This window comes from Taudactylus pleione, unplaced genomic scaffold (assembly GCF_031769625.1).
Source record: "Taudactylus pleione unplaced genomic scaffold, aTauple2 ptg000556l, whole genome shotgun sequence".
Lineage (NCBI taxonomy): Eukaryota > Metazoa > Chordata > Amphibia > Anura > Myobatrachidae > Taudactylus > Taudactylus pleione.
Genome location: NW_028284958.1, coordinates 22,968,604 through 23,029,551, shown reverse-complemented (window position 1 = coordinate 23,029,551; position 60,948 = coordinate 22,968,604). Strand labels below are relative to the sequence as shown.

The 60,948-nt window shown below is 47.1% G+C and overlaps 2 protein-coding genes and 1 non-coding gene across 5 annotated transcripts in view; 2 read left to right on the top strand and 1 right to left on the bottom strand.

Moving 5' to 3' along the window:
* Positions 1–3,187: 3,187 nt before the first annotated feature.
* TIPIN (TIMELESS interacting protein) lies at positions 3,188–37,780 on the top strand. Of its 3 annotated transcripts, none has more exons than XM_088452760.1 (8): positions 3,188–3,305; positions 5,616–5,757; positions 12,613–12,712; positions 15,537–15,612; positions 16,580–16,702; positions 23,060–23,123; positions 34,577–34,774; positions 37,150–37,780. In XM_088452760.1, the coding sequence occupies exons 2-8, from the start codon at positions 5,628–5,630 to the stop codon at positions 37,350–37,352; spliced, it is 894 nt and encodes a 297-aa protein (XP_088308886.1). In that variant the 5' UTR covers positions 3,188–3,305; positions 5,616–5,627; the 3' UTR covers positions 37,353–37,780. The 3 variants fall into 3 exon arrangements, with proteins under 3 accessions (XP_088308886.1, XP_088308885.1, XP_088308884.1); XM_088452759.1 differs by lacking the exons at positions 3,188–3,305; positions 37,150–37,780 and adding exons at positions 3,338–3,512; positions 36,290–37,143; XM_088452758.1 differs by lacking the exon at positions 3,188–3,305 and adding an exon at positions 3,340–3,512.
* Positions 25,630–25,759, top strand: LOC148481966 (small Cajal body-specific RNA 14). Its single transcript, XR_015871833.1, has one exon.
* Positions 37,781–45,259: 7,479 nt separating the features above from the next.
* The window catches only part of DIS3L (DIS3 like exosome 3'-5' exoribonuclease), an 86,129-nt gene continuing 70,440 nt past the window's right edge, over positions 45,260–60,948 (bottom strand). The window contains exon 17 of the mRNA XM_088452757.1: positions 45,260–46,185. Within this exon, the coding sequence (XP_088308883.1) occupies positions 45,886–46,185 (300 nt within the window). The 3' untranslated portion in view covers positions 45,260–45,885. The remainder of the gene's footprint in view (positions 46,186–60,948) is intronic.

The following is a 60,948-nucleotide window of genomic DNA, read 5'->3' as shown; positions in this document are numbered from 1 at the left end:
ACCACTTCAACCTTCAGTGTTAAGTGGACGCGTAGATGTTCTAAAGTGGGTTATCTGGAATCTGGGATTGAGGGTTCTCCCTGTGGCCCAGGAGTAGACCCTCTGTTCTTCATAGTCAGTATTTACTTTGCCCAATTTCTTTTTTTTTTATATGTGATAAGGTCCCTCTTGTAATCCTCAATCTGAGTATTGAGTTTTTCTAACCAATTGTTGGAACTATCCTTGGAGAAACTGCTCTTGTGTGCCATTTTAAAGGCTTTCATTTGTCATGGATACTGTTAAGTTCCCTCCCCGACTCCTCTATTACCAACAAAATGAGGTTGAGGGAACATTTATTAAGAACAGCAACCCACTTTCTGCAGAAATCAACACTGTTTCTGCCAATGGTGGGGACATTCCTAATCCTGAAACCTCTGGGAATCTTTCTTTATTTGTTATAATCTGATAGGGTCACCCCGTGTAAATTGCAATAAATAAACAGTTGTAGATAATGTATCACCCTGTTACAAATGATACCATAAAATGATAAAAAATAGTCCAGAGAAACAATTGTGAACTATAAAAGAGAAAGTCGCCTGGATCTGAGCAGCTGTAGAAAAAATGTGCATTAAAGTCAATGGATAGTCAACACACATGAGCAATGAAAATATAAAACAAAAAAAGACAAAAGATGTTCTGATGGGTCAAGAGAAGCATAATCCAAAGTACGGGGTGCCTTGCAATCCACAGGGATGGATAACCATGCCAGATAGGAGAAAATACAATGCAGTAACACCGGCACTCCACAATAAAAATCCTACTTGCCTGTGTGCCCTCTAATGGTTAAAGAACCAAATATGCAAATAGGAAAAAATAGCAGCACTCACAGGACTTGAAGAAAAAAGACTCACGACTCCAGTGGGTCTGTATTCAGCGTTTCAGTCAAAGCGACTTTTATCAAGAACAACAGAGCCGGGTTGCCATGGCAGATCAGTGTGGCAACGACGCCCTCGGCAGCCACTTCATGACATGTGCGCCGCTCCCGCACTTGTACCGTCATTCACTCTGCGGGTGGCGCTGGGAAGGTTGCACACTGACAATATGGGATGTCACTGGGTATATAGATATGTACTGTATCACTTTGTTGTTGTTCTTGATAAAAGTCGCTTTGACTGAAATGTTGAACGCAGACCCCCTGAAGTCGTGAGTCTTTTTTCTTCAAGTTCTGTGAGTGCCGCTGTTTTTTTATATATATATATATATATATATATATATACATATATAATATATATACATATATATGTATAGCTCATTCTTTCTTGCATGGAGTGCCGCCGTATGCTGGTGTATCTGTGTGTGTAGATTATATGTCTCTCTCTCTCTCTCTCTCTCTCTCTCTCTCTCTCTATAGTTTAACGGAATCTCCATCCCAGTGCTTGTCTCCACCCCCTTACGAATTCTGTGTTTGCCCTGTTTTAAGCAATTTAGATGTTCTCTTTTACACCAGTGGGGGTTTGCCTTTATGTCATTTTGCTTCACAGTCATGTTGATGAGTGTAGAGCAGTGGTGCATTAAGGAATTAGTAGCCAGTACACCGTACAAGCGCAAAGTTAGTCACTGTGATCCATCAGCTATACGGACCCCGATGTACGGGCTTGCCCTTCAGTGATCGAGGGCAGCCCAGCCGCTTCCAGGGTTCCCAGCATGCCTCAGAGTGCTCATACCCTCCAACGTGACCCCTTCCACCAGGTACATAGTTATCTGCTCCTGAACTTTACTCTTAATTTATGATTGCCGTCACCTGTTATAAAAGTCCCTCCTTATCAATTAATCAGTTCAACACAGGTGACTGATATAAATTATGTAGGAAGTGCAGGAGCAAAGCATATTGTACCTGGTGGAAGGGGTCATGTTGGAGGGTCTGTGCCACATGACCACGCCCCCTAGTGATGTGTGACCATGCCCATTTTATTTGCACACGCACAAAGTACCGTTAATAAATTTATTTGACTTACACCACTGGTGTAGAGGACTCGTGATGCATGCATTACAATCACAGTGGTATCTGCGTATTGTCTCCTACTTGGGGCGGTATTCAATTAGTTTCGCGTCTGCGACAAAGTTCCGCCTGCCATTATTTTTCACCTACATCGCGTCTTTTGCCCGCGGAAACTTATCGTGCGTGTCCCTGCTATTCGCCATATTCAATTCCAAAAGATGCGCAAACGGCGACACTCGAAGTCAAAGCAGGCGGAAAGTGGTGTCAGAATCGGGGAAATCAGTCCCCAAAAAGATGCAGAAACATTGGGGTCAATGTAGTAGTGCCCGATTAGTCCTAATTTAACTGTTTGGGGTACTTAAGTTGGTACAATTGTAGCAAAAAAAAAGTGGTGAAGAATAGCATTAAGCAGTATTTTTTGGTGAAAATAAGTAGTCCTGGCAAATTTGAGGTACTTGAAAATGGGTGCAAGCATATTTTAAAGTCGCTAAAGGGAAGTTTTAAAAAACGCACCTGTAGCAAGCACCTGCTATCAAAAAAACCTCGCCCATACTTGCAGACCCCAAAAAAGTCTATTTTGCTACTTTTGTTGCTTGTACCCCCACTTTGTACTTTTTCACCCTCAAAATGAAAGAACTTTTTTGGGGCGTTCACCATTTTTAGGGTGGATTTTTTGACGCAGTTATCCTTTGGGGGGCTGTTCCAAAGGTTCTGAGTGGTTTCCCCACCTTTGCACCCCAAAATAAAAAAAAAATGCACTTCTTTTCTCCTGCTATTCAGAGGCAAATCTTTTTCGATTATTACATTGCATTGACTTTCCGCAGACGCGAAAAGCATTTGGAATTGAATACGGAGATAAGTTTCCAATACTTTTTCGCAGATCTCGGCTTTTCGCTTCTAATTGAATATGGGCCTTGATTGGTATGTGAGTCTTTGGGGGAAATGTATCAAACCTTCTAAAGAGTGGAGAAGCTGCCCATAGCAACCAATCAGCTTCTAGCTAGCATATATCAAGTAAATGTTATAAAATAATACGAAGAAGCTGATTGGTTGATATGGGCAACTTCTCTACTCTTTCAAGGTTTGAAACATCTCCTTTATTTTTGCTTGACTTGAACATACCACCATGTAATGTCATTGGTGAACAAGAAAAACAAGAGTGCTAGAAGAACCCTGCGGTCTATAGAAGCGGTTACCTAGCAACAGTCAGAGTTGGAGGCTCCGCCTACGGCTCGTGACGTCACGAACCCGGAAGGCGCGCTTTGTCTGGACGTGGACGGACCGTGGAGGACCGGTCCGGGCAGCTGCAGTAGCACGTGTGGGGCAGGTATATACACATACACGGGTCACTGACACCGCCTGGCTGTACATATAGCGTTATATGGGGGTGGGACTGGTTGGATGAGGCGGCTTTAGCTGAAATAAGATGCCTGATGCTCACCAGGTCCTGTTGCAGTAATAGCTTCTACTGTGTTGCTGAAGTGGTATGCTGGGACTTAAAGTTCAACAGAGAGTGGATACCCACAGATTTCATGTTAGTATTTTTTGTACACTTAGCACTGACCGTGGTTTTCTCCAGTAAGTATGAATAAGATAAGCTTTAAAATCCATGCGCCTACAGGCTAACATCTCTCCATCATGGATTCACACTGCACCTAGTTTGTTCTGCATCAGTCTGTTATTAATTTTCCAATCATATGGTTTAGACTTGTCATGGCAATACATATTTTGTTTTAACAATATACTATATATATCTTCCTGTATAAATTGTAACACTACACTCTTGACTTCCCTCCCATGATGCATATTGCAGCTGAACATGCATGTGGTAAATAGTAATAAAAACACTATATTTTGTATGGTCTCTGCCTGTGATGTCTATCTTTACTAAACTCCTTGTCACAACAGTTGAAATTAGTGATGTCTTTAATGCCTTTCCCACTGGAAAATTATAATTTAAACTATAACTTTCATCCGCTCCCTTATCAATCAGAATAGTGGGAAACCCATATCAGATTTTCTCACACCTGCCTGTTTGAACCAATCACAAGTGTAGGAAAAGCACGGTGAAAATCTGTAAGCATTGTCTGTGACACAGCTCACAAAAAGTCCAGGAATAATGATGTTTGTCCATGCAAGATGACGTTTTGCCTCTTTTTGAGTCCCGTTTTTTTGGAGGGAAAAATCCGAACTCGCCGTGCAAACTCCAACCTATCCGAGCCTGCACATCCCTAATTAGAACACTTTAGGTAACTGAAATCCCAAAATACATTGGTGAGACAGCCTTGAATTTGCATAACCTATAGGCTCAATAACCCACGTATCGCGGCTTGCCTGTCGTGAGTGAAACACCAGGCCCCGTGATACTCTGCTAGCGGTGGGACACTTAAAGTGGCTGAACCCATCTAAACTATTGGATGCGCTGCCACAAATGCAGTTTGGGCACTTAAAATCCTGACACTTTTCTGCTCGCCACCTCAGGGAGCGAGCAGAAATAATGGGCGCCCATGGAACAACAATTCAGTAGCTCCGTTGGACACCCATTATATAAACCTGAAGCTGTCTTACCAGATATGAAACAACTATTTTCAGAGTTTGGGCGATGTGCTGCACATCAAACCTGATGACATCTCTAGCGACCTAAGGTAAGTTAATCAAGGACGGAACAGTGATCGTTCCGTCGTTTCATCAACTCATTGGAGTGTGGACGGGCAATCCCCTCCGTTCAAGGGCATTTGTTCTGATGTCAGCGAATGCCCGTCGTTTTAGTGTGTACCTTGCTTTAGTGGAACTCTACAGAGCCCTTTTCCCTTAGCTCAGACTACCAGCTATTGGCTATGTCATCAAACATTCAGGGAGAATTGTTACCTTCCCTTATTACAAAGGTGATTATAAGCATGGTGCTGGCTGTATTTTGTATATCCTGTATGTATTACCCACACAATCTCATTGATCTGCATATGTGCCCAGGAAGTAACACACAGGCTGGATGAATCGGTGTTACACTAGGTGAAAGAACAGTCTTGTAACAAGACAATTTGAGATGTGTTTATTCCTTTCTCTTTGGCTGCCATACCGTGACTGGCGGAACACGTGGCTGACAAAATCCTAGTGATGCAGGCTAGTATATTGCTAGTGGGACATGGGTTTCCACCCGCTCTGGCTGACCCACTTTCTCTTCCATGTGAATCTTCCTGCTGGGTCCACAATCTTTCCTAAGCGTGTTACATTGAAAGGTCACATTGTCTGGCTGAGCATAGGAGCTTTGTCAGGTAGTGACATGTGTTCTGACTGCACAATGTTACAAGACTGTACTTCTGACAAGTGAAAGTCTACCTTACCTAGCAGGTACCAGGTTACATTTCCACGTACAGAGCCAGGGCAGTGCATTGCTCAGTCCGTCATAGCTTTCCATTCTAGTGATGCAATTGTAAAGCGCTATGGAATATGCAGCTGCTATATGAATAAAATATAGTTATATCCCGGATTTCAGGCATCCCATCTATGTGTCCATCTACTGGTGGTGTTAGGTGAGAACAATGCCACTGTAGTAGTGACGTATTCATATAAGATTAAAAAAAAAATGATTATTTCCTGTAAATGGTTTGTTTTGACCCTTTTTGTTTCTTTATTTCAGTCTCTTGCAATAATGATGGATTCTTTGGAAAACAGTCTTTTTGGCCTCCCTGACTATGAGCACACAGAAGATGAAGATTTCCCGCCTTTACCAGCACCACGTTCTCCGGGTGCATTGGACGATGATAATGGCGATCTAGAAGGTAACCTGACAGAAATGGAATCAGTCTATATTGGTACTTTGCTGTACATTATGTAAATAAATAGTTGTGTGTGGGATCTGTTGCAAATGTGTCTCATACACCTTTACTCAAATCACGCCAAATAGCCCTATTTGTCATGCCACAGACCTTGCAATTTAGCTGTACGAAGCAGGTCCCGTCAGACTTTTTTTTTTTTAACCTATGCTCCGGACTTTGCATCATTAATGTGACAAAAGTACAATGCAAGAGTACACTGAGTACAGAGGCTGGCATTTCATGTACTTGTAAAAAGGCCAAAGACTGAGTTCCGGTACAAGCGATTTTCGGCACGTGTTATTATGCTTAATCTTCGGCTTTATACCGATTTCTTTGTGACAAAAGTGCGCCTGGTGCACTGTGAGCGTATTTGTATGTGGCTAAGATAAAAATAGCTCACATTTTAGGAAAAATGGCAATTCGCTACCTGTGATGGAGCATCTAAGTTGCATCTGGATTTGGAATCTTTAGAAAGAGTTCTCTGAATCTACATTACTTAAAATATACTAAATAATATATAAAATCACATATTGTTTCCATATAACTTAATGACACTGTTATTGGAAGGGAACATACCTTGGAAGTTTTCTGTGCATGCTCTGGGATCTAGCTTATGTAACCGCAGGCAATGCAGAGCTGGGTGCAAACTGAACGCATCTCTACTTGGGGCCTGAACCAATATTAATGAGGATGCAGTCTATTTATTCACTAGAAACTAGTACCATCACTGAGGCTTGAGGCACAACGTGGCTACCTTCACTGTGTGCATGTGACAGTACATGCTAACTCCAGCATTTCCCCTTTTATTACATTTTTTTTTCTGTGTGTATATATAGTTATATAATGATGTAATGTGATTGTGTCTGAATAGAAACTTAACTACTGTGAAACTGTTGATGTCCTTTCTCAGTCTTTGTTTTACAGCTGGGCTATTCAACATACAGCCTCCAGCTGCTGTGGAACTACAGATCCCAGCATGCCTTGCCACATTTTTCTCCTTCATCCACTAGGGGACACTGGAGTTGAAGACAGTGGGGTATAGACGGTGGTAGAGCAGAGCCTGGCACTTTAAATAATTCTGAAGTGTGACTGGCTCCTCCCCCTCTTTGCCCCATCAGCCCCAGTTTTTAGAATGTGCCCGAGAGAGCCGGTCACATAGGGCTGAGCTCCAGCCCACACTTAGTATTTTTTCTTTTATTTTCAACTTTATTTTAATTTCCAGCTTTCACAAAGCATCGAGGACAGGCTGACAGAGTACTGCGTCTGTCAGCCTGCTACATGGAGGCATCAGGTGACCCGTCACCACTAAAAAAGAGTGCGTGTCGGAGTCCCAGGCACCCTGGCAGTAGCTCAGGGAGGATACGCCACAGCTTAATATAGAGGCTGTGTCCGTGCTTCCGAATGCCTAGCCGCAGCCCTGATGCCAGCAGTGGTAAGTATAGCTCTGTTCCCCTTATGGGGAACGGAGTTTAATCTGCGGCCCCTCCGCCCCCTCCCACATGTGGTATATACTGTAGTATATCCCCTCCTGGAATCCTGTTATAACGCCGCTAGCGTTATTACAAGGGGCGGAGCTACCGCGCATAGAGCGCGGATACTGTACAGGGAGACTGTTCAGACAGTCTGTAACGTTGCTGCCTAGCAGCATGCCTGATCCCTGCACGATGAGCGCTGTCTGACTTAATAGAGCCTGACAGCGCTCTGTTTTCTGCTCTCACGAGAGCCGAATCCTCCCTCTGCTCTATCCCCACGGGGAGGGAGCCTGCTGCGCCCCGCTACTCCCATAAGGGAGTCTACATTTATATAGCCAATTGGCCGTATGGCAGGGCTTAGGGAGCTGCTCAGCGCGGCTATTCCCTGCCGCGCTGGTGCTTGTAGAAGCGCTGGCTTCTGCACACAGCCGCCGGAGAGCGAGGCTGTTATTCACAGCGCTCTCGGCTGCGGGTTGTGGCGCCGGTGCTTGTATGAAGATTGCACCGGCGCTGTCTATTACATTCCCGCTCCCCCACTCGCATTATGCCTACATAGCCATTGTTTGCGCCCCGCCCGCTTATTTATAGTAGGGGCAGAGTCTAGTCCATGCTGGCGTGCACAGATGCCGCCATTACCTCCAGCCAGTATTATTAGCATATACACCTGCCTTAAAAGGAGCCGGGGCTTATTGCCAGCATCTCCTGCATCCTCACTCTGGAGTTGTGTGGGGGGTGCAATCCTTAACAGGGTTGTGGGTTTTATTCCCAAATACGGCCCTAGCTGTTTGGAGTTTGTGTGTTCTCCCTGTGCTGACATATGCGCCTCTACCGCTTTTTTCTTTACTTAAACCTACAGCACTTATTAGGTTTAACGGCACAACTGTGGAGTTTGTACTTTAACCTGCAGTCCTTATATAGATTCTGGCTCTGCCTCATCTCTGTTATATTGCACGTCGGTAGTTCCCCTACGGAACTGGGCAGTGTACTGATTTAATATTATATATAAAAAAAAAAGTATAGAGTGAGTGTCCGAGTCCAGACACCCTGAAGCACAGGGAGGAACATGCCACAGCCTAATATAGAGGTTGTGTCCATGCCACTTTGCCCACCACATATCTATCAGCGCCTATGGCCACACACCCGATCTCGTCTGATCTTGGACGCTAAGCAGCGCCAGGCCTGGTTAGTACTTGGATGGGAGACCGCCTGGGTATACCAGGTGCGACAGGCTTAGTACATTGAACATCTGGGGCAAATATGCTTGATGTGTAACAGAATAATGCAGTGTGTTTCTTGCATCTATAGCTGCCAGAGATCATTCTGCCTAAATGTGTATAGTATGCATAGTCGGGGCCACTGTTCTGGCTGCTGCCAGAAATTACGGTTATTGCATATCTTTAACCCAGGGTTAGCACAAGGGTGCATCCCATCCCCAGGCTTATGCCTCACACTGGCTCGCCGTAAGAATGAGCCGTACTCTTCTCATGCACATATGTGGCTGCACATATGTTAAATCTCAACAGCCTTCGGTGCTTACCTTAGAAGGTATGCAGCTGTGCATCGATATGGATTTATATCTTATTTATTCCCTTCGGCAGCACACACAAGAAGTAACGTATGGCCGTTGTAGTGGTTGGCATTGCTGTCTCACATCACTGAGGTCATCTTTTGATTTCTATCATCTGGAGCCAGAATGGCACACCTGATAAGGCGAGTACACCGGTAACGGAAGAGTCCCAGGATCGCAATCAGTCTGGGATAGTACGTTGCTAACATTTCCTGCCCCAACGCCGTAGCAGAATGACGGCCACGCGCGGCACATGAGCAGTCTCCCTGTGGGGAGGTAAGCCACATGTATGTATATACTTGTATTTTATACTAAACCCTGCGTTAAGACCTGGGGCGCAGTTCCTTCCATGGCTCTAACTATTGCCCATGTTATATTTTTCAAATTATATCGTCACCTGCTAATCTTGTATGTAGGTACGCGTAGGCATGTAGGGATTTATGTTTGTGTGTATGTATATATATATATATATATGTGTGTATATGTATTGCTCCTTATCCTTACCATTAAAGCAGGGGTAGGATATGTTCTTCTGAGTTTTATGTCTGATTCCTAGCATATTTAAAGAGGATGCTGCGATGGGAGGCTGGACTCTCCTGATCTGGTAGTTTGTTCTATAACTCCGCTTTACACCATCTCTCCCTAGGGATTGGGTGGTGTGTGTATATGTATATAATTATGGATATGTGTAGGTATGCCTATACTTCCACATTCATTAAGATACATATTATTCCACGTCTGGAAAGCTGCCAGGGTTTACCAGACGCTGTCGGTTATATCCATACATATTATATGGTGGCTCTATAGATTAGAGACATGTTCTGCAGCTTACATAGGATAGTCATAGACTTCTACGGCATTGCTTTCAGTATGGACTCTATACATGTCCTGGGGCCTTCCTGTATGTCCACACATGTATATAAGGATATGTACTTACACCCGCCTCGGGTTATAGTCCTGTTTCCGTTAGTCTATATCTACGGCGTCCACTTTGGGGGACCTATTAATTACAACTACACTCTAGGGCGCACTTAGTAACAAACTTGTAAGACACTAGGAATGCAATAGATATAGCATGCTGATCTCCTGGTGCGGGATGTGTGTGTGTGTGTGTGTGTATATATATATATATATATATATATATATATATTATATATAATGTAGCGTGCTGATCTCCTGGTGCAGGAGTTTGACAAGTGACTTGCTATGTCGGTACTAACTCTTCCTTTCAAAGAGTTTGCCCTTTCATGCAGCTATGTTTATGTGTGTGTATATATATATATATACTGATATCTTCCCATTCCTTGTATGAATTTTCCTAATAATTGGAGAAATCTGTTTTTGGCCCTGACTGGCGTTATCACTACAGATATATCTCTTCTTTACTTGGGATAATTAACGCATTTTATGTCTATGTACAGGTACCTTTCTCAGTATCGATTCTGGTACCTTATGTTATTGTCTTGTCGCATATCTCAATAAAATGGGTATCTGAAGGTCCCTTGGGTACATTTCCTATCTGTACATAGAGAATCCAGGATCTATTCCATCCTCATAGCTTATTTAGTTAATTTACATGAGGCCTAGGGCCACCTGCCGATATAGGCAGGGTCTGGCCTGGGTTGTATCAGATTGTGGGCGTAATACACAATTCACCATTATAAGTGTTAATGTAAGTATGGGGTATGTGTAATCTCTATTACATATCTATACATATCCCTAATGGAACAGGCTCAGGTATAGCGTCCTGTTGAACGACCTTCTTGTCTCCATTAACAATTTGCTAGTTTCTACAGTATTTTCTTCTGCAGCATCTCCAAACTGAAGTCCGTGCTGTAGAGCATTGATCTTTGCCCACTGAGGCTACTCTCTGTACCTGACGTAGTGGTTTGCTGTGAGATGAATAAGGTCAGTGACATCCTACATAGCGTCCAGAGGGCTTCTGGTCGCTCACAGGTAAGCGAGCTTACCCCACTAATGCCTCGGAAGATGCTTTCTTTTTCATCCATCCTGACATAGCTGTTGTTCTCTCTTACGCACCCTAGCTGCTGTCCTAGCAGCCTTCAGTTCTTTTAAATCAGTTGGCTGTACACTTTAGAGCTTTCCTGGTGTGTGGGTGCATAGTTGCAACATTGAGATTTGTGACCCTATTCTAATGGAATCTGTTGGGGTTATGGACTGAAGCACATCTATAGGCTAATGCACATCTTTACTATAAAGTGTGACAGTCTCTATGTTCCATACAGGGGGCCTGCTTTGTTTCCTGTTCAGTATCTGTTGATAAATTCATCTCACTGACAGGTACCGCAATGGTACCTTCATAGTTGTCCTAGTGCTTTAGCCTTCCGGATGGGATACTTCCCTATATTGGTAGCTCTCCCTGGGTGGAGGTGACATCCGTGCTCTTTTTCTGCTAAGGGTATCCTGGGTGTTTTCATACTATGTTCAGGCCAGTAGTTGGTACTGATTACACTCTACCATCATGTAGGAAGTTGTCTGCTGTTTGACAGGAGGGGTGGTACTGCCGTCTGACCCACTGGAAGGAATTGTAGTCTCAATCCTCTCGTATCCGCCTCTGCCTCATGCCCAGTGGGATCTCCACTCGTTGACAACTTCTATGGTCTAAACCTTCCACTGGTTACCAACCCTTTAGTTGTTGGACCTCGAGAATGGTTCAGGGCGACTGTTAGGTCGTGACTCTTGCCTCCTTGTTTGCTTTGTTAGGAGTCTGTGGACAGGTTCAGCTCTGTCTCTGTATATTGGTATCATACTTTTCTCTCTATGATGTCCCGCAGTGCTGGGATTCTGCTGTCTGAGACTGTTGCAGCTTCCTGTAGTTGTCGCTGGTACGGTTTTCTCGAGTTTTGTTCTCCTGTTCCTGCCATTCTATAGATTCTAGTTGGGGTTTTCTGCTCCCAACGGTCTTGCTTGCTCTGTTTTTGGATGAGCTTACGGTGTTCTGATGCTTCTCATCTGCGGGTACTCTCTCTAGCCGTATTCCATTGAATTTACGCTGTAAGTAGTGGAATGTCTGTGACTGTTCAGCAAGGAGCTCTGATTGTCTCCTGGCTCTACGACATGCTTCCAGTCTTGGGCTGTCCCTGTTTCGGTTGGCCGAAAGGTCGGCAAGTTCTCCGCGCTTCCCACCCGGGAGGTTGGCTTTGGGACGTCCCCACTGTCTTGAACTCCAGTGTCCCCTAGTGGATGAAGGAGAAAACAGGATTTTGGTACTTACCGATAAATCCCTTTCTCCGATTCCACAGGGGACACTGGACGCCCGTCCAGCGCTGCGTTCTTGCCATTTTGTTGGGTCCTTATCTAGTTGTGTGACTGCATGTGTTCCCTGCAGTGGGTTCCTCTGTTCTCCTTCAGTCGTTATTGTTCCGTTCTGTGGTCTTCTCCTTCTCCTCCTCATTTTCCTGTTGTCTACCGTCTCCTCTCGGGCTCAGTTCTTAAACTGGGGCTGATGGGGCATAGAGGGGGAGGAGCCAGTCACACTTCAGAATTATTTAAAGTGCCAGGCTCTGCTCTACCACCGTCTATACCCCACTGTCTTGAACTCCAGTGTCCCCTGTGGAATCGGAGAAAGGGATTTATCGGTAAGTACCAAAATCCTGTTTTTGCCCTACGGACATGATAAAACTTTGGCTGGGCATGATGGGATCTGTAGTTTCACAGCAGCTTTAGGGCCACAGGTTGAATACCCCTGTTTTACAGTCTCTAATTTGGTGTAGCTTTTCTCTAGCAAATAGTTAATTATACCCTGTATATTCTTCTAAGATGACTGGACGAAAAACATGGGACAGAAAAATACAGAAGAAGAACCTAAGCCAACTAGAAGGGTGGTCAAGAGGCCACAGCCTAAACTGGATGCTCTGCGGTGTGTATCTTGTGCTCCAAACCCAGAGACTGCATGTACCTGGGCTTAGTTTACAGTGTATTTATAAACCTTACCAATTATGGTCAATAATTAGCGGCGAAAACGGACGTTTTTTCCCGGCATTGGCGAAAATGGTTGTTTTTTTCGCAAAAAAAAAAACTGCAAAATTTTTGTCAAGAAACAGACGAAAACAAAACGGGAGAAAAGTTTTCTCCATACCAGACCAAGAGAAAAAAAATGCAAAATCCCTATTTTTTAGCTATAAATGTGGGGATTTCTTTCAGAATCCTTCGGACACCCCTATCTAATCATAAATTACCCCCCAAAAAATTTGTAAGTTGCGTACTTTGGCGAAAAATGAAATTACTGTTCCACGTAAATTGGGGGTACGATAAAATGGGTGCAAGTATATTTTCGTGTCATAAAACGCAATTTAAAAAACCGCTGGCTGCGACCGCATGCGATGTTAAAAACCCTTGATGCATCCATCCCGTCCCCCTGAATTTTTATTTTTTTTCCCAATGTTTGCGCGGTCGTTTTTCGACAAAGTACGCAACTTACATAATTTTTTTTTCCGGTAATTATCATTACGGGGGTGTCCAAAGGGTTCTGAAAGAAATCCCCACATTTTTAGCCAAAAATAGGGATTTTGCATTTTTTTTTTTTTTTTCTCCTTGGTTAACAAAATCCCCTGATGTCTATCTACCCTAATGTGTTAATTGGCTGATGTTAAGATGGCTGCCATCCCTGTGTGTGACAGGCCCATGTTAGGGGCTCAATCTGCACAAGGTTAGGCCTTTTCCTAAAACACGTTTGTCATATGAAAAACAAAAAAAAACTTTTTATTGCATTTATTTTCCATTTGTGATCAGTGAACATGTTTGTTCTGTTTTACTGTCTGGCAGTTTTATGCTTATAACATGGACCTCTTCATGTATTTTGGCTATGACTGTGCATGGGCTGAACTCCTCTCAGGCAATGTATTGGAAATGGTAACATCAAAATTGTTCAAATATAAAATAAATGAAACAATTCAAATACAATAATAAGAAAATATATAATACTATACCAGCATAGTCTACTCTAAATATGAATAATTTATTCACTTGTTAATAAACTGAGGGGTCTGTGTACAAAGCATTAGAGAGAGAGAGAGAGAGAAAGTACCAACCAACCAGCTCCTGTCACTTTGCAGGCTGTGGGGTAGATGTATGAAGCAGCGTCATGGAGGTTTGGTGGCATCTGCACGTTATATGCGCTGATACCACTTCTCCCCCATGTAGTAATGTGGTGAAGTGTGTGCAATAACTGGGATACTATGTGCCCCCGTCATTATCTGCGCTACTATCTTCAAGGCAGGGCGCCGATGTGCAGCCAAAAATATGACCGCTCTGACAGCTGCAGCTATCGATTTCGATAGCAGCAGCTGTCGTTGCCTCACCACAGCAGGGACAGTGGTGCAGCGGCGGCTGGGCTCCGGGTTGTGCACTGGAGATCTCGCGCCTGCTCAGTGGAGCCGGCTGGGAGGTGAGACAGTACTAGGCTGATGCGCTGTGGGCTCTGTCAGGGATCACCGGTGGGGAGGTTTTCACTTCAGCAAACAAGATGTTCATACATCTCTTCGGTACTGCTTCCTGCTCCGCCACGGTAAAGAGGTGAAGCGGGAAGACTTATAGTGGCACGATCCATGCCGCTATAATACATCTCCACCAGTGTTTGAAAAATAACAGGAGCTGATAGATTGGTTCTTTGTCGACTTTCTCTCTCCAAGACTTAGTACATAGACCCCATAGTGCTAAAAAAAAAACTCTGTAAATGTGTACACAGATGAATAAAGGTTCGTATAATATGTGACTTGGATCTAAGGGGGTCATTCAGACCCACTCGCGAGCGGCAGTACGCTCGCAAGTGGGTCGATGTTCCCCACTGCGCATGCGCACGAAGGAGGGAGCTCCGTCGTGCGCATGCGCGAGACCCGGTGAGCGACGGGCTTTCCATCGCTTGGGGTCTCGCACCAAAGGGGGCGTGCTGTCGATGTTGATTGACAGCACGCCCCCTTTGGTGAGCGTGCCAGGGGAACGCCTACCGTCTGAAGCCGGCCCCACTGACATCACTAGTGATGTCAGTGAGAGTGATTTTGGCTCTGATAGAGCCAAAATCACTCCTGGCCTTGCGGCTGGGAAACCCGACCGCAGGGTTTCCCTCGCAAGTCCGATGGTCGCGATGGTCAAGACCATCGCGAACATCTTTTTGCACGCTCGTATATGCTGTGGGTGGTGACCCACAGCTATACGAGCATCCAGGAGGACGCTCCATTTTAATGGAGGAGGGCCCTGATTCAGAGCGAGCGCTCTGGTCAGAGCGTCCGGCTCTGAATCAGGGCCTAAGTTATTTTTGTTTGACTCAATAAAGGGCAGAATATTCCTGTAACAAGTGCATGTGGTGCTGTCATGAAGTTGTACACTTGGCGACTGTACTGTGCTCTCTGTTGTAGATGGTGTATTAACCTTTTATCCATGAATAATGCGAAGGGATTAAAGAAAACTAGTGAACCTGTGTTTTTAATAAAAATAAGAACAGTCATATCCAAGACATTTCGTTTATTAAAATATTTTGGTTTATATAAAAATCTGTCCACTAGGGGTCACTGCTTCATTTTTATCTTCTGCTCCTACTATGCAGGTAATTAGGCTGTCTGGTCAAGTGCACCTTTGTGTTTTCCTGAGCACTGATTGTATTTGTAACATATATTTGAAGTAGAAGCTATATTAGTAATGCTAGCCTACACCCAGTAATTTCACTCTCAGCTCTGTGTCCCATGTAGGCTCACTTCACAGCGTGGTCTACCTGCTTTACGGCATCTGTTTGATGATGCAAAATTCAAAGGCAAAGGACATGAGGTGAGCTATGGTTACTGTCACTTGCCTGATCCATATATGTCTTTATTAAAAGGAAAAGGGGAACTTTAAAAAAAAAAAATAAATTGACTATGCCCTACGAGCAAAACCGTTGTGTTTGCTGTGCAGTGCTGAAGATCCTCGCTCCATGTGACCATAGCTATTAGTAACAGACCAAGTGGTCTTAATTCACCTGTACCGTAAGCTGTCAATTGGTAGCTTGCTAGTTACATAATGCTTTTCCACTTTTGCTCATTAAAGGGCAACACAATTAATAAAATCACTTTACTGTTGAATTACTAGAACAACTCTTGAAATCACTTGCTGAAAACTAAGAAAGACACTGTTTCTACTATTGTATCCAATAATTTTGCTTACTTCAAGTGGGCATATCCACTTGCCGACAATGAAGGACTGAACAATATCGTTCAGTAGTTCATTATACTGTGCAGTGCCCACACTGAATGATATGTCATTCAGTGCAGGTACCCTCCCTCAACCCCGAACATGCTCAACCTGACGATCTCGTCAGGTTGACAGTCATGTGCAGCCGATGAGTGATGCCGACAACGACCAGTGGGGAGCGCACATCGCTGGCCTTTGCCGACACGATTAATGAACGATAACTGTCATTATCGTTCAATCGTCCATTTATATCGGCAAGTGGATAACGCGCCTTAACCATCACTCCATTTCTCGCTTTGTTTCCATGATTAGATTTTGCTAAGTAATGTCAGTAAATCGCAACCTGCCTGGCAAATGGCAGCAGTGTATTTCTCAGTTTTCAACAGACCATTTTAGGCAAAAATCCTTTTACTAGTATTTGGAGTAATTCCAGTAAGTTACAGTGTCCAAAATAATTATTTGAATAAAGCAAAAACATTTTGCATGACCCTCGTTAATTTAGAGAGGGCTTCCTTACTAGCATTTTAGAAGGTATCACCCTGAATTGAATGCCTTTGTCTGGTAGGCTGAAGACTTGAAGGTTCTCATCAGACAGATGGAGAATTGGGCAAACAGGCTTTTCCCTAAGCTGCAGTTTGAGGACTTTCTCAGTCGGCTAGAAACATTGGGAAATAAGAAGGAGGTGCAGGTAAGTGTCTATAACAAAGGAGTATGTACTGTGAGCTGAAAATACCATTATGTATGACTTTAGAATGTTAAACTTAATGCTTTTTCCAACAAACACTATTGTTTAGCAGTAAATAGTGTACAACCACTTCACACAGTAGGAGCTGGGACAAAATCATTTCCAATTTTAAAGAATTGCGTTGGAAATATGCCCATAAAGCTTTAATAAATGCATGGTTTTTGGGGCCAGTGATTAAGGCACAACACAGCGTATGTTTCTGGCACAGAAGTACGTTCTTACTAATTCACTATCCCAGTCAGCATTCCCGTATATACAATATTGTGTCTTCTATAAATGAGCGGTTCTCTGTCTGCACACACTTCAAGTAAGATTTTAAGTATTTTCCTCTTTGTGTATTCAGATTAGCTTTGTGCTAGAGTAAAATTAACCTGTGACATGGTGTTGAGAACACAGATGTAAGCATTGTACCTCCTGTAACTTTTTTTTTTCTACTTCAGGGTCCATAGGGGGTCCACAGGGTTGACCTTGGGGTATAGGTTGGGAACCAAATCCGGGCACCACGCAGTTAAAGCTTTTAGCTCCCAGGATGCACTTGGGTCCACTCTCCCTATAACCCCACCCCCAGCCAGAGGCACCTCAGTTTAAGTTGTGCCCGGCCGGAGTCGGGTCACCGTTTAGTGCAGTGGGGAGCTGATTAGCAGCCCCTAAGCTTTATTTTTTTCTAAAGGACAGAGTTTTTTATTTTTCCTTTGGATTCTTCAGAGCGGCAGCGTCAGACTGTCCATAGGACGTCTAAGCTGCCGCTCCGTCACCCCGCTGGCGCTGAGACGCCAGTACAGATCTGGGGATCTCAGCGGGACCCCAGAGTCTGTACTAGCCGGACTCTGCGGGCGCCCAGGACTGCTGCCGGATTCACGGGGAGCAGGTAAGGCGCGGGTCACCGCTTGCGGTGATCCGCGCATTTGAAATGCAGTCCTGTGCCTCCGGTCTCTGGGGACAGACCGGAGGCGCCGGCAGTGGCGGCGGGCCCCCCATACCCCGTGTGTCCACTAGACCACCAGGGACTTAGTGTTCGGTGCAGGGAGCCGGCGTCCCGGGGGTTAATAGCCGGCCAGGGGAGACAGCCTTCCCTGTTATAGCGGCTCCTCCCCTCAGCTCAGCGCGCCTTTCAGTATCCATAGTCTGGCGTCGCTGAGCTGCTTCCTCCGCGGGCCACGCTTCTTCTGAGGTCTCCAGCGGCCATTTTTTCTGTGGTGCAGCAGAAATCTCTGGAGATGGCAGTGAGTCCAGTCCCCCTGCGTACCTCACCATTAGGTCAGTGTACACAGCGCTGTAGCCTTCCCAGACACTGAATCTGGGTAAGTTGCATGCAGTGTAATAGTGCAGTATATTATATGACATGTTTATGTATATATGTGTATATCTGCATTGTATGTGACTTATGCTAGTGCTGACTGTACTTTATTCTCTCACCTGTCAGTGTATATCTATCCCTTTCCTTATCTGCCCTAATACAGCTGTACTTGGGGTGGTTCTGAGACCTCACATTTATATACTTGTTAATATTTGTGAGGTTTGTCACATACTGTTGCGTGCTGCACGTTGCCATATTTTGAGTGGAACTGTGTGTTGCATACGCTGAAAATGGGTCCCTGCAGCTAATTTTTAGTTTCAGTCAGGACCAGTATAGCGCTGCTTGATCACAAGGCTTGGTCAGATATGTCTGACCAGGAGATAGAGCGTTATACTGCACCCATTTTTACTATCCTGCAAGCCATGTGCTGCAGGTGTTAGTGCGGAGGATTTAACTCTTAAAGGGTTCTGTATGTGGCGTCATCGGGTGCCGGTCCCTTTCACGACCCCCTTGGGCTGTTTGTTTTCTCGGGATCCTCTTAATTGCGGATCGCCGGGCGGGCCCCATTGTTGTACCTCACTTGGGGTTACTTCACCATACTGCCCTTTTCATCTCAGGGTATCTCGCAGTTTCTTGCACTCTTCCCCTGTGACACAGACTACCGCTCCCTACAGGGGTTTTTTCGAGTATATGAATTCCCCCTGGTGCCACAATAGTCTGTCATGCCCCTTGCAGGGATTACCACAACAGCCACCCTGGGTGGAAGTCGTTTTTCTATGAAACGCAAATTGGCGTGGTTGACGCCCTGTGGTTACTTCCCACTTGGCTCTACCGTGAACTGGATACTGTTTTGGGCTCTTTCCCTCTTACACGGGGGGGAAGCCTATCTCAAGTATTATTATCCCTGCTTTCGGGCTGGTAGCAGGTCCATTCTGGTTAGAGTGAATGTTGACCTGCACCTGTATCATACACCCTCAGTATTACGTGCATTCTGGGTCCCTGTTGCTGACTAGCGGGTGGATCGCAGGGCGGGACTCTGGCTGTTGCCAGATATGAGGTATTACAACAGTGTTTGGTCTCCTGTCCCAAATTCCCTGAGGGTCATCATGAGCCCCTCCTGGGGTGGATGGGCGTGTTACTCGTCGGATTACAGACGTTACTACGCATCCCATTCCTGCGTGGTCGGATTCTTCTGATCCGTAGGTGGTAACTCTGCCTGAAATCAGTATACTCGCTTTCAGGGGTTGTTAACCAACCATGCTATAGCCATGGTAGGATGGGTAATACTATTGCATACTGAGCTGATGTATTTGTAATGTTTTTCCCCTCCAACACGTCTGGGGTTCAAGTGTATTTGGTCGCTCACGTAATATATGCAGTTGTCATAGGTGGACATGCCTATATTGGATACCAGCTCCAAACTTTCAGAGTTCCGGCTGCGACGGTATCCTCCGTAATACCCTATGGCTGCGCTCTGGGAATGCAGAGGTGCAGATACCATCTATAGGGTATATCTGACCTTGACAGTGGCAGTACAAATTTCCCGCCGTCAGCTATGCTCACTACGGGGCCTCAGACTACTAAGTCTTTTTGTCCTCTGGGTCAGCCTAAAGGTCTGTTTTTTCATAGACTGTCGGCCTTTACAAGGGCTGACATATCCAGTTCCGAGCAGGCCTGGACTGCCAGCCGATCCTGCTTCTGAACCAACGGATATATCGTCAGCCTGACGAGACAGGCCTACCACTGGGAGATGGCGATTTCTCAGTTTGCCCGGTACTAGTGTCTAGTTGCCGCGGCTACGTGGGTAGGAGGGTACGCCCTCTCTTTGCTCAGGCGGCCTATTTCCATGTGATGGTACGCAGGCCCTTATTCGGAACAGGGCCTTACAAATCCAGAAAGCTATACAGTTGTTGCGGTAAGCGGAGCTAATTGGGCCATCCCCACTTTCTCAGCGAGGGACTGGTTGTTCTGCTTTCTTTCTGGTGCGGTGGCTGAATGGTCCTCTTTGGCCTATTCTCTGTCTCAATTCCCCGAACCAGTTCCTAAAGCTACCTGGGTTCAGGAAGCAATCCCTATGCTCCATCATACTATGTTTGGAACCCGGGGACTTTATGGTATCACTGGATATACAGGACGCGTGCCTACGGGTACTTACAGAGACCTTACCTCAGCATGGACTGAGGTTTGCTGTATCACAGCACTTACGATTTTTCGGGCTCTGCCTGTTGGGACTGATCTCAGCCCCACAGGGGTTTACCAGCATTTGGGATTTTCTGACAGTTCTTCTGTTCAGTATATCCCAATGCTCCTGTACCTGGATGGCCTCCTGCTCTTAGCAGGATCACCGGGGTACTTTACAGCCGGGTCTGGTTGACTGTGGGTTCTTCAGGGTGCAGACGTTTAATCAAGGGGAAAAAAGTCCTCCCTGCATCCCTCTCTGGGTATTCTTCACCTAGGAGCCCTGCTGGATTCTCAAAATCTGAGAATTCTTCTGGCTTAAGACGGCATCTCCACTCTTCCATTAGGAGTACATGGATGTCTGCGCAGTCGCCATATGTCTTTACACTCTGGGATGCATGGTCCACTATTCAGTGTCTGCCTTTGGAAGGGTGGAATGGGCTCAGTTCCATTCCAGGCCTTTCCATAATTGGCTTATCTACAGATGGAACGAGTTTTTTCTGTCGGATCACTGTTCAAACGATGATGCTCTCCCCGGAGGCAAGTCGGTCCCTTTTCGAGTGACTATGGCCATCTCGTCCAGGGTATTCTTTGCTAAGGACAGTGTCTGGTTCGCATCCATTTCAGTGCAATTGGATGTCTGTCGATTCCACCCTGTCAATTAACTTGTTGGAACTTTAGCCTGTCTTGGGCTTCACTCTGGCATAGCCCTTGTTTCCAGGTGAACCTGAAAAAGTTCAGTCCGACAGGGTCAGAACAGTGGCTTCCTTTTTAGCAATACTGTTCGTTGGGTGGCAATGTCAGGTATGTCATACATTCGGGAATTGTCTGAGGGTCTCCTCCCGACCATCTCGACAGTGTTCATTTCGGGTGCTCTCCATTGGGAAGCGGGAGTCCTCAGCCGTTACGACGTGCATCCCGGGGACTAGTCTCTTCCCCAAGAGAGGTTTCATCTCCTGGTGAGCAGGGGGGGGGGGCCCTCCTGAGGTGACACTCATGGCCTTCTGACTCTATCACACTATGGTGTTACAGTCCAACTCTGGGGATTCTGAAGCAACCTTCAGTGACTCTTTGTCGGTGAAGGGGTTCTTCCAATTTGCGTACCTGTGTTCTCCAGTCTCCATTCTTCCTCGAGGGAAGTGTTTCAATAGAGACAGAGATGCTTTCCTGCTGGTGGCTCCTGATTGCCCCAGATGTCAGGGGTACTTGGTTTTTCGGAGTCTCTCCATCGATACTCCATTCCTGATGCTTCGCTACCCAGACCTGTTGTCTCAGGGTCCTGGGGTTTGCCTTGGACCTGGGTCGTTTGTCTTTGACTACGTCCCTATAGTGGTCTTACGGCTTCCATGGCGTTGTCATCGTTGGAATGATTGGAGCACATGGATCAGCTTTTGCTGGGACCTACCACAATCTGTGGCAGCCATAATTCTTATGGTATTATACCTATCAATACGATCCTCTGGTGTCCAGGATTTCCAGATTTTCTGGCATTCCTTCCGGCTGGCTTGGGTTTCTCCCTCGGCCTGGCCTTCCTGACAGTGCAGATCTCTACACTGTCAGTATGATTAGGTTATGGAATTGCTCCGCTCTGATATCCAGTTCATCCTTTGGAGTGTTCTCTGGATTATGCCTCCATTTGTCCTCCCTAGGGTCTCCTTGGGAGTTAGTAGTGGTTCTTCGTTAACTCCGGGGAAAGTTAATGGAACCGCTGGTTGTAATAGCCATTACATGGTCTATTGCTTTGGCTTTCTCTCTTTCTATCAGGGAGTTTATATCAACCAGGTGAGTGTCGGAATTGGGAGCGTTCTCATGTGGCTCCCTCTTCTGGAGGGCATCTTGTTAGGGTGTGAGTTGCTCTCACCCTGTGTTTCTTCTTAGTGATTTTCAGGTTCCATATTATTCTGGAACTTATGGTGCGGCCATTCAGTCCCCAGTCCTCTCGGCTGGTGTGGCCTCATTGACTGTGGTCCGGCCTCTGTGGATTTATGTGATCCATTCAAGTTCCTGACGGAAATCGGACTCCTTATTGGTGGTCTGAGATTTCTGGTTTTAACAGGAAAGGATGGCCGGCCTATGGCCATATGTTGGCTGGACGGCCTCGTATGTCTTCTTCAGGGGCCTACCCATGGGTAGGCCTTTCTGTTGTTGCTGCTTGTTTTTTTTTCTCGGGCCATGTAACCCTCGTGGGTGGCTCGCGGTGGCACCTTGGCTGGTTTGCCTTGCTAGGTGGCCACCTGGTCTTCTGTCTACACCTTTTTAAGGTTCTAGGCATTGTTTTCCTTTGCCTCTCAGGATGCTTCCTTTTTGGCGGCGGATTCTCCTCTCAGCACAGGAGCGTCCCCTCCCTTGGTTGAACTGCTTTGGGACATCCCCAAGGTCAACCCTGTGGACCCCCTATGGACCCTGAAGTAGAAAACAAGAGATATGGTAAGAACTTACCTTTGTTATCTCTGTTTCTACGAAGTCCATAGGGTCCACAGGGCGCCCGCCCTGACGCACCTGGCTTCAAATGGGCTGTGTGACTGGTCACCGGTTTTCCGTCTCCCATTTCTGTGAGTATGGTTATCGAGTGTTCCAGTTTTCTCTCTTTTTTTCTCCTCCTCCGGCCTTTGGCTACTTACAAACTGAGGTGCCTCTGGCTGGGGGTGGGGTTATAGGGAGAGTGGACCCAAGTGCATCCTGGGAGCTAAAAGCTTTAACTGCGTGGTGCCCGGATTTGGTTCCCAACCTATACCCCAAGGTCAACCCTGTGGACCCTATGGACTTCGTAGAAACAGAGATAACAAAGGTAAGTTCTTACCATATCTCTTGTTTTTCCCCTTCAGACTTGCTTAAAAAGAATACGCATGGATCTGCCCATTGTACATGAAGATTTTAACAGCGAAGAAGGTATTTTCTGCTGTTAAAGCGAATGAAAGGCACAAGCTGATTAATCTATATCCACTAGGACTGGGGCACTACCAATTCCTAATAACTACACTCACACAGCACCAGGGAAAAAAATCTTACTGAATGAATTTTAAATTAACACCGAGCACAGCAAGAAAAAAAATCTATATCGCATGTAAAACGCGTTTCAAATTTATTGGATGCTGACGTCGTACGATGCATAAAACCCAGCCAATTTAAATCAATAGTAAAGGTCAAGTCCCCCGGTAGTCAAATGGAAACTGTGGTGTACTATAAATCACAATACAATATGAATGGATATAAAGAGGTCTGAATATATACAATTTAAAAGTAGAACACTTCATATTAACCCCTAAATCCACCAGATCCTGAGCTTCAAAGTTATTGCTTATTGTTTGGCATGATTCAAAACCTAAAGATATGGAAACTATAACGCACTTCCTAATGCATGTGATAACATAGTGGCAATCAAGGGGAGAGAGATGCAGGTAAAACTGAGGTGTAAAATTTCCTACCAGTTTATGGGGTTTATTTACTAAGCAGTGTTAGGAGACAGGGTGAAAAGTGATACGGTACCAGCCAATCAGCTCCCGTCATCTCACAGGCTGTGTTTGAAAAATGACAGTTGGGAGCTGATTGGCTGGCACCTTATCACTGTTCACTCTCTCCTAACACTGCTTCGTAAATAGACCCCTATAAGTCCTGTGATATGGAAGCTGTCGCTGGTTTTAGGTTAATGCTGTTTTAAATTTCTTGGTCAAAACTGTAGAGAATTGTTGGCTTGCAAAAGCCGCTGCTTTGTAATTCTTAAAAAGGTTTTTGGGGTTCTAAATCTAGGTAGCAGGATATTCTGTGTCACAGATACCCCAAAAGAAACTACGTACCATTCCCGGAGGATCTGACTGATGGGAATGTAGACATATAGCTATTTTGGATATTCGTGTATTCCCCATTACCTGGCTTTGTATACAGAGACTGAATTTGGCTACAGACAAAGTTGGTAGGTGCAGAAGCAATATGTCAGGTTGTCTTCCCAGCCAATATTTACTGGAACCTTGGTGTGGTACATGTGTCCACATACACCTATCCCGAAATCATGCCAAATGGCTCACTTAGCGCACCAAATTAGTACTCTTAAGTACCTAGTACGGTAGACGTTTAATGGAGTTAAAAGTACACACTCTAGGGTAACAGGGCAAAAGTAAAGGTGCCCACACACATACCGATGTCCTCACGATACGATTTTATGGCCAATTTTCTCATGAACTTTCACGGGAGCTCCTTGGCAGTCGTGGTCATGATTTGGAGTTAAAAATGTCCAATCTGACTTGTGCATTGTGTCCCAGGTTGGCTAATCTGCCCTACAGCACGGCAGATCAGAAGATGCGATATATACGACGAGCGGGGACGCGCATCGGCATCGTGCTCGTGAGTATAAACTCACGATTTGTACTTTTTTTTTTTTTACCCGATTCGTCGTCACGATTCGTCGAAATCTGCCAAATCATGTAAAATGTCGCTATGTGTGTGGGTACCTTAAGTGTGACCTGCACCATGCATCGGCATGCTTTATCTGCGACTTTATAGTGATTCCTTAACCCCAAAAAATCTACCTAGTATACTATATGCAAACGAAGATGCAAAATTTAGGAAAGTGCACAGAACAGGAATCGCACCATGCGTGTCTCGTCATATGGCGCAAAAAGAATAGGTGTATAAGTACGCATCTGTAAACCTCTCGTCTGTACCTACTGACTCTTGAGCAATGTTTTTATTCATTTTTTTATCTATATTTTTCTCCGCCTGTTTGCTGTCATGGTATAATATGCAGTAGTGCAGAGGTTCCCAAAATCCACCATTACAGTCCACGTTTTAAGGATATCCATGCTTGACCACAGGTGACTTATTTAGTACCTCAGTCAATTTGATTTAACCATCTGGGCTCATGCTTGGATATCCTTAAAACCTGGACTGTAATAGCTGAGTTTGGAAATCTCTGCATTAGGGAGAGTAGTTATACTTTACATATACAGTATATGTATATGAAAGCATTGATACATTCTGCTATGGCATTGTGCGATACCTTTTAGTACCTAGGGATTAGTGATATATCCTTTTCATAACTATTGGGATTTAATGTCTACCATCCTTTTTCCATTTGGCTGCTGTAAGTTAACCCCTTTTTTTTAATATGATTTAAAGTAGTTGGGTTTTATACACTGACCCCTGAATTTTGATCTGTGCCTAAACAATATATACTATGTATGTGTTTATTATTTGTAGTGTATTATTTCTCGGAGCTGCATGGTGCCGGCTTTAAAACGCCAGGGTATTTTTCCAGGTGTTGTGTAAGAAAGTAGTTTCTTTGTTCACATGAAGCTGTTTAAAACAATACCATGATTGCCTGTCCTACTCGTGGCTCAGTTGGTTTGTTCTTGGTGGGCAATGCTGAAGGTCCTGAGTTCAATCCCTCATTAAGCCTTCTGTGGCAGATATTTCTTTGTTGCATTGATTAAGCAGTTTAATGTGACTTCAGACTGCCACACAAATAAATTGGTTCCTGCCGACAGGACCTGAAGAGATATCTGGCTTCCTGTGCGATGGCTCCATACATTTGATTTTAGCAGTGTTGTGATGGCCTCTTAAATTGCTGCTTGCTATTAGCAGCTGGGCTGCTTATTGCCCACCCCTGTATTAGCAGGTACCCTTCCATCACAAAGGTTCTGTGCTTATTTGTGCCTAGCACAGGGGAAATAATGTATGTAATAGACACAGCGCCAAATCCAATTAGCCGCAAAAAGCCACGTTTTAGCGATAAATGTTTGCAGGTGCGAACTTTTTGCACAAATATGTGTATCGCGAAAACTCCATAGACAATGTTTTCACCATTTTGGAGCAGGTGAAAATTTTTTCAAAGTCCCTAATTATGATTTAAAAATGTGGGGATTTGTTTCAGAACAAAACCCCCAAATACCCCCCCAAATAATGACATGCCATTTTTGGTGTGAAAAAAATTAAGTGTTAGAAAATGGGATTAAAGTAGTGCGTCAGGCAGTTTGGGGGACTCTATGGATGGGGTGTGTGTTGCAGGTTGCTGCACCAGGTGTATTTTTTTTAAAATAAACTTAAAAGTGCACTTTTAGGACATGAAAATCTACTTGCACCTATTTTCACATACCCCTAATATAACTGCAGTATTTATTTTGGACAAAAAACTTGCTTTTTATCATTTATCCAATGTTGTACGAATATGCATAAAACAGCTATTTAACACAATTTAAGAACCGCAAATACTTTATTAGGGCCACTAATACACTTCTAAAATGATTTCCTATGTCAGTTAGCCTTTTTAAGGGGTACAGACTGATTTCCCCAAAATGTGTTGCACTTGTTTCGCCATGTGCAGTTTTCGCACGAATGCGTTTTGGCGTATTTTGTAATACGATAGTGCGAAAAAACGGGAGCGCGCGTATAGAAGATGCAAAAATATCGCACCAAAACGCAAATTGTGCAAAAGCTTTACCGCTGTTTAGTTTTCTCTTTTTTGGGGGTAATTGGATATGGCCCATAGTTTTGTTAATCCATTGTGTACAGTAGGCTATGAGTAAACAGACAATTGTCTTTGCTACCTATTTGCCTTACCTCTGTCATATATTTGGGTGTTTATGGGCCTTCCATGACCTCATCGCCCACTTTCATTGATATCACATATCCCAATAGGCTAAACTCCCAATACATTGCACTGACAGAGAATTCACACCCGCATTACAGTGACAGGAGAGCTCTGAGGAAAATATAAAGTTATAATGGAGAAAATCAAATAAATGCAGAGCTCTGGCTCTATAGAAAGAAACTGAAGTCTAATACAAGAATATTTTTGTGCATACTGTCTTTAGTTTATATTAGACCTCCTTCTACTCCATCACTGCCAGTGCTTTATTCAGCCACACTCACTCATTCAGAATTCTAGGTTCTGTAATTATTTTTGCAGGTTTAGCTTAGAGACCCTGCCCCCTCTGTTTCTGTTGTAGCCAGCCTCCAGAGGGCAGGGTGTTGGCCTACATAACGCAAAAGGCGTGTATTAGGCTTCCCTGAGAGATTGCAGGACTTTTGGACTACCTACAGAATATAGCAGTCTAGTAGCAATCTAGGGTTCGTTTGAATTAAGCCAAGTTTATTCAGTGTATTGGTTGATGATTACTCAGCATAGAAAGTTGTAACACATACTGATTGCTCCAAGGGAGATTTCCTGAGAGCAATGCCCGCTATGCATCTGCATATTGCTGGTAAGGGAATCCTCCCTGGGGCTGCTCTAACCAGATGATGACACACACACACACGCACTCACACTCACACACTCTATTCAGAAGGCCACACATATTGTAACAATTTTTGAGGTTGTGTGTATTCGCCCATATGTTGACTGTGTATGACCAGTCAGGAAGGAGCCGGACAGGGGATCAAACCGGTCTCCTTCCCATAAGGAAGCTGCTGGAGCAAACACTATCTGAAGATGGCGAATGCTCCTTTAGTTAAGCTCCGAAAATATATATTTTCCTAGATTGATGAATTTAGGTGTCCGTAGGACAGATTGGGGCTGAAAGGTAATCTGGGGGGGGGGGATGTAGGCGGTTTAAAATCCCAATGGCTAAAGCCCGGCATGGGACTTAAGTTAGGCATCGAAATCCCGACGCCGGAATGCAGAAGGATGCCGTCCTGAACGAGGTAAGTCTTAGAAGTTAGCCGCGGGGGGGATAGGGTTAGATACAGGAACCCCTCGTGGGGACTTAGGGTTAGGCACCACTAGGGGGAGGTTAGGTTTAGGGTGTGGGAAGGGGGGGGGGGGGGGGGTTAGGTTTAGGCACCCCTGGGGGGAACTTATGGTTAGGCACCACCCTGGGAGTTTTAGTTAGGCACCAGGTAGGATTAGGGGGGAGAAGGGAGGGTTTAGAATACTTACCAGCCCTAGTCGCGATTTGAACCGGCCAGTATTTCAATCCCATTCCTTCTGGAGATATCTGATTTCTTCAGGGTCCATAGGGCTCCACAGGGAGACATTGGGGTGTAGGTGGGACCTGGAGGGCCGGACATCAACAGCAAAGCTTTTCAGTCCCAGGATGCTCCGGGCCTTCCCCCAATACCCTGCCCACAGCCTGAGGGCACTTCAGTTTTGTTTGTCCGGAAGGAGCTGGACCACCATTATAACAGGGGGCTGCATTAAGCAGCCCAAGCTTTAATTTTATGATTTAATTTACTTTTCTTCTTCGGGTTGCATAGGGTCCACAGGAATTACCTTGGGGTATGTGGTTGAAGTGATCCAGGCACCAAACAGTTACAAGCTTTAGCTCCCATAATGCACTGGGTCCTCCATGTATACCCCGCCCCTGGCTATAGGCACTTAGATTTTTGTTTGGTGCGCAGGACCAGTGCACCTTGTAGACAGGGGCTGCTTCGGCAGTCCCAAGCTTTGTTTTTTTTTTTTTTAAGTGAGTAAGCAGCGCAAGGCGTCCGAATGGACGCCCCCTTCTGCTGCTCCATCTACCCATGCGCCGCAACACCAGTGAAGGAACTGGTGATTTTGGCGGGCGCCCGTGGAGTTCACTAGACGCTGGGCCCGGGACTGCAGTCGGATACACGGGGATGCAGGTAAGGTGGTTCCCCCCGTGGAAAACTGCCGGAGGCCGCTGTTGTGGGGAAACGAGGACGACTGCTTCTCCCACTAGACCACCGGGGCATATAATTCTGGCGCCAGGGAAAGTGGCGGCGGCCATGTAAAAAGCCAGTGCGTCCAGTGGGTTAATTCAGCCTGGGTGGAGGTAGGATCTCCCCAGCAGCCCCTCCTCCAGCCCAGATGCCAATCCAGAGACGAGGTTTCCTGTATCTGGGTTGCTCCTCCCTGCCTCCCAGAGACCACTTTCAGGTGCTCTACTGTAGCTGCGAATCTCAGGAGATTTGGTCAGTCTCCCTGTATACCTCTCCTTTGGTGGCCAGGTTATACAGAGCTCAATATCCTACTAAGCTTTTGTGCTATTTGTAGTCGACTTGAGCCTATTGCGCAGATATATACAGTGTGTGTGTGTGTGTGTGTGTGTGTGTGTGTATATATATATATATATATATATAATGTGTGTGTGTGTGTGTATTGCATGTGACTTAAGTAAGTTCTGCTGTGTGTTATACGACGCTTTTTTTTTTTTTTTTTTTTTATTCTCGGATAACTCCGTTCTAACTCACTGCTATTTCTCCTCATACCCCTCTGCTACAGGTATGTGGGTTATTTGGGGGTGAACACTGTCACATTGTATTGTATTGCTTTGCGTAACATTACCTTTATGTCTAAAGACAAGGAGAAGCAGAAGGGTAAAGCCCCTGTGCTGGTTTCGTGTATGGCCTGTCAGACGGACTTGTCCCCTCAGGATTTCATACAGGATGGATTGTGTGGTTGCTGTTATAAGGAGCTACCACATCCTGGGCAGGAACCACCTTGGGCTTCCTTTTTTCAGATTATGGCGCAGGTGGTGAACTGTTTATTTACACCCACGCCGACCCCTACTATGGGGTACCCTCAGCAGCTACAACCTGTGATGTTCATGCCTCCTATGCATCCGTCCTGGATGGATGGTTATGCCCACTCAAGCCAGAGCATGGCTCCGTCCCCTGCTGCATTTCAGCAAATGCTGCAAGCAGGCAGGCCGGTAGTACCTAAAATCAGAAGGCGGCCACCTTTTTCCTCAGTCCGTCCAGCCTGTAGATGCTAATGCATCTTCGGATGAATTTGAAGAGGTACAAGGCTCCTCTCAGGAGACTTTCTCAGGGAAGTTAGGACTATCTAGCAGCAGTGGATGTTCCCTCCTTGATTAGGGCGGTCAAAACTATTTTAAACCTAGTGAAGAGCCAGAACCTAGGAAGGCTCCGGTGTTCAAGCGCCAGAGGGTTGTTAAGGCTGAGTTTCCCAAATCTGAGCAACTCTCTGAACTTATGGGGGAAGCATGAAGTTCTCCTGATCGACTATTCAATGTTACAAAGAAGGTTACAGCCTTATACCCCCTCCCACCTGGCGAATTTGCTAAATAGGAAGTTCCGCCTATTGTGGATGCTCTTGTGGCACATCTGGTTAAGAGCGCCACATTGCCCATACCATCTGCATCCTCCCTTAAGGATCCCACAGATAGAAGACTTGAGGCCTGTCTCAAGGCGTTTTTCTTTCTCTGTCAGGAGCTGTTGCCCGCCCGGCCATGGCTACGGCCTGGGTGTCTAAGGCCATTGAAGAATGGACAGGGGCACTGGAAAATACTCTTCCAGAGGCTTCCAGGGAGCAGCTGATGATTATCTCCTATATCAAGGAGGCAGCCTCCTATTTGGAGGAGGCAGCATTAGATGCCGGTTTTCTTGCTTCTAAGGCATCAGCTACCTCAGTTGTTGCTCGCAGAGCTCTATGGTTAAGGGCCTGGAAAGCAGATGCAGGTTCCAAGAAGGCTCTGGAATCCCTGCCGTTTACTGGAGGCATACTGTTTGGCACAGATAAGATTGGATAAGATTGTGGCTACTCTAGCAGCTTCTAAAGCGGCCGGTCTGCCTTCAACGACTACCCCTAGACCGTCGTCAATTTGAGCCTTTCGCCCGAAAGCAAAAGCGAAGGACAGTCTTTCTTTAGACAATCCAGTTCTTGTAGGAGACCGCAAACTAAGATCTTGGGCAATCGGACGTCTGGCTTCCAAGTCAGACGACAAACCCTCGGCCTGAAGGGGCAGGCCTCTTCCTGGGAAATCCCAGGGTGGGAGGCAGACTTCTTCAGTTTTCGGATACCTGGCATCAGACAACAACAGACGCCTGGGTCTGAGAAGTGGTCTCTCGAGGGTACGCCCCTACTTTCTGGAAAAGTCCCCAGCAAAGGTTTTTCTGCACAGCTCCTGCATCCGAGTCTTCCAAGGCCTTAGCCCTCCAGCAGGCCATTAGTTCCGTGCTGGGTTCAGGGATGATAATCCCAGTTCCGTTGGATCAGCATAGAAAAGGTCATTATTCCAATCTATTTTTGATCCAGAACCCCAATGGGTCCCACCGGCCTATTATGAATCTGAAAGGCCTCAACAGATTTTTCCGGGTGCCGAAGTATCGTATGGAAACTCTTCGGTCAATTGTTCTGGCAATGGAACGGGGGATTTTGTGGTGTCCTTGGACATTCAGGATGCATATCTACATGTGCCAATTACGCCTTCCCACCAAAGGTTTCTGCGGTTTGCTGTTCTGCAGCAACATTTCCAATTTCAGGCGCTGCCTTTTGGTTTGTCAACAGCTACGCTGGCTTTTACCAAGTGAGTCTGAATACTGCCATATCGGGACAACCTCCTGATGTTGTAATACATCTGGAGACTGTGCCATTATCATCTCAGACTGACAATTGCCTGCCTACACACACGGCTGTATCATAAATTGGAAAAAGTCGCTGCTTTCTCCAGTACAGCAGATGGTGCATTTAGGTGCACTCCTGGATTCTCAGGCACACAGGATTTTTCTGCCAGGAGACAAGATTTTTGGCCCTTCAATTACGGGTTTGCAGATTTCTCCGCAATCAGACGGTGTCTATCCACTCAGCGCTTCTGGAGTCCATGGTGTCCACTTTTGACATGGTGGAATATGCTCAGTTCCACTCCAGACCACTACAACAGCTGATCAGGCACAGGATATACTAAAGGGCAAGCCTGTCCAGATACAGTCCGACAACGCGACCGCAGTAGCTTACCTCAACATCATCAGGGAGGCACGCAAAGTTTGGTAGCCATGGCGGAAGAGACAAACATTCTGGTCTGGGCAGAATGTCATCTTCCAGCAATCTCGGCAGTATTCATACCAGGAGTCCTCAACTGGGAAGTGGACTTCCTAAGTCGGCAGGATATACAAGCCGGGGAATGGGCTCTTCATCCGGATGTCTTTCAGTTCCTAGTGGACAAATGGGGACTACCAGAGGTAGACCTCATGGCCTCAGGCCACAGCCACAAGGTCCTCAGGTACAGGTCCAGAACCAGGGATCCCTCAGCCGATTTTGTGGATGCCCTAGTAGTGAAGTGGGACTTCAAGCTAGCATATCTTTTTCCTCCGATCTCCCTCCTCCCAAAGATAATCAGAAAATTCAAGCAGGAGGGCGGAATAGTAATACTGGTAGCCCCTGCTTGGCCCAGATGACATTGGTTCACCGACCTCCTGAGTCTCTCTATAGACACTCCATGGCCTCTTCCTCTAAGGCCGGACCTGTTAACACAGGGTCCCTGCCTGTATCCGGACCTTCCCCCGTCTATCTTTTGACGGCGTGGCTTTTGAATCTTCCATCTTAAGAGCCAAGGGTTTTACTACTTCTGTAATTCATGTATTTTCAATGGTGTAGGCATAGAAAATATAATCATGAAGTTTTTAGGGTCTCACGAGTGCTTGCTTTTCTCCAGGCTGGGTTACACCGGGGTCTCCGCTTGGCCACCCTGAGAGTTCAGGCATTTGCACTCTGTTTGGTTTCAGCGAAGGATCGTCCTGCTGCCTGATGCTAGGACATATTTTTTCAGGGTGTTCTGAGGGTTCAGCCTCCCTTTGTCCCTCTGGTAGCTCCGTGGGATTTGTCTTTGGTTCTCAGGGCTCTACAGGCTCCCCCATTTGAACGCCTGACCTTAAATGGTTGACAGCAAGAAGAAAAACTGTATTTGCTATCTCCTCTGCCCGCAGGGTCTCTTATTTGTCACTTTCCCTTTTTGATTTTTCATCAGGATAGATCTGTTCTTCGTACCAGGGCGGGTTACCTTCCTAAGGTAGTATCCTTCTTTCATGTAAATGAAGAAATATTGGTTCCAGCCTTCAAGTCTCCAGACCTCTCTGTCCCTGAAGCTTCTCTGGATGTAGTGCATGCCCTACGTATCTACGTGGATCATACCAACTCCTTTAGGAAATCTGATTCTCTTTGTGTTGTATGGCTGTCATAAGCGAGGCTGGCCAGCTAACAAACAGACTCTGGCTAGATGGCTTCGTTTGACTATTTCTCAGGCTTACACACAAGCTGATCTCTCTGTTCCAAACACAGTGACAGCACATTCTACTCGATCTGTGGGACCATCGTGGGCGTTTCGTCGTGGTGCCTCTGCTGATCAATTGTGCAAGGCAGCCACGTGGTCTTCCGTCCACACTTTTCTCATATTTTATGCCTTTGATACTTTTGCATCTCAGTATGCTACCTTTGGGTGCCGGATTCTCCTTTCTGATAAACAGGAGTGTCCCCACCCTTAAGGGAACTGCTTTGGGACATCTCCAAGGTAATTCCTGTGGACCCTATGGAACCCGAAGAAGAACATACCTTTTTAACTCTTTCTTCGAGGTCCACAGGCCACCCACCGTAACGCACCTCATGATCTTTTTTTTTTCTTTTGTATTTCAAAGATTTCCACTTCTTAGTGTTTCTGGTGTACAATTGTCCGTTCTTGTCCTCTTTCCTTCTCCAGCCTTGGGCTTGGTAACAAACTAAGTGCCTGTAGCCTGGGGCGGGGTATATATGGAGGACCCGGTGCATCCTGGGAGCTAAAGCTTGTAACTGTTTGGTGCCTGTATCACTCCAACCACATACCCCAAGGTAATTCCTGTGGACTCTATGGTCCTCGAAGAAAAACAGTTAAAAAAGGAATGTTATACCATAACTCTTATTTTTTCCTTCTACCATAACCTGAGCAGCACCAGACTGTCCTCTGGACGTCTGTGTTGTTGCCACATCACCCTCCGCGGCGCTGTGACACCAAGCCTGTGCTAGGTACTCCCGGCAGGGCTCCATGGAGAACTAGCTAGCAGGCTCCCCGGACTCCAGACTGCAGCCCCCGGAATCCAAGGGACAGGTAAGTCAGAACCCCGTTCGCGGGGACCCGCGTCTTGGTGCAGTTTTGCCTCTGGTCTTAGGAGACAGACCAGAGGTGCTGATGTGGACACTGGTTCGCCCACTACTTCACTAGACCACTGGGGCACAAATATACTGGTGCAGAGGCATATTATAAAGGCCAGAGGACCTGGTGGTTAACGTCAGCCAGGGGATAAGCTGCTCTCCCTGCAGACCCTCCCCCAGCTCAGGGCACCTTGCCACTGCGGTCTTGGTGTTCCCTGAGCTGCTCCTCCCTCACTCTCCGCCCCCTAATTTATAATTACTAACAGGTAATTGATTCACCTCCCATAACTTGGATATGCATTATTAGCCGAAGGTGGCTAATTGCTTGCTCTGTAACATATGCAATACCTTAGACTTCAGTGTCGGACAGCTGAGTTTCCGTAGCTGGCACAACTGATCTTGGGGGTCTTAACTTTCTTATCTTTATGACGTGTCTAAGCAGCTATTGTACACCTAGGTTCTATGTGCATAGAGTTAATGTGGCAGCATGCCGCTGGAAGTCACCCTCCTGTACATTTTTTTTCTTTAGTTGTAGTACAGATGGAGGATAACGATCTGGATTTAGCCTCTGAAGACTTTCCAGCACCTCCGGAATCCTCTGCCCCATCTTTCTCGCAACCCAGCACAGCTGAACTGAGTGAGGAGACACTTGAGAAGATAGAAAGAAACAGACGACTGGCCTTGGAGAAGAGAATGCAGAAGATGCAGGCCCAAGCGGACAGTCAGGGTATGGATGAAAACCACAAATCATGATATAGCCATTATAAGGTCAAAGCTGCGCTTGTCCAGGTTTATGTATAATGCATCATATGGCACTAGGTTATGATGCTAGAAGAGTAGGTGGAATTTATTTTTTAATTCATCTCCTACTTCCCAACTTTATTTTGAGCCTTTCGCTGCTGAAAAAGTAACGTTAAGCCGGTTACAAGAGAACTTTGTTTCAAATAATTCTTAGATCTAGGACGCAAACTACTACTTTGCATTGTGGGCAGTTTTGTAGCACTTTGTCACAAAAATGAGTTGTGTTAATAAGCCTGTAATGCTTTTTATTCCTGTCTGATAGGAACAGTTTCTTGTAAGTTGCCTATTATTCTATAGTGACTGATAAATGTCACAATAATTAAGTGCTATAAAACTGAGGCTGCGCAAAGTTTGTATGGTTGTGTTTTTAAACAGTTGTCAATACAGGGGTGTTTGACCTTTTTTGATGTCTGATATGTAGGCTGCCCATGTTAAATGGACAATATTAATTTATTCTTAATTTTCAGACTCCATGGAACCCCAGCCTAATATGTTAAATCCTCATCTACTGAGATTGATAAGAACTAAAATCAAATGTTCCTGCCCCCGGAAGTTCTATGTAGGCACTTTTTTCTTTATCTTCTCAGTAGAAAGTTGGGGCACTAGGGAGCAGGATTGTCCAGACTTCTCCCAGTCCGCTCCCTCTGAGATGGGGCAGGGGTAATGCCAAGGTCTCTGGCCTGTACTATATACTATAATAGACTATAATAGACGCAGCAGACACTTGATCTATGCGCAACACCTGGTGAGGTAGGATTTTGACAGCCGGGATCCCCGAAGCACCAGCATCCCATACCCATCCCCTTGAGCCATTGAATTGCAGTTCACCTGCAGCATGGATACAGAGCCAGCCCCAAAGATGTCTAAGCGCACAAGGTCAAGATGAGCCCTATTTTATGGGGAGGTATTGAAGGTGTTGGAAAACTATCCCTTACCTATTCTATTTTTTTTTTTTTTTTTTCTCTGAGCTGGTTCAGTGTTAGAGGAGCAGCAAAACCAGGTATTTAATCTGTGGTTCCTGTGACAAGGATTTGCCAGAGGGTCACAAGGCTGTAATTGTACCCCTAGAAAATCAGTACCTGAGTAATAAGGATCTTTTAAATTGCATAATGAAATGTTTTGTCTTGAAAGAGGGTTTCCAAACCAGTCGGGGAGTAAAGAGGAGCAGGTCACAGCTTGACTTGGATTTAGAAGAGAAAATCTTTTGAACTCCTCCTCTGTGTCTTTGTATTCTGATGGTGAATCCTCAAACAGTAAGGAAGGGGAGATCAAGGAAGATTTTGCAGTGGAAAATCTTAATAAGATTATAGGGATTCAGGATCTGCCTGCCAATTTGGCAATTCTGGAAGATTATTTTGGTGATCAGTCCAATAAATGTTCTGTATTTGTGATAAAATCTGTTTTTTTTTCTGTAATAATTTTTTTTTTTTTATGCCAAAAGTTTGTCATCAAAACCAATGATTCCATTAGAAGACACTGCTCCTATGAGGGATACTATTGATGGAACAAATCTCACTTGCAGTTGACAGCCCAGTGCATTGAGCTGGAAGCCAGGGTACATCAGTCTCTTTGGTGGTTGAATCTCAACAGGAGTCATCCATTCATCATCTGGGACTAAACACTAATTACAATGGATGCCAGTCAGAGATTTGAGAGTGGTGACCCTTCAATTGATGTTTCAGGGATATTGTAGGACCAGAGAGTCAACTCTGTCCTGGAACTTAGGGCAAGTATACTATACCCTAACCCACGCCCCAATTCCTTCTTTAGGATTGGACTATAGGGCATGTGGCATATAAGCCTCCAATTATTCCCGAGGTGGTCCCTTTAGGATTTGAATTTAGTCCTTAAGACCTTTCAATAGCTGCATTTTGAACCTTTAGAGTCTGTCTCTATGGCAGCATATTACATAATCTACAATTTGCCTCCATACCATTTATTTTGTAAGGAGGAGGGCTAAAGCTCTCTCCTATACACCATTGTCTACAGAATCCCCCATGGGATTGGAGAAAAGTATTTTTAATGGTAAGTATAAAAATCATCTTCTAGTTGGGAGGTGTTATACACAGAAATAGCTTTAATCACCACCTGGTGCATCTAATAGGGAGTTCTAGAGCTTCTTGTGCACAGTACAGACTTTGTAACAGATCTGTAAATTCTGCAAGTGGCTAGTAGAAGCAAAATAACAAAGCGGATGCACACGAGAATTCCATCTAGGGTTACCATTTAAAAAAGTGTATTTTACGTTTGTCATGTTATAGGAATGAGTTATAAAGAAATGTTCCCTGCATTGCATTTCAGCCCCGACTCCGTCTCAGGCACCAGCGCCTGATCTGGAGGAGATTCCTGAGGATTTTGATGTGGATTTACTTGAGGCTGTAGACAAAACAGTGGAAACTATCACCCAACCACCAGAGCTGCCAACCAGTCCTGTAAAGACAGAAGAATGTCCTACAGCCCAGGAACAGCCCCCCACTGAAATACATTCCGACACTGAAGATTAAATGCTATACATGTTATTTAATAAACAATTTTATTTAAAATGTTTCACCTATACAGTTAAGTAAAATTACTAGACTTTTGTTTTCTGATTTATAATATGACTTTTCTACTATAACAATGTGACCAATATGGATTTAGTGCAGAGTTGCGGCTTTGAGTAATGGTAGTATATGACTCCCATTAAATAATTATTACTAATCAAATTCATGGAGGCCTATACTAACATTACTCAAAGGGGCAACTCTGCACTAAATCCAAAAGAACCAGACATTTGCTGCGGTTGTCTAACTTCCATCAGACTTATAGAACCGCTGCTTGGTTGCTGTTTTTAGTGCAGCTTTTTATTTTTGAGCAATATTGGTAAATGTTTACTGTCTACACATTGATGATTTATTCCCCTTCTGTACATAATAAAGTTGCTGCAAGCCTACAGCTTCTTGTGGACTTGGAATATACTAAAATTAATGTAAAATAGTGAACTATTCATTTAATATACAAGATGTTTAATATATTCTAAACACTGCACTTTCCACATGCTGTCAGTCTTGGGTTACTGTTAAATTATTACTCCATGAATAAGCGGTCATAATGCTTTGGAAGCTTCTTGTTGAGGATTGAGCTGGTAGCTGCAGTTTTTATTCTGCATCCTGAACATTGCCATATATAAAATGCAGGTCTCTGGGGGGGATGCTGATTGCTTTTGACAATTATTCTTACATATGTACAGCACAAAAAAAAAAAAAAAAAAAAAACCAATAGCATCTTGATTCTGATTTTTTCCAAATCACTTTAAAAAGGACAGTCTGCTTCCTGGAGCTTACAGTACCATCTTGCTGTATATTATTTTCATACAGTTCCCAAGGGGTCTAAAATACAGTATGGATCCTTACCAGCACGTGAGTTTGGGAGTGGTAGTCTATAAATGTAATGGTGCTCAGGCAGTAAAGTATGTGAACCAGGTTCTTTCATGGCACAACACCAGAAACTATAGTGATACTAGTTGTCCATGGTCATAAAACCATCTCTAACCCAGTGTTACTCAAATCTGATCCTCATGGAGCCCTAACAGTGCATGTTTTCCAGATCATCTAGCGTTCATCTGTATGCGCAAAGGCTGGGACACCCACTTTGTGCATCTCCAGACGCAGCCATCAGAAGCACAAGCCTTATGTTATTTGCAGACTCTCCGTCAGAGTATGGTCTCCAATGTATGCGATTAAGAGCCTGAGCTAGCACACACTCCCATCAGAGAGAATCTCTTTGTATAACAGAAAATCTAATAGGACGCGCTGTCACAAAGCTGCTGGTATAAGGGGTAGTCACTCCCTAATATAAAAAAAACAAAGCAAAAAGCACAGGAATACCAGCGCTAACGTTAAAAAGATGGACGGTTTAAAAAATTTAAACAGTTAAAATGCATTTATTCATAAAAAAGAAAGATGCACATACCACATGTAATATAAAAAAAAAATGCTAGCACCCTTTTCTACTTCAGGGTCCATAGGGGGTCCACAGGGTTGACCTTGGGGTATAGGTTGGGAACCAAATCCGGGCACCACGCAGTTAAAGCTTTTAGCTCCCAGGATGCACTTGGGTCCACTCTCCCTATAACCCCACCCCCAGCCAGAGGCACCTCAGTTTAAGTTGTGCCCGGCCGGAGTCGGGTCACCGTTTAGTGCAGTGGGGAGCTGATTAGCAGCCCCTAAGCTTTATTTTTTTCTAAAGGACAGAGTTTTTTATTTTTCCTTTGGATTCTTCAGAGCGGCAGCGTCAGACTGTCCATAGGACGTCTAAGCTGCCGCTCCGTCACCCCGCTGGCGCTGAGACGCCAGTACAGATCTGGGGATCTCAGCGGGACCCCAGAGTCTGTACTAGCCGGACTCTGCGGGCGCCCAGGACTGCTGCCGGATTCACGGGGAGCAGGTAAGGCGCGGGTCACCGCTTGCGGTGATCCGCGCATTTGAAATGCAGTCCTGTGCCTCCGGTCTCTGGGGACAGACCGGAGGCGCCGGCAGTGGCGGCGGGCCCCCCATACCCCGTGTGTCCACTAGACCACCAGGGACTTAGTGTTCGGTGCAGGGAGCCGGCGTCCCGGGGGTTAATAGCCGGCCAGGGGAGACAGCCTTCCCTGTTACAGCGGCTCCTCCCCTCAGCTCAGCGCGCCTTTCAGTATCCATAGTCTGGCGTCGCTGAGCTGCTTCCTCCGCGGGCCACGCTTCTTCTGAGGTCTCCAGCGGCCATTTTCTCTGTGGTGCAGCAGAAATCTCTGGAGATGGCAGTGAGTCCAGTCCCCCTGCGTACCTCACCATTAGGTCAGTGTACACAGCGCTGTAGCCTTCCCAGACACTGAATCTGGGCAGTTGAATGCAGTGTAATAGTGCAGTATATTATATGACATGTTTATGTATATATGTGTATATCTGCATTGTATGTGACTTATGCTAGTGCTGACTGTACTTTATTCTCTCACCTGTCAGTGTATATCTATCCCTTTCCTTATCTGCCCTAATACAGCTGTACTTGGGGTGGTTCTGAGACCTCACATTTATATACTTGTTAATATTTGTGAGGTTTGTCACATACTGTTGCGTGCTGCACGTTGCCATATTTTGAGTGGAACTGTGTGTTGCATACGCTGAAAATGGGTCCCTGCAGCTAATTTTTAGTTTCAGTCAGGACCAGTATAGCGCTGCTTGATCACAAGGCTTGGTCAGATATGTCTGACCAGGAGATAGAGCGTTATACTGCACCCATTTTTACTATCCTGCAAGCCATGTGCTGCAGGTGTTAGTGCGGAGGATTTAACTCTTAAAGGGTTCTGTATGTGGCGTCATCGGGTGCCGGTCCCTTTCACGACCCCCTTGGGCTGTTTGTTTTCTCGGGATCCTCTTAATTGCGGATCGCCGGGCGGGCCCCATTGTTGTACCTCACTTGGGGTTACTTCACCATACTGCCCTTTTCATCTCAGGGTATCTCGCAGCTTCTTGCACTCTTCCCCTGTGACACAGACTACCGCTCCCTACAGGGTTTTTTTTCGAGTATATGAATTCCCCCTGGTGCCACAATAGTCTGTCATGCCCCTTGCAGGGATTACCACAACAGCCACCCTGGGTGGAAGTCGTTTTTCTATGAAACGCAAATTGGCGTGGTTGACGCCCTGTGGTTACTTCCCACTTGGCTCTACCGTGAACTGGATACTGTTTTGGGCTCTTTCCCTCTTACACGGGGGGGAAGCCTATCTCAAGTATTATTATCCCTGCTTTCGGGCTGGTAGCAGGTCCATTCTGGTTAGAGTGAATGTTGACCTGCACCTGTATCATACACCCTCAGTATTACGTGCATTCTGGGTCCCTGTTGCTGACTAGCGGGTGGATCGCAGGGCGGGACTCTGGCTGTTGCCAGATATGAGGTATTACAACAGTGTTTGGTCTCCTGTCCCAAATTCCCTGAGGGTCATCATGAGCCCCTCCTGGGGTGGATGGGCGTGTTACTCGTCGGATTACAGACGTTACTACGCATCCCATTCCTGCGTGGTCGGATTCTTCTGATCCGTAGGTGGTAACTCTGCCTGAAATCAGTATACTCGCTTTCAGGGGTTGTTAACCAACCATGCTATAGCCATGGTAGGATGGGTAATACTATTGCATACTGAGCTGATGTATTTGTAATGTTTTTCCCCTCCAACACGTCTGGGGTTCAAGTGTATTTGGTCGCTCACGTAATATATGCAGTTGTCATAGGTGGACATGCCTATATTGGATACCAGCTCCAAACTTTCAGAGTTCCGGCTGCGACGGTATCCTCCGTAATACCCTATGGCTGCGCTCTGGGAATGCAGAGGTGCAGATACCATCTATAGGGTATATCTGACCTTGACAGTGGCAGTACAAATTTCCCGCCGTCAGCTATGCTCACTACGGGGCCTCAGACTACTAAGTCTTTTTGTCCTCTGGGTCAGCCTAAAGGTCTGTTTTTTCATAGACTGTCGGCCTTTACAAGGGCTGACATATCCAGTTCCGAGCAGGCCTGGACTGCCAGCCGATCCTGCTTCTGAACCAACGGATATATCGTCAGCCTGACGAGACAGGCCTACCACTGGGAGATGGCGATTTCTCAGTTTGCCCGGTACTAGTGTCTAGTTGCCGCGGCTACGTGGGTAGGAGGGTACGCCCTCTCTTTGCTCAGGCGGCCTATTTCCATGTGATGGTACGCAGGCCCTTATTCGGAACAGGGCCTTACAAATCCAGAAAGCTATACAGTTGTTGCGGTAAGCGGAGCTAATTGGGCCATCCCCACTTTCTCAGCGAGGGACTGGTTGTTCTGCTTTCTTTCTGGTGCGGTGGCTGAATGGTCCTCTTTGGCCTATTCTCTGTCTCAATTCCCCGAACCAGTTCCTAAAGCTACCTGGGTTCAGGAAGCAATCCCTATGCTCCATCATACTATGTTTGGAACCCGGGGACTTTATGGTATCACTGGATATACAGGACGCGTGCCTACGGGTACTTACAGAGACCTTACCTCAGCATGGACTGAGGTTTGCTGTATCACAGCACTTACGATTTTTCGGGCTCTGCCTGTTGGGACTGATCTCAGTCCCACAGGGGTTTACCAGCATTTGGGATTTTCTGACAGTTCTTCTGTTCAGTATATCCCAATGCTCCTGTACCTGGATGGCCTCCTGCTCTTAGCAGGATCACCGGGGTACTTTACAGCCGGGTCTGGTTGACTGTGGGTTCTTCAGGGTGCAGACGTTTAATCAAGGGGAAAAAAGTCCTCCCTGCATCCCTCTCTGGGTATTCTTCACCTAGGAGCCCTGCTGGATTCTCAAAATCTGAGAATTCTTCTGGCTTAAGACGGCATCTCCACTCTTCCATTAGGAGTACATGGATGTCTGCGCAGTCGCCATATGTCTTTACACTCTGGGATGCATGGTCCACTATTCAGTGTCTGCCTTTGGAAGGGTGGAATGGGCTCAGTTCCATTCCAGGCCTTTCCATAATTGGCTTATCTACAGATGGAACGAGTTTTTTCTGTCGGATCACTGTTCAAACGATGATGCTCTCCCCGGAGGCAAGTCGGTCCCTTTTCGGGTGACTATGGCCATCTCGTCCAGGGTATTCTTTGCTAAGGACAGTGTCTGGTTCGCATCCATTTCAGTGCAATTGGATGTCTGTCGATTCCACCCTGTCAATTAACTTGTTGGAACTTTAGCCTGTCTTGGGCTTCACTCTGGCATAGCCCTTGTTTCCAGGTGAACCTGAAAAAGTTCAGTCCGACAGGGTCAGAACAGTGGCTTCCTTTTTAGCAATACTGTTCGTTGGGTGGCAATGTCAGGTATGTCATACATTCGGGAATTGTCTGAGGGTCTCCTCCCGACCATCTCGACAGTGTTCATTTCGGGTGCTCTCCATTGGGAAGCGGGAGTCCTCAGCCGTTACGACGTGCATCCCGGGGACTAGTCTCTTCCCCAAGAGAGGTTTCATCTCCTGGTGAGCAGGGGGGGGGGGCCCTCCTGAGGTGACACTCATGGCCTTCTGACTCTATCACACTATGGTGTTACAGTCCAACTCTGGGGATTCTGAAGCAACCTTCAGTGACTCTTTGTCGGTGAAGGGGTTCTTCCAATTTGCGTACCTGTGTTCTCCAGTCTCCATTCTTCCTCGAGGGAAGTGTTTCAATAGAGACAGAGATGCTTTCCTGCTGGTGGCTCCTGATTGCCCCAGATGTCAGGGGTACTTGGTTTTTCGGAGTCTCTCCATCGATACTCCATTCCTGATGCTTCGCTACCCAGACCTGTTGTCTCAGGGTCCTGGGGTTTGCCTTGGACCTGGGTCGTTTGTCTTTGACTACGTCCCTATAGTGGTCTTACGGCTTCCATGGCTTTGTCATCGTTGGAATGATTGGAGCACATGGATCAGCTTTTGCTGGGACCTACCACAATCTGTGGCAGCCATAATTCTTATGGTATTATACCTATCAATACGATCCTCTGGTGTCCAGGATTTCCAGATTTTCTGGCATTCCTTCCGGCTGGCTTGGGTTTCTCCCTCGGCCTGGCCTTCCTGACAGTGCAGATCTCTACACTGTCAGTATGATTAGGTTATGGAATTGCTCCGCTCTGATATCCAGTTCATCCTTTGGAGTGTTCTCTGGATTATGCCTCCATTTGTCCTCCCTAGGGTCTCCTTGGGAGTTAGTAGTGGTTCTTCGTTAACTCCGGGGAAAGTTAATGGAACCGCTGGTTGTAATAGCCATTACATGGTCTATTGCTTTGGCTTTCTCTCTTTCTATCAGGGAGTTTATATCAACCAGGTGAGTGTCGGAATTGGGAGCGTTCTCATGTGGCTCCCTCTTCTGGAGGGCATCTTGTTAGGGTGTGAGTTGCTCTCACCCTGTGTTTCTTCTTAGTGATTTTCAGGTTCCATATTATTCTGGAACTTATGGTGCGGCCATTCAGTCCCCAGTCCTCTCGGCTGGTGTGGCCTCATTGACTGTGGTCCGGCCTCTGTGGATTTATGTGATCCATTCAAGTTCCTGACGGAAATCGGACTCCTTATTGGTGGTCTGAGATTTCTGGTTTTAACAGGAAAGGATGGCCGGCCTATGGCCATATGTTGGCTGGACGGCCTCGTATGTCTTCTTCAGGGGCCTACCCATGGGTAGGCCTTTCTGTTGTTGCTGCTTGTTTTTTTTCTCGGGCCATGTAACCCTCGTGGGTGGCTCGCGGTGGCACCTTGGCTGGTTTGCCTTGCTAGGTGGCCACCTGGTCTTCTGTCTACACCTTTTTAAGATTCTAGGCATTGTTTTCCTTTGCCTCTCAGGATGCTTCCTTTTTGGCGGCGGATTCTCCTCTCAGCACAGGAGCGTCCCCTCCCTTGGTTGAACTGCTTTGGGACATCCCCAAGGTCAACCCTGTGGACCCCCTATGGACCCTGAAGTAGAAAACAAGAGATATGGTAAGAACTTACCTTTGTTATCTCTGTTTCTACGAAGTCCATAGGGTCCACAGGGCGCCCGCCCTGACGCACCTGGCTTCAAATGGGCTGTGTGACTGGTCACCGGTTTTCCGTCTCCCATTTCTGTGAGTATGGTTATCGAGTGTTCCAGTTTTCTCTCTTTTTTTCTCCTCCTCCGGCCTTTGGCTACTTACAAACTGAGGTGCCTCTGGCTGGGGGTGGGGTTATAGGGAGAGTGGACCCAAGTGCATCCTGGGAGCTAAAAGCTTTAACTGCGTGGTGCCCGGATTTGGTTCCCAACCTATACCCCAAGGTCAACCCTGTGGACCCTATGGACTTCGTAGAAACAGAGATAACAAAGGTAAGTTCTTACCATATCTCTTGTTATTTGCATAAAAAATCCAATAGGATATACAGTATATGTAATTGAACATAAGTCTGTTCATGTATGGTCAAAACAGGACCTAGGATTCCCTCCACTGTATCCAATGTTGGAAAGTATTAAGCAGCAGATTATTACTGAATGGTGGGCAAATTGATTCCAACACAGTCCTTAGCATCCATTACTCCTGAAGAAGCTGGGTGCTCCTTTACCCAGTGAAACGCGTTAAGGTGATTTCTCTGGAACCCTGGGATCAACTGGAGTATGATTTGGACTTTTACATCCTCTCTATGACTGAGTGCAGCGTTGGAAATATTGCAGGTGGACTACACACAGCCTATTTTGTTTGCTCCTTGGATGCTAAGAACTGTGTTGGAATCAATTTGCCCACCATTCAGTAATAATCTGCTGCTTAATACTTTCCAATATCTGATACAGTGGAGGGAATCCTAGGTCCTGTTTTGACCATACATGAACAGACCTATGTTCAATTACATATACTGTATATCCTAATGGATTTTTTATGCGAATAAGGGTGCTAGCATTTGTTTTTAGATTACATGTGGTATGGGCATATTTCTTTATGAATAAATGCAATCTAAATGTTTACATTTTTTAGACCATCCATCTTTTTACTTTAGTGCTGGTATTCCTGTGCTTTTTGCTTTTAGGAATCTTGGTAGGTCTGTTTATGTGATCATCAGTACTGTGTAAGACGCTGCAGCAGCCACATTGTGTTTTTTATTTTGTAACCAAGCTTTTCTATAGTTTTAGCTTGATACAGATGTTAGATCAGAACTATTTGATAACGTAGAGCAAATTGAGCTACTTTGAGGGGACAGGAGGAGATCCAATAGAGTAATTTCATGATAAATTCTGCACACAAACAGGAGAATAATTAAAGCATTTATTATAATTAAAAAAATTATCTAAAGTTCAAGAGAATCTATAAAATGTTCCATCCACAGCACAAGTGAGAAATGAATTCTACCACTTCTGTGTCAGAGCCTGGGGCTGCTGCGTTATGACCTAAATCTGTGTGAGGGTTGCTGTAAACATTAAAATATTTACATGAATTAAAAAAAAAAAAAATATTAAAAACAAGGAAATTGCACTAATTGTCACTTTGTAGGAATATGAAGTACATATCCACATTTACTTGCTTCCACTGTACAAATGGGCATGAAGACTGCATCACTAGTCTTCAGACACATCAAGCAGTGCCAGGTCATGCAGCTGCTGCAGTAGTGAGTACAGACTGTGGCCCTGGGTTTGTCGATACTCCTGGTGTTGTTTTTTAGCTCTCTTCTCAGCAGCCTCCTCTTCCTTTGCTAATTGAGCCTCTATTGCTGTACGCGTAACCTCCCTGACCAGGTCAGTCCGGGCAAGGCTAGAGATAGAGGGTTGTTCGTCCTGGGAAACATGAGGCTTGTTGCTAACCATCTCCAGGCGAATACTGTCTGCATGAAAACGGGAGGTTTGTGTCCGAATTCTTACCTAGCATAGAAGTATATAAAAAAAATATATATATATTTTGTTGTAAAGGAAATTAGACAATTTAGTAAGACAGAGTTGATAAGTAACTACATCATTTAGCTACCCTGACAAAATTAATTATTTTCTGAGAATCTACTAGCAAAAATCATACCTATGTGGTATCATCAGCATAAGCCCAACCAATTACCCTTTTGTACAAGTGCCATTCACAACAGGTTAATAAAAATAAATTTCTTTTTCAGGGTCCACAGGAATCCCATAGATATCCAGGCACCAAACAGCTAAAGCTTCAGCTCCCAGGATGCCTCGGATCCTCCTCCATCGATACTCCACCCCTAGCCATAGGTCTTTGGTTGTTCATTTGGTGCGGCAGGATCAAGATGAACCTTTGTAACGGGACTGCTCAGGCAGTCCTAAACTTTTATTTTAGGTTTTATTTTTAGGTTGGCAGTACTAAGCGTCTGAATTAAGACGCATATAATGCGACTCCGTCTACCTCCGCCAGGCCACAACAACAGTAACTGGGCTGGTGAGTTTGCTAGCAGCAATGCTGCGGCCCAGACGCATTGGAAATTTCCGGTAAGGCAGTTCCTCGCTGTCGAAGCTGGATAATTGGCTGAGACAAGATCAGTTTAAAATTGAATCGCAGCGACGCCATCTTGGAAATGAGATTGCAAGAAGCCATTTTGCGAATGGCCGCCTAAGCGCCATTTTAGATAAACTCACACTTTAGTACATGTGGCGATAACAAGAGATATGGTAAGAACTTACCTTTGTTATCTCTGTTTCTACGAAGTCCATAGGGTCCACAGGGTTGACCTTGGGGTATAGGTTGGGAACCAAATCCGGGCACCACGCAGTTAAAGCTTTTAGCTCCCAGGATGCACTTGGGTCCACTCTCCCTATAACCCCACCCCCAAGCCAGAGGCACCTCAGTTTGTAAGTAGCCAAAGGCCGGAGGAGGAGAAAAAAAGAGAGAGAGAAAACTGGAACACTCGATAACCATACTCACAGAAATGGGGGACGGAAAACCGGTGATCAGCCACACAGCCCATTTGAAGCCAGGTGCGTCAGGGCGGGCGCCCTGTGGACCCTATGGACCCTATGGACTTCGTAGAAACAGAGATAACAAAGGTAAGTTCTTACCATATCTCTTGTTTTCTACTTCAGGGTCCATAGGGGGTCCACAGGGTTGACCTTGGGGATGTCCCAAAGCAGTTCAAGGGAGGGGACGCTCCTGTGCTGAGAGGAGAATCCGCCGCCAAAAAGGAAGCATCCGGAGAGGCAAAGGAAACCAATGCCTAGAACCTTAAAAAGGTGTGGGCAGAAGACCACGTGGCCATCTAGCAAGGCAAAACAGCCAAGACGCCACAGCGAGCCACCCACGAGGGTTACATGGCCCGAGAAAAAACAAGCATCAACAACAGAAAGGCCTACCCATGGGTAGGCCCCTGAAGAAGACATACGAGGCCGTCCAGCCAACATTTGGCCATAGGCCGGCCATCCTTTCCTGTTAAAACCAGAAATCTCAGACCACCAATAAGGAGTCCGATTTCCGTCAGGAACTTGAACGGATCACATAAATCCACAGAGGCCGGACCACAGTCAATGAGGCCACACCAGCCGATAAGACCGGGGACTGAATGGCCTCACCATAAGTTCCAGAATAATATGGAACCTAAAAATCACTAAGAAGAAACACAGGGTGAGAGCAACTCACACCCTGACAAGATGCCCTCCAGAAGAGGGAGCCACATGAGAACGCTCCCAATTCCGACACTCACCTGGGTGATATAAACTCCCTGAGAGAAAGCCAAAGCAATAGACCATGTAATGGCAATCACAACCAGCGGTTCCATTAACTTTCCCCGGAGTCAACGAAGAACCACTACTAACTCCCAAGGAGTCCCTAGGGAGGACAAATGGAGGCATAATCCAGAAAACACTCCAAAGGATGAACTGGATACCAGAGCGGAGCAATTCCATATCTTAATCATACTGACAGTGTAGAGATCCGCACTGTCAGGAAGGCCAGGCCGAGGGTGAAACCCAAGCCAGCCGGAAGGAATGCCAGAATATCTGGAAATCCTGGACACCAGAGGATCATATCGACAGGTATAATACCATAAGAATTATGGCTGCCACAGTTTGTGGTAGGTCCCAGCAAAAACTGATCCATGTGCTCTAATCATTCCAACGATGACAAAGCCAGGGAAGCCGTAAGACCACTGTAGGGACGCAGTCAAAGACAAACGACCCAGGTCCAAGACAAACCCCAGGACCCTGAGACAACAGGTCTGGGCAGTGAAGCATCAGGAATGGAGTATCGATGGAGAGACTCCAAAAAACCAAGTACCCCTGACATCTGGGGCAATCAGGAGCCACCAGCAGGAAAGCATCTCCGTCTCGATTGAAACACTTCCCTCGAGGAAGAATGGAGACCGGAGAACACAGGTACGCAAATTGGAAGAACTACTTCACCGACAAAGAGTCACTGAAGGTTGCTTCAGAATCCCCAGAGTTGGACTGTAACACCATAGTGTGATAGAGTCAGAAGGCCATGAGGGTCACCTCAGGAGGACCCCCCCCCCCCTGCTCACCAGGAGATGAAACCTCTCTTGGGGAAGAGACTAGTCCCCTGGATGCACGTCGTGACGGCTGAGGACTCCCGCTTACCAATGGAGAGCACCTGAAATTAACACTGTCGAGATGGTCGGGAGGAGACCCTCAGACAATGTCCGAATGTATGACATACCTGACATTGCCACCCAACGAACAGTATTGCTAAAAAGGAAGCCACTGTTCTGACCCTGTCGGACTGAACTTTTTCAGGTTCACCGGGAAACAAGGGTTATGCCAGAGTGAAGGCCCAAGACAGGCTAAAGTTCCAACCAGTTAATTGACAGGGTGGAATCGACAGACATCCAACTGCACTGAAATGGATGCGAACCAGACACTGTCCTTAGCAAAGAATACCCTGGACGAGATGGCCATAGTCACCCGAAAAGGGACCGACTTGCCTCCGGGGAGAGCATCATCGTTTGAACAGTGATCAGACAGAAATAACTTGTTCCATCTGGAGATAAGCCAATTATGGAAAGGCCTGGAATGGAACTAAGCCCATTCCACCCTTCCAAAGGCAGACACTGAATAGTGGACCATGCATCCCAGAGTGTAAAGACATATGTCGACTGCGCAGACATCCATTTACTCCTAATGGAAGAGTGGAGATGCCGTCTTATGCCAGAAGAATTCTCAGATTCTGAGAATCCAGCAGGGCTCCTAGGTGAAGAATACCCAGAGAGGGATGCAGGGAGGACTTTTTCCCCATTGATTAAACGTCTGCAGGCAACCCCCCTGTCAGTCAGTCAGACCCGGCTGTAAAGTACCCCGGTGATCCTGCTAAGAGCAGGAGGCCATCCAGGTACAGGAGCATTGGGATATACTGAACAGAAGAACTGTCAGAAAATCCAAAACGCTGGTAAACCCCTGTGGGGCTGAGAGCAGTCCCAACAGGCAGAGCCCGAAAAATCGTAAGTGCTGTGATACAGCAAACCTCAGTCCATGCTGAGGTAAGGTCTCTGTAAGTACCCGTAGGCACGCGTCCTGTATATCCAGTGATACCATAAAGTCCCCAGGTTCCAAACATAGTATGATGGAGCATAGGGATTGCTTCCTGAGCCCAGGTAGCTTTAGGAACTGGTTCGGGGAATTGAGACAGAGAATAGGCCAAAGAGGACCATTCAGCCACCGCACCAGAAAGAAAGCAGAACAACCAGTCCCTCGCTGAGAAAGTGGGGATGGCCCAATTAGCTCCGCTTACCGCAACAACTGTATAGCTTTCTGGATTTGTAAGGCCCTGTTCCGAATAAGGGCCTGCGTACCATCACATGGAAATAGGCCGCCTGAGCAAAGAGAGTGCGTACCCTCCTACCCACGTAGCCGCGGCAACTAGACACTAGTACCGGGCAAACTGAGAAATCGCCATCTCCCAGTGGTAGGCCTGTCTCGTCAGGCTGACGATATATCCGTAGGTTCAGAAGCAGGATCGGCTGGCAGTCCAGGTCTGCTCGGAACTGGATATGTCGGCCCTTGTAAAGGCCGACAGTCTATGAAGAAACAGACCTTTAGGCTGACCCAGAGGACAAAAAGACTTAATAGTCTGAGGCCCCGTAGTGAGCATAGCTGACGGCGGGAAATTTGTACTGCCACTGTCAAGGTCAGGACCCAACAAGATATACCCTATAGATGGTATCTGCACCTCTGCATTCCCAGAGCGCAGCCATAGGGTATTACGGAGGATACCGTCGCAGCCGGAACTCTGAAAATTAGGAGCTGGTATCCAATATAGGCATGTCCACCTATGACAACTGCATATATTACGTGAGCAACCAAATACATTTGAACCCCAGACGTGTTGGAGGGGAAAAAACATTACAAATGCATCAGCTCAGTATGCAATAGTATTAACCAACCATGCTATCGCCATGGTAGGATGGGTAACAACCCCTGAAAGCGAGTATACTGATTTCAGGCAGAGTTACCACCTACGGATCAGAAGAATCCGACCACGCAGGAATGGGATGCGTAGTAACGTCTGTAATCCGACGAGTAACACGCCCATCCACCCCAGGAGGGGCTCATGATGACCCTCAGGGAATTTGGGACAGGAGACCAAACACTGTTGTAATACCTCATATCTGGCAACAGCCAGAGTCCCGCCATGCGATCCACCCGCTAGTCAGCAACAGGCACCCAAAAGGCACGTAATACTGAGGGTGTATGATACAGGTGCAGAATGGACCTGCTACCAGCCCTAAAACAGGGATAATAATACTTGAGATAGGCTTCCCCCCGTGTAAGAGGGAAAGAGCCCAAAACAGTATCCAGTTCACGGTAGAGCCAAGTGGGAAGTAAGCACAGGGCGTCAACCACGCCAATTTGCGTTTCATAGAAAAACGACATCCACCCAGGGTGGCTGTTGTGGTAATCCCTGCAAGGGGCATGACAGACTATTGTGGCACCAGGGGGAATTCATATACTCGAAAAACCCCTGTAGGGAGCGGTAGTCTGTGTCACAGGCGAAGAGTGCAAGAAACTGCGAGATACCCTGAGATGAAAAAGGGCAGTATGGTGAAGTAACCCCAAGTGAGGTACAACAATGGGGCCCGCCCGGCGATCCGCAATTAAGAGGATCCCGAGAAAACAAACCGCCCAAGGGGGTCGTGAAAGGGGCCGGCACCCGATGACGCCACATACAGAACCCTTTAAGAGTTAAATCCTCCGCACTAACACCTGCAGCACATGGCTTGCAGGATAGTAAAAATGGGTGCAGTATAACGCTCTATCTCCTGGTCAGACATATCTGACCAAGCCTTGTGATCAAGCAGCGCTATACTGGTCCTGACTGAAACTAAAAATTAGCTGCAGGGACCCATTTTCAGCGTATGCAACACACAGTTCCACTCAAAATATGGCAACGTGCAGCACGCAACAGTATGTGACAAACCTCACAAATATTAACAAGTATATAAATGTGAGGTCTCAGAACCACCCCAAGTACAGCTGTATTAGGGCAGATAAGGAAAGGGATAGATATACACTGACAGGTGAGAGAATAAAGTACAGTCAGCACTAGCATAAGTCACATACAATGCAGATATATACATATATACATAAACATGTCATATAATATACTGCACTATTACACTGCATGCAACTTACCCAGATTCAGTGTCTGGGAAGGCTACAGCGCTGTGTACACTGACCTGATGGTGAGGTACGCAGGGGGACTGGACCAACTGCCATCTCCAGAGATTTCTGCTGCACCACAGAGAAAATGGCCGCTGGAGACCTCAGAAGAAGCGTGGCCCGCGGAGGAAGCAGCTCAGCGACGCCAGACTATAGATACTGAAAGGCGCGCTGAGCTGAGGGGAGGAGCCTCTGTAACAGGGAAGGCTGTCTCCCCTGGCCGGCTATTAACCCCCGGGACGCCGGCTCCCTGCACCGAACACTAAGTCCCTGGTGGTCTAGTGGACACACGGGGTATGGGGGGCCCGCCGCCACTGCCGGCGCCTCCGGTCTGTCCCCAGAGACCGGAGGCACAGGACTGCATTTCAAATGCGCGGATCACCGCAAGCGGTGACCCGCGCCTTACCTGCTCCCCGTGGATCCGGCAGCAGTCCTGGGCGCCCGCAGAGTCCGGCTAGTACAGACTCTGGGGTCCCGCTGAGATCCCCAGATCTGTACTGGCGTCTCAGCGCCAGCGGGGTGACGGAGCGGCAGCTTAGACGTCCTATGGACAGTCTGACGCTGCCGCTCTGAAGAATCCAAAGGAAAAATAAAAAACTTTGTCCTTTAGAAAAAATAAAGCTTAGGGGCTGCTAATCAGCTCCCCACTGCACTAAACGGTGACCCGATTCCGGCCGGGCACCAACTTAAACTGAGGTGCCTCTGGCTTGGGGGTGGGGTTATAGGGAGAGTGGACCCAAGTGCATCCTGGGAGCTAAAAGCTTTAACTGCGTGGTGCCCGGATTTGGTTCCCAACCTATACCCCAAGGTCAACCCTGTGGACCCCCTATGGACCCTGAAGTAGAAATTACTATTAGCATCATGCGATTGCATCTTTCACCATTTCTCATATACACATTAATACGCACAATTGCGCTGTTAACTAGTCGCATATTAGTGAATGCATAAGATCCTGTATGAAAATGCTGAATATTAGCTTCATGCACATGCATCTGCCCCAAGTTAACTAGCGTCTTTACATCAAACCCCACATACTCACACATTACATATTCACATACAAGGTTCCATAAGCTTTAAGGTATAAGATTCGAGTATGCACATTTATAATAATTGTTAGGAAATAAAGATTATTTCGTAACTAAGGTTTTATACGTGATAAGTAAGCCATGTTTGGTATTTTACTGATTCGTACTCTACTCTCTCAACAGTATTCCGGTAATATCGATGGAGAGATTGCAACATGCATTTTCAACTTATGGACCGCAGAGACTTCAAGCAACAAAATGTACATTATATGAACAACTGTTAGGATTTGCATGAGGCGGGAAACCAGAGACCACCAGTTGTTAGAGGTTGGGCTGTGTCTATTTGAACCAACCTGTTAAATGCCTTATAACATATGCCCTCTCCTTTAGGACCAATGGTATTAGCAACAAACTTCTCTATTTTGTTGTTTATTCCTGGGGGGTATAAATATGTGTGCTCTGACCCTGGGTTCCTAGTCTTCGTGCTGAATGCTGATTGACGGGGGTTTCTTGCTGATGCCTACATCTGGACCAGAGAGCGCTGCGTATGTATAATTGTACTTGGGTCTGTATAATCTCTTTGCGCTAAGATTATATGAGGATCATAGCGTGTAAGTGCTGTACTTTTGCTTGAATAATACTTTGTGCTTCGGAACCACAGGTTCTAGGTCTGGAGTCTTTATTTACTGTATGACTACGTACGCAAATTAGCGTCATCCTTAGAGGTTTATAGGCAGGATATTAGACGGTATAGGCAGGGGTATATAGAGGTTCAAAGGCAGTATTGTTATAACGTGAATCACGCACGGTAGTCCTTGCTTCTGGTTTCAGAGACGCTGCAGTCAGGGCCCGGGATTGTCCGTGTCCTCACTAGACCGTCAGGGCCTTACGGTCTGGTGCCGGGAATCTGCAGCAGACGCTTCTGCTGCCACAAGGCCAGCATACTCGGCTGGTTGACACAGCTTAGGGGAGGTAGACGCTCCCCAGCAACTCCTCCCCTGACCCTGTCCCTACGAATGGTTTCACGCATCTGGGTTGCTCCACCTACCCTCCCCGTATATTTGAGACACGGTCCACTATCAGTGCGCTGCTGTAGCTGTTGGTCTCAGGAGGGTTTGGGTAAGACTCCCTGTATACCTCACCGTGGTTAAGGTATATAGGGCTCTATATCCTTCCATTCCTTGTATTTGTGTAGTTGATTTAGAGTCCATTGTAATTATATTACATATGCATTGTATGTGACTGTTTGCTAGCTGCTGTTGAATCTGTCTTATTTCTGTCTGTCAATTATAACAATTTTTTTTCTCTCCAGTCTATTGGGGTGGAGTTTTTTTTTTTTTTTAGTACTTCACATTAATTTAAGATTTTGTGAAGGATGTCACATAGCATTGCATTTTATTACCTTTATTAAACATGTCAAAAGATAAAGGGAAACAGGAGGGGGAGCCCCCTGTGCTGATTTCATGTTTGGCTTATGTGTCCTCTCAGGATGTAAAGGATGAGTTGTGTGTTGTCTTTTTATACAGCGCCACCTCACCAGTCCAGTTGACCTGTCCCTGGACAAAAGCCTTCTTGGGTAGCCTCTTTGTCCCAGGTAATGAAGCAGTTTGTGAATAGCATGGCTGCTCCCACTATGCCTCCTTGGATGAGGTGGCCCCAGTATGCCATGTTTGCACCTCCTATGCATCCTTCTTGGAAGGATGTTTATGGGCATTCTGGTCAGAGTATGGCACCATCTAATGTTGAAAGCAGACCGGTAGTTACTAAGCCCAAGTCTTATTATCAGTCTGCTCAACATATGGATTCATAGTGTTCCCTCTAGCTCCGGCGGCAGGCAGGGCGCCGGAGCTAGAGAGGGCAATGTTGTGCGCGCGCCGAAGTCGCGCGCGCGTCCGAAAAGGGGGCGTGGTTACGAAAAGGGGGCGTGTCTATAAGACGCACCCCCCTTTTCGTCATACTTGGGGGCGTGCCCGGCGCTTACGGACATGCCGGGCAGCCCAAGCGCTGCAGAAAGGGAGAATAGACGCCGGGCGCATGCGCCCGGCATCTATTCCCCGGCGGTGACCGGGTCATCGCATGTTTGTCCACCCGCGGGACACTGCGTCCCGCGGGTGAGAACGGCTCCCGCAGGCTGTTAGGGCCTTGCGCTTTTTGCCCTCCTCCTGGAGGGCAGGGTGCTTTTTGCCCTTCAGAAGGAGGGCAGGGCGCCGCGCCCCGCTAAAACAGCCTAGCGGGAACACTAGATTCAGACACATCATCAGAGGAATCATGATGTGCAAGGCTCCTCTCCAGGGTATAGCTCGGGAGAGGAGGACCATCCATCCATCCATCCATCCACAGTGGATGTTCCTTCTTTGGTGACGGCGTTTAAATCAGTCCTAGATATTCAGGATGATGAACCAGCTCATAGTAAGAAGGCTCCAATGTTTATTCACCACCTTCAGGTGGTAAAAACGGAATTTCCTGTATCTGTACAGCTCACTGAGCTTATGGATGAGGCATTGGGTAACCTAGATAAACGATTTTGTGAATATAAGAATAACATTGTTGTATCCTTTCCCAGCTTCTGTATGTACTAAGCAGGAGGTATCTCCTACTGTGGATGCTCATGTAAGCATTTAATCAGAAATGCTACATTGCCTATTCCATCAGCATCTTCTCTGAAGTATTCCACAGATAGAAAAATGTAAGCATGTCTTAAGCCAATATTTCTACTTCAGGGTCCATAGGGTATCCACAGGATACCTTGGGGTATAGGTGTGACGTCAGTCGCAGGGCACCAAAGAGTTAAGCTTTCAGCCTCCCAGGATGCACTAGGTCCCCCTCCTATACCCCGCCCCCGGGCCAAGGCACCTCAGTTTAGTTTGGTGCCCGGCCGGAGTCGGGTGCACCTGTTGGAGTGGGGGCTAGAAGAGCCCCTGAAGCTTATTCTTCATGCAGCTGTGGCTGCACAACTGGATGTACAGCATGGACAGTCAGTCCTGACGTCCATGCTGTCTTCCCTACACCCCGCCGGTACCAGAACGCCGGTACTGATCCGGGGATGCTGGTGGGCGTCTGGGGTCACAGCTAGCGGTGACCCCAGATGCTCCGGACCATGGCCGGATTCAAGGGGGACAGAGGTAAGCAGCGGGGTCCCGCGGTGGGTCCCTGCTGATCACATGGTCCTAAGTCCCCAGGCAGGGGGCTCCCTGGGGACTGGCTGCAGCGTGGAGCCAGGCGACCAACCTGCGCTTCCACTACCCCCTGGGACAGCGGACCGCAGCAGAGCGGTAGCGCTGCGGCGTCCCAGGGGTTAAATGCATGCCAGGGGAGCGCGCCTTCCCTGTCTCACAGCCGGCGCCTCCCCCGCTGCACACAGCCCTCTCTGCATGCTGCCGACTGGTCCTGTGGCAGCGCTCCTCCCCCAGGCCAGCCTCCTCTCTGCTCCTCGGCGGCCATCTTCTCCAGAACGCATGGTGAACGCTGCTGGAAGCGCTGGATGGAAGCATCGTGGTCTGGGTCCCCCCGCATACCTCTCCTCCGCTGTGGTCAGGTCTGTGTATGCAGCGCTGTGTCCTACCAGGCCCTGTGTCTGTGTAGTTGAGTGATCAGCGCTGTTAGTGCAGGAATTGTTATTTCTCTGCATTGTATGTGACTGTGCTAGCGCTGCTGCCTGTAATCTTTTCTTCATCTAAACTGTCAGCTTTATTACTGTCCCTGTTCTTTCTGCTAAAGCCCTTGCGGTGCGGTGCTGCAGGGTGGTCTCTCGCCTATTTAATACTTAATTGGTGAGAGAGGTCACATACGTGGTGCCATCATGTCTGAAAGTGATTTTCCCCTCCGGCTACAGTGTACCACGTGCAAAGTACCGTTAGCGGAGGGGGAGGGTAGCGCGGAGGGCCTTTGCCGGCAGTGTTTGTCCATGGCGCGGCCTATTACGGTTACAGCACCGGTACAGGAGCCGCCCTGGGCTTGTTTCGCTCAGGCGTTAACAGCTTTAGTGGGCCAGTTAGCTCCGCAGCCCGCGTTTACTCCGATGGGTTTGTCCCAGCAGTCTGTGGTGTCGTCACCCATGCAGGGGTTCCCACGACAATTGGTGGTACCCCACAGTCTCCCTATTTCCCCGCTCCCGGGTTCTCAGGAGCCAGCGTGGGTTAACTCCCTGACGAGTTCTGTACAGCACTTGTCGGATGTGTTGCAAGGGGAGTCTGTGATGCGGTCTCATAAAAGGCCGGTGGCGTCTCTGTCCGCTCCTTATGAGGATGACGAAGGGACGTCTGATGATGGGGAGATTCTAGATCCTTACGATCAGGAACCTCTCCATACTAAGGACGCTGATGCTAAGTCCAAAGTATATATTCCTGGACTTATTCGGGCGGTCCGCACAGCCTTGGTGATTGAGGACGAAGTTCCCCCAGCGGCTAAATCTAAGTATGCCTTTTTCAAAGATGTGAAGGGCGATGCCACAGTCTTTCCTCTTTCGGGTCAGTTGGTGGACCATTTAGAGGAGGCGTGGAAACAACCTGGCAAAAGATAACAGCCGCAGAGACGCCTGGCGGTGGCTTATCCGTTCGCGGATAATTATTTTGCGAAGTGGGAATCCCCTCCACAGGTGGATTCTCACGTGACCCGTCTTGTCCGTAGTGCCACATTGCCGATGCCATCCATGTCCTCCCTTAAGGATGCTACGGACCGCAAGGTAGAAATCTGCCTGAAGTCCGCTTATTCCCTTGCAGGGGGGGCAGCACGGCCGGCTATGGCCATTTGCTGGGTTGCCAGAGCGATGGAGCGCTGGGCGGATTCATTAGAGGCTTCTTTTGAATCCGACTGTCCGGCCGATCAGGCGGAGTTGATTGGCAATCTCCGTGATTCGGCCACCTACATCAACGAGGCGGCTCTAGACATTAGTACTCTGGTGTCTAGAATTTCTTCAGCAGCGGTAGCTGCTCGTCGCACCTTGTGGCTGCGATCCTGGAAGGCGGACGCAGATTCCAAGAAAGGTCTGGAAGCGTTGCCGTTTACCGGAGAAGTTCTCTTCGGTCCGGATATGGATAAGATTGTGGCCACGCTGGCGGCAGCCAAATCTGCCTGTCTCCCGTCGGCCGCTGCTCCTTCTGGTTCGGGACCATCGTCCTTTCGGTCATCTAGGGCCCAGGGCAGGCCCAAACCACAGTCGTTTCCTCGACAGGCTGGCCCTAAGAAATCGGTCAAGCCCCGGAAGCAGGCATGGAGTACCAGACGTCCGGCCCCCAAGCCAGATGACAAGCCTGCGGCCTGACGGTCCGGGCCTCCCTTTGGGGGATCCCAGGGTGGGAGGCCGCCTGCTACAGTTCGCCCAGTGTTGGTCGACCACTACGACAGACACTTGGGTTCTGGAGGTGGTTTCTCACGGATACGCCCTCTCCTTCCGGCACAGACCCCCGGCTCGCTTCTTCACCACGGGTCTCCCATCAGACCGGAACAAGGCTACGGAGCTGCGGAAGGTATTGCACACTATGCTCCAGGCTGGAGTTATAGTGGCGGTTCCATTCTCTCAGAGGGGCCAGGGTTTCTATTCAAATCTATTTTTGGTACAGAAACCCAATGGGTCATATCGTCCGATTCTCAACCTCAAAGCACTCAACAAGTCTTTGCGGGTCCCGAAGTTTCGGATGGAGACCCTACGGTCCATCATTCTGGCGCTGGAACCTGGGGACTACTTGGTGTCATTGGACATACAGGACGCTTACCTGCATGTCCCTATTCTTTGGCGCCATCAACAGTTCCTCAGGTTCGCAATCAGCAGCGACCACTTCCAGTTTCGGGCGTTACCTTTTGGCCTGGCAACAGCACCACGTGTTTTCACCAAGGTGATGGCGGTCATGGCGGCTTCTCTGCGGCTGCAGGGAGTCCGCATGTTGCCGTATTTGGACGACCTGTTATTGGTGGCAGGATCTCCAGAGCTCCTGTTACGCCACTTGGACCTGACCATTGCACTGCTGCAACGGCACGGCTGGCTAATCAACTGGCAGAAGTCCACTCTAATCCCGTCTCGGAGGATTCTGCATCTTGGAGCCTTATTGGACTCGGGACAGCAAAGGATCTTCGTGACGGAGGACAAGATCTCTGCTTTACAGTCAAGGGTGCGCAGTTGTCTGCACAGCCGCCGGGTGTCCTTACACTCGGCGATGAGGTTACTGGGCTCCATGGTGTCGGTGTTCGACATGGTGGAATACGCCCAGTTTCACTCCAGACCTCTGCAGCACCTGATCCTGTCCAAGTGGAACGGGCTGACTCAGTCTCTGAAGTCCCAGACGATTGTGCTCACCCAGGAGGTTCGCCTGTCCCTTACGTGGTGGTTACAGACGACCCACCTCAACAAGGGACGTCCGTTCTGGGTTCCAAATTGGGTCCTGTTGACAACGGACGCCAGTCTTCGGGGCTGGGGAGCAGTTTCGGGTCCACACTTGTTCCAGGGCAGGTGGACGCCGACAGAAGCGGAGCTTCCAATAAATATCTTGGAACTCCTTGCGGTCTTCAATGCTCTCCAGCAGGCACAGCGGTTTCTCCAGGGTCGCCCGGTGCAGGTCCAGTCGGACAACGCTACCACCGTGGCCTACATAAACAGGCAAGGAGGAACTCGCAGTCGGGCGGCTCTCGTAGAGGTCTCTCGGATCCTGGTTTGGGCGGAGCGCAATCTTTCGGCCATATCAGCGGTCTTCATCCCGGGAGTGCTCAATTGGGAGGCGGACTTTCTAAGTCGCCAGGACGTTCATCCGGGGGAATGGTCCCTGCACCCGGACGTTTTTCAACTACTGGTGGACAGGTGGGGTCTTCCAGAAATCGACCTCATGGCGTCCCGGCACAACAACAAGTTGCCGGTGTACGGGTCTCGCACAAGAGACGAAGGGGCGTCTCTGGTGGATGCTCTGTCCGTCCGGTGGACGTTCCGGTTCGCATACCTGTTCCCTCCGGTCTCCCTTCTTCCACGGGTAATCCGGAAATTCAAACAGGAAGGAGGGACGCTCCTGTTGATAGCTCCCGCGTGGCCCAGACGGCACTGGTTCTCAGACCTTCAGGGTCTGTCCGTGGACATTCCTCTGCGGTTGCCGCTACGACCGGACCTTCTGTCTCAGGGTCCTTGCCTTCACCCGGACCTGACTCGGCTGTCTTTGACGGCGTGGCTGTTGAGACGGCCATGCTGAGGTCCCGGGGGTTTTCCAGCTCTGTGGTGCGTACCATGTTGCGAGCTCGGAAACCGTCTTCCGCGAGGATATACCATCGCGTGTGGCATACGTTCTTCCAGTGGTGTCGACCGAGAGGTTATGCACCGCGGGAGTTTCGTCTGTCTCGGATTCTCGCCTTCCTGCAAGCGGGACTAGATCATGGGCTTCGCCTTGCTTCTTTGAAGGTACAGGTTTCGGCCCTATCTGTCTGGTTTCACCGTAGGATTGCTACAATCCCGGATGTGCGCACCTTTATGCAGGGTGTTCTCCGCATTCAGCCGCCCTTTGTTCCACCTGTGGCGCCTTGGGATTTGGCTGTGGTCCTGAGGGCTCTCCAAGGACCGCCGTTTGAACCACTGGGCTCAGTGGATCTTAAATGGCTAACAGCTAAGACTGTTTTCCTTCTGGCCATTGCTTCGGCCAGACGTGTTTCTGAGTTAGGGGCTCTTTCTTGTAGACCCCCTTTCTTGGTTTTTTATGGGAACAGGGCAGTGCTCCGCACTCGGCCCGAGTTTCTTCCCAAAGTTGTTTCCCAGTTTCATATTAACGAGGAAATAGTTGTTCCGGCCTTTAACTCACCGGGTCTTTCCGTGGGTGAGGCCTCTTTGGATGTTGTGCGGGCCTTAAGGACTTATGTTGACCGCACTTCTTCGTTTAGGAAGTCGGACGCTTTGTTTGTCCTCTTTGGCTTCCGTAAAAAGGGTTGGCCTGCTTCAAAGCAAACTTTGGCAGCCTGGATCCGTATGGCTATTTCTGAAGCTTATCTTCATGAAGGCCTACCGGTCCCTCCTTCTCTGAAG

What these genes read in the sequence shown, in the direction of transcription:
- TIPIN (XM_088452758.1), top strand. Translation starts at nt 3,465, where the DNA reads ATGCTGGGACTTAAAGTTCAACAGAGAGTGGATACCCACAGATTTCAT. An exon ending in TGATAATGGCGATCTAGAAG is followed by an intron (nt 5,758 to 12,612) that starts GTAACCTGACAG and finishes TATTCTTCTAAG; the next exon opens with ATGACTGGACGAAAAACATG. An exon ending in GAAATAAGAAGGAGGTGCAG is followed by an intron (nt 16,703 to 23,059) that starts GTAAGTGTCTAT and finishes TTTCCCCTTCAG; the next exon opens with ACTTGCTTAAAAAGAATACG.